This window comes from Triticum aestivum, chromosome 6B (genome assembly GCF_018294505.1).
Source record: "Triticum aestivum cultivar Chinese Spring chromosome 6B, IWGSC CS RefSeq v2.1, whole genome shotgun sequence".
In the NCBI taxonomy this organism is placed as follows: Eukaryota; Viridiplantae; Streptophyta; class Magnoliopsida; order Poales; family Poaceae; genus Triticum; species Triticum aestivum.
In genome coordinates, this window is record NC_057810.1 from 624,636,919 (window position 1) to 624,709,007 (window position 72,089).

The 72,089-nt window shown below is 45.7% G+C and overlaps 1 protein-coding gene across 2 annotated transcripts; it reads left to right on the forward strand.

Moving 5' to 3' along the window:
* Positions 1 to 30,606: 30,606 nt before the first annotated feature.
* On the forward strand, positions 30,607 to 44,201 carry LOC123138364 (galactoside 2-alpha-L-fucosyltransferase). 2 transcript variants are annotated; one of them, XM_044558330.1, is made up of 2 exons: positions 30,607 to 31,067; positions 42,526 to 44,201. In XM_044558330.1, exons 1-2 carry the CDS (start codon positions 30,764 to 30,766, stop codon positions 44,013 to 44,015), a joined length of 1,794 nt encoding a protein of 597 aa, XP_044414265.1. In that variant the 5' UTR covers positions 30,607 to 30,763; the 3' UTR covers positions 44,016 to 44,201. The 2 variants fall into 2 exon arrangements, with proteins under 2 accessions (XP_044414265.1, XP_044414266.1); XM_044558331.1 differs by lacking the exon at positions 30,607 to 31,067 and adding an exon at positions 40,764 to 41,187.
* The last annotated feature ends 27,888 nt before the right edge of the window (positions 44,202 to 72,089 follow it).

A 72,089-nucleotide genomic window follows, 5' to 3' on the forward strand; every position in this document is an offset into this window, starting at 1 on the left:
TCCTTAGACGTTTCAACCTAAACCATGTTCCTTCATTGAATCATATCTCTTACATTCCTATCATGCTCCTCATCTTCGGAATCTCCATCTTGATCAATATCACTAGTAGAAAAAGGGTCAAATGTGAAGCACAATAGTGCCGGTTTGAATTTCAGCTGGCACTAATGTGTACATTAGTGCCGGTTCATGGCGGCGATCAATAGCACCGGTTCGTGGCGAACCTTTAGTACCGGTTCATGCCACGAACCTGTACTAAAGAGGCTGTGTCAGCCTGTGGTTAGGATATGGCCCCACCATCACCATTTAGTGCCGGTTCGTACCACGAACCGGTACTAATGAGGTTATGGCAAGCTGTTTTTAGTCCCACCTCGCTCCCCTAACAAGCCTTTTACCACCTTAAATATGTTATTTCTCAAACTATCACAAGCACTTGGTCTTCATTGAACTCTATGTGTAGAATTTGTGGCCGCAATATGAGTCTTCATCGGTTTATAAATCTTTGATGACTCATATTGACAATTCAGATTGTACACACAAAGATCATTGATGATCAAAGTATTTTTGATGTTATAAGATCATATTGACAATTTAGACTGTAAAGAAATATAAGATCATGATCTAAATGCTCTTATATTTTTTGCGTTCAGTATGCACCAACTGCTAGGCGGGAGGAGTTGTTTAGTACCGGTTCGTGGCGAACCTTTAGCATCAGTTCGTGCCACGAATTGGTACTAATGAGGTTGTGTCGGGTAAGGCTAGCTGGGGCCGCACGAGCACCTTTAGTACCGGTTCATGGATGAACCAGTACTACAGTTTCTTAGTAAGCTGTTTTTTAGTCCCACCTCGCGAAGAGAGAGGGACTAGGAGCGGTTTATAAGCCCTGAATGCAGAGACGATGAAGAAGAGGCTCAATGCTCACGTTGCTTAGCTTCAAGCCTTCAGGAATATGGTAGACTGCACGGAGCTATGCGCAGTGCAGTTTACACTATTCCGAAAGGCTTGAAGCAAATTAACGAGCATTGCACCTCTTTTTTATTTTTAATAACTTATTACAACTCTGGACTTCTTCTATTATGGCAAAAACTAATTGCACGTCGGTATTTCTTTTTTTTAAACTTTGGTTATAACTCCAGACTTTGACCATCAAGTTTTGCAGAAAAGAAAAAATAGCAGGAAAAAAAACTATAGCTGAAAAGAAAAAACTATATAAAATGACCGTGAAATTGAAAATCACTACAAAATGAACTCTGAAAATGTTGAATTTTGGCAAATTAGATGAAAAACTACTCAGAAATAAATAGAAGAAAATAAATATAACAGAAAAGAAAAAACTATAAAAAAACTACGCAGAAATAAATAGAAGAAAATAAAGCAGAAAATAAAAAAATATAAAAAAAATTGGGGCGCTGCCCTGTGGGCCTGCTAGGCCACGGGCGTGCAATTACAGGCCTTAAAGGCCCAGCAGACTCACAGGGCAGCCCGCAGAATTTAGGCCCACAAGCCTGCTATATAGAGGAGTTCAAAGAGGTAGCCGCGGCTGGGTTTATAAACCAGTGCGACTGCCCTTCGCCCGGCGAGGTGGGACTAAACTTTGGGGTGGCAGCGCGAGGCCTTTAGTACCGGTTGGTGGCTCCAACCGGTACTACAGATCACCCTTTAGTACCGGTTGGAGCCACCAACTGGTACTAAAGGCCTGCTCTTCCCACCTCTTGGCCTGGCCAAAGTTGGCCTTTAGTACCGATCGGTGGCTCCAACCGGTACTAAAGGCACATCCTATATATATAGCACTTACGAAAATTTTAGTTACATTGTCGTGGATCTAAGTCTGACAGTAGAGTAGGGGTAGGTATGGAGAGGCAAGGTCCTAGCTATGGAGAGGTTGCAGGCACAAGAGATGTACGAGTTCAGGCCCTTCTCGGAGGAAGTAAAAGCCCTACGTCTCGGAGCCCGGAGGCGGTAGAGTGGATTATGTGTATATGAATTACAGGGTGCCAAACCCTTCTGCCTGTGGAGGGGGGTGGCTTATATAGAGTGCGCCAGGACCCCAGTCAACCCACGTAATGAAGGGTTTAAGGTACATTAAGTCCGGGGCATTACTGGTAACGCCCCACATAAAGTGTCTTTACTATCATAAAGTCTACTGAATTACAGGCCGTTGCAGTGCAGAGTGCCTCTTGACCTTCTGGTGGTCGAGTGAGTCTTCGTGGTCGAGTCCTTCAAGTCAGTCGAGTAAGTCCCTCGTAGGTCGACTGGAAGGTGATCTCTTCTAAGGGTGTCCTTGGGCAGGGTACTTAGATCAGGTCTGTGACCCTACCCTAGGTACATGACTCCATCATTAGCCCCCGAATGGATTGAGGCTCGAGTGATGAAGGAGTTGATGTTGTTTCCGATTAGCCTTCGCATACTGGTCGTGCGTTGTTTTGAAAAAAATCTCTTTGTTGATAGTGAGCAACTTTTCTTCAGTCGACTCGATCCATTCTTTTCCTTCGTCGAGTGATCTTTTGGACTTCGCCGATTTCCGAGCGACGGATCGCAGGAAATCCCGCGTTTGGCAGACCGATCTGCCGTTCGCGGATTCCGCGGGATGCGAAATTTGGGGAAGCGCGCGAAGCGGGGCGGACCGCGGTGTTCGGACGGGACAGGGCATAGACGCCTCGATCCCCGCGCCGCTTTTTTCGCCACGTATCGCGTCCGCGTAACTGTTCAGGATATGATTAGATCGACCGGGCCCACCTGTCATCCACTCGGAAGGGATCTTATAAATGCGCCCGGCGAGGGTTTTTTGAACAGTGCCTCAGCATTCTCCCTCTGTTCCCTTCGTCTCCGCCCAACGCGCTCGCTCTCGCCTCCGCACAACTTCCCCTCGCGCGTCCCGCCGGCAGCCATGGTCAAGGAGAAGACGGCGGCGTTGGAACGCGCGAAGAAGGCGTCGGCGACGGAGAAGGCGAAGGGGAGATCCACCAGTCGTGGCGGGTCTTCGTCTAGATCTCGCCTGCCGAAAGGCTGGGTCCAGGGAGATTGGATCCAGTCGACCATCACGGAGAAGGATCTCCTCGACATGGCCAACGAGGGCCTGATCCCTCATGGAGCTGCGAGGCTTCCGGGGAAAGAGTGGCAGCCCCAGCCGGAAGAGGGTGAGTGCGTGCTTCTGGCTACCCATGTCGACCGCGGATTTTCTTTGCCGCCGAGCATTTTCTTCCGTGGTTTCTTGAACTTCTTTGGAGCGCAACTCCACCACTTCACCCCGAATTCTATCGCCTATCTTGCCGCGTTTGTGTCCATGTGTGAGAGTTTCCTGGGTTGTCGACCGCATTGGGGTTTGTTCAAGCACATATTCACGTGTCGCTCTCAGACCGTGAAGAAGGCGAGCCCAGGCGACGAAAAAACCCGAGTTGTCCAAATGTGTGGGGGTCTGGGGATCCAGGTGAGGAACAAGAGCACCTTCCCAGCCATGACATTTCCCGAGTCAGTCAGAGGCTGGCAGTCGACCTGGTTCTACTGCCAGGATCAGTCGACGCCGGGGCAGTCGAGTGGACTCCCTCAGTTCACCATGGGCCGAGTGAACAAGCCCTCCTCTCTGAAGGTGATTCCGGAGGAGAAAGCTGACGTGAAGATGCTGATGGAGCGTGTAGTTCAGTTGGTTCGGGAGGGAGTGACGGGTATGGATCTCCTGGAGGTTTTTCTTAGGCGTCGTATCCAGCCTCTTCAGTTCCGGAGCCATTGCATGTGGTTGTACTGCGGGACTGAGGATGTGACTCGGGTCAATCCAGAAGCAGTCGACGATGCCACTCTGGAAAGGTGGATGGCCGCTGTTACTGGGAACAAGGATAACCCTCGCGGAGCCAGAAGGATTCCTCCACTCGACTGCCACAGTGATCCAAACAAGGTATGTCTGCTCCACTTCCCATTGTATTCTCGTCACATTTATTTCTGTTTTCTCTGCCGATCGGTCGACTGATCTTTGTCTTGATGTCTATCAGGCCCTCACTGAGCTGTACTCGATGCCCAATGGAGCACAGGCTCCGACCGAGGAGGGAGAAGCGAGCGGGGGCGAGAGCCAGGAGGAGGAGTGGGACTCGGACGCCGCTGAGGATGATGATGATGATGATGACGATGATGATGATGACGATGAGGACGAGGAAGAGGAGGAGGAGGAGGAGGTCGCACCACCGCGCTCGGAAAGGCGGTCGAAACTTGTCCATGACCCTGCGACTGAACGTGGCAAGGGGGTTGCGACTGTTACACAGTCGACCAAGCGCCCTCGGACCACCTCTCCGGCGCCGACTGAAAAGGCGTCGAAGCAGCCCAGGGCGGCCCCGTCAAAGCCGACCAAGCTCCTGCCGAAGATGAAGGTGTCCATCCCCACCATATCAGGGTAATCATGCTGCTTGAGTCTTCTTGTTTTGTGCGAACATTATCTCTGGTTGGCGCTGGAGTTAGTCGACTGACTCTTTGGAGTTGCAGTGCTGCTACTTCTGAGACCTCAGCCCGGGCTGACGACCATGAGATGGAGGACGCAGCAACCTCAAAACCTGGTACTATACTCTTAACACCGTTTCTAGTCGACTGACTCATGATCTCTAATTCTGATTCTTTTCTGTAGCTCCATCCAATGTTGTTATCACTCTCCCTGATGATGATGAAGATGAGGAGCCGCTGAAGCACAGAAGGAGTAGGAAAGCGTCTGCCGGCAGGGTGCCCCAGGATGTGACGGTGCCTGAGACTCTGGTCGCGGAGGAGGAAAACACCACTCGACACACTGTGTCCTTCGCAGATCCACTGACGAGTGCTCTGCAGCCCTCCCTCTTCACGACGCACCACGTCCCAGAGGACCAAGCTGATGCCGCGAAGGAGGCGATACGCCAGGCAGGGATCATGATGGAGCAGTTGAAGACCATCCGGGATGCGAGCCAGGCAGCTTACGACGCCAGTTCCGCCCTTCAAAGCAATGTTCAGGTCAGTCGACCACCGCTTGTTTTCTTTCCAGAATTTATAGTAATCACCCAGTGGGTGTGTCGATTTAAACTCCGTGTTAGCGGGGGCACGCTGAGTGCACCCGCTGGGTGTAGTCCCCAAGGCTAAGGTCGACTGCTGGCAGTCGGCCTTAGGCTTTATAAGTTCAGTCTTTCCGTCATTCGACTATGGCGAATGGATTTCGCAAACCGGTGGGGGCACGCTGAGTGCACCCACTGGGTGTAGTCCCCAAGGCTAAGGTCGACTGCTGGCAGTCGGCCTTAGGCTTTATAAGTTCAGTCTTTCCGTCATTCGACTATGGCGACTGGATTTCGCAAACCGGTGGGGGCACGCTGAGTGCACCCACTGGGTGTAGTCCCCGAGACTGTGGTCGACTGCTTGCAGTCGATTATAGTCTTAAAGAATACATCTTGTTTTTTTTGAGGTCGACTGGTCGACTCTGTCTTCAACAGGATTAGTGGGGGCACGCTGAGTGCACCCACTGGGTGTAGTCCCCGAGACTACGGTCGAATGCTTGTATTCGGCTGTAGTCTTAGAAACGCATGATTTTTCCTTTTCACTCGGAAGTGAATTATCTTTGACATTTAGTCGATTGATTCTTCGCAGAGATCCTGTGACCTTGCGGCTCGCTACACTGAGCTGGAAAACAAACACATTCAGCTCGAGCTGGATTTGAAGCTGGCTCAGGAGAATCTGACGAAGGCAAAGGAGGAGACCAAAGGTATGTTTGGTGAGATCTCGACGACTGCTTTTTCCCTTTACTTGTTTCGAAATCTGATCTTGCTGTAACTTGCAGGTAAGGTGAAGGAGGCCCAACAGAAAAAAGACCTTGAACTAGCTGAGAGGATCAAGCTTGCCGACGAGAAGTTAGCTTCAGTCACCAAGCTTGAACAAGAAAATACCAATCTGAAAGCTGCTCTTGAGAAGAAAAATGATCTGGAGGCCTTCCTGAGTGGTCTTGCCAAGAAGCTGTTCCTTATGCTTGAAGGTAAACCTTTATGCTCAACAATCATTTTCAACTGTGATTTTTCCATTCGACCATTGCCTTGACTCGGTGATCGCCCTTGCAGAATTTTGTCAAGACTTTGAAGAAGAGACTAGCCGGCTGGAACCAAACCTTGACCCTGTCAATTCTCCGGTGAACGACGAAGTTGCCATGAATGTTTTCCGACTGGAGTCCCGTGTTGCAGCTGTCGTGGACTATCTTGCAAGGCTGAAGGTCGCCACATCTCGCATCGACTCAACGCTCTGGCCCAGGGAGACACTCCAGAACGACCTCGAGTCGCTGGTGGCTCGCTTGAACACGGTCCCGGGTCGAGTGCAGGAGTGGAAAAAGTCCTCGGCTCGGTGCGGTGCAGATGTTGCTCTGTGTCTGGCCCGAGTCCACTGCAAAGATGCGCGAGAAGACAAGCTGGCGGCCCTCCGGGTGGCCAACACCAAGAAACACGACTTCAGGTACTTTATGGAAACTTTCATTGCTGCTGCCACTCGGATCGCAGACGGAATTGATCTTGATGAGTTTGTTGCACCTTCCAGCCCTCCACAGGAGGAGTAAAAAACTTCTTTTAAGTTCGACGCTTTAAATTTGCCTCGGTATGCCGAGTGGAGTTGTAACCGATAAACCTTAACAGGCTTAGCGCCTGAGCACTTTCGGTTCCTTTAGGTATCGTTCCGAACTTGAATTTGATGTTTGAATATGATTGCTTTTGGCTTGAAATGTCTTTTGCAGGTTCAAAGCAAGACGCTCACTGCAGTCGACTTATTCCTTAATCCACTTAGGCGAGCGCTGGGCTGCAGCTAAGCCCCCGAGTGAGAGGTTTGCTCTTCACTCGGTAGGATTTTTATATCTTAGGCGAGCACTGGGCTGCAGCTAAGCCCCGAGTGAGAGGTTTGCTCTTCACTCGGTAGGATTTTTATATCTTAGGCGAGCACTGGGCTGCAGCTAAGCCCCCGAGTGAGAGGTTTGCTCTTCACTCGGTAGGATTTTTATATCTTAGGCGAGCACTGGGCTGCAGCTAAGCCCCCGAGTGAGAGGTTTGCTCTTCACTCGGTAGGATTTTTATATCTTAGGCGAGCACTGGGCTGCAGCTAAGCCCCCGAGTGAGAGGTTTGCTCTTCACTCGGTAGGATTTTTATATCTTAGGCGAGCACTGGGCTGCAGCTAAGCCCCCGAGTGAGAGGTTTGCTCTTCACTCGGTAGGATTTTTATATCTTAGGCGAGTACTTGGACTGCAGCTAAGCCTCCGAGTGAGAGGGTTGCTCTTCACTCGGTAGGATTTTTATATCTTAGGCGAGTACTTGGACTGCAGCTAAGCCTCCGAGTGAGAGGTTTGCTCTTCACTCGGTAGGATTTTTATAACTTAGGCGAGTACTTGGACTGCAGCTAAGCCTCCGAGTGGAAGTCTGGCTTACCACTCGGTAGGATTTTTATAACTTACGTGAGTACTTGGACTGGAGCTAAGCCTCCGAGTGGAAGTCTGGCTTACCACTCGGTAGGATTTTTATAACTTAGGCGAGTACTTGGACTGCAGCTAAGCCTCCGAGTGGAAGTCTGGCTTACCACTCGGTAGGATTTTATAACTTAGGCGAGTACTTGGACTGCAGCTAAGCCTCCGAGTGGAAGTCTGGCTTACCACTCGGTAGGATTTTTATAACTTAGGCGAGTACTTGGACTGCAGCTAAGCCTCCGAGTGGAAGTCTGGCTTACCACTCGGTAGGATTTTTATAACTTAGGCGAGTACTTGGACTGCAGCTAAGCCCTCGAGTGGAAGTCTGGCTTACCACTCGGTAGGATTTTATTTAATCTTAGGCGAAACGGATTCGCAGCTAAGCCTCCGAGTGGGAGTCTGGCTCACCACTCGGTAAGGATTTTTACAAACTTAGGCGAAACGGATTCGCGGCTAAGTCACCCACTGAGGGGAAAATTTTATTGGACAAAATAAAAAGTGACAAAAATTATGGAGGAACTATGACACTATTATTTTGAAATCCATGAACTACAGGAGTACTTTATTGCAACTCATCCGAGTGATAAACTTAAGTGTAAAATGGGCGGAGTAGTTCCGCGTTCCAAGCTCGGGGCTCGTCGATATTATGTTCGACGTTGTAAAGACGGTACGCCCCGTTGTGGAGAACTTTGGTGACGATGAAGGGTCCTTCCCAAGAAGGAGCAAGCTTGTGTGGTTTCTTCTGATCCACTCGGAGAACTAAATCTCCTTCCTGGAAGGCTCGACCCCTCACATTTCTGGCGTGGAAACGACGCAAATCTTGTTGGTAGATGGTCGATCGGATCAGAGCCATCTCCCTTTCTTCCTCTAAAAGGTCGACTGCGTCCTGCCGCGCTTGTTCAGCTTCTGCTTCGTTGTAGATCTCAACTCGAGGAGCATTGTGGAGAAGATCACTCGGCAAGACTGCTTCAGCTCCGTAGACCAAGAAGAATGGAGTTCTTCCGGTCGACCGATTAGGTGTGGTCCGCAGTCCCCAAAGCACCGAGGGAAGTTCGTCGACCCAAGCTCCAGCTGCATGCTTGAGATCACGCATCAGTCGGGGTTTCAATCCCTTGAGAATCAGGCCATTGGCTCGCTCTGCTTGTCCATTCGTCTGCGGATGGGCGACCGAAGCGTAGTCGACTCGTGTGCCTTGAGAGTTGCAGAAATCCCTGAATTCTTCCGAGTCAAAGTTCGACCCATTATCCGTAATGATGCTGTGCGGGACTCCATATCTGAATATCAGTTCCCTGATGAAGCTAACAGCAGCACCGGCGTCAAGGTTCTTGATTGGTTTAGCCTCAATCCACTTGGTGAACTTGTCGACTGCCACCAGTACATGCGTGAAGCCACTTCGCCTGTTCTCAAAGGACCGACCATGTCCAACCCCCATACTGCGAAAGGCCAGACGAGTGGAATGGTCTTCAGAGCTGATGCAGGCTTGTGCGACATATTCGAGTAGAACTGACATCCCTCGCACTTATCCACTATTTCCTTTGCCATCTCATTCGCCTTTGGCCAGTAAAATCCGGCTCGGTATGCTTTGGCCACGATGGTCCGAGAGGACGCATGATGACCACAGGTTCCCGAGTGGATATCATTAAGGATGATTCGACCTTCTTCTGGTGTTATGCACTTCTGACCAACTCCAGTCGCGCTTTCTCTATATAACTGTCCTTTGATTACGGTAAAGGCTTTAGATCGACGGACGATCTGTCGAGCCTCTTCCTCATCCTCCGGGAGCTCTTTTCTCAGGATATACGCGATATACGGAACTGTCCAGTCGGGAATGACCACCAAGACCTCCATGACCAAGTCGACCACTGCTGGGACTTCAACCTCAGTCGGATCTGTGGCACTCTTGGGCTGTGGAGCTTCTTCGGTGAAAGGATCTTCTTTGACTGACGGAGTGTGTATATGCTCCAAGAACACACCACTCGGAATGGCTCCTCTCTTGGAACCTATCTTTGCTAGATCATCAGCTGCTTGATTTTTCAGTCGGGGTATATGATGGAGCTCCAACCCCTCGAACTTCTTTTCCAGCTTCCTCACTGCACTGCAGTATCCAGTCATGGCTGGGCTTCTCACGTCCCACTCCTTCATCACTTGGTTGACCACTAAATCTGAATCGCCATAGACCATCAGGCGACGGACGCCGAGTGAAATGGCCATGCGCAATCCGTATAAGAGGGCCTCATACTCTGCCTCATTGTTGGAGGAATCAAAGTGAATCTGGAGCACATATCTGAGCTTATCTCCTCTGGGGGAAACCAGGACAACCCCAGCACCGGAACCATTCAACATCTTAGAGCCATCAAAAAACATGGTCCAATGCTCCGAGTGAACTTCAGTCGGCTGCTGCTGTTCAATCCACTCGGCGAGGAAATCTGCTATTGCCTGGGACTTAATGGCTTTCTTTGCCTCAAACTTGATATCAAGGGGAAGAAGTTCAATCGCCCATTTCGCCACTCGACCAGTTGCATCTCTGTTGTGCAAAATCTCTGATAGTGGAGCGTCGCTGACGACTGTGATGGAATGATCAGAGAAATAATGAGCAACCTTCTTTGTGGTCATGTATATTCCATACACAAGCTTCTGATAATGAGGATATCTCTGCTTGGATGGAGTCAAGACTTCAGACAAATAATACACTGGGCGCTGAACTTTGAAAGCTTTTCCTTCTTCTTCCCGCTCGACCGTAAGCACTGTACTGACGACTTGTCCTGTGGCTGCGATATAAAGCAACAGAGGCTCTTTGCTGATTGGAGCAGCAAGCACCGGCTGGGTGGAGAGCAGAGCTTTTAGCTCGGCAAACGCTGCATCAGCTTCTGGAGTCCACTCGAACTTGTCTGCCTTCTTCATCAGTCGGTAAAGAGGCAATGCCTTTTCACCGAGTCGTGAGATGAATCGACTTAATGCGGCCAAGCATCCAGTAAGCTTCTGGACATCGTGCACTCGCACAGGGCGTTTCATTCGGAGAATAGTGCCGATCTTTTCTGGATTAGCGTCGATCCCTCGCTCGGAAACGAGAAAACCGAGTAACTTGCCACCAGGAACTCCGAATGTGCACTTTGATGGATTGAGCTTGATATCATACCTTCTGAGGTTGGCAAATGTTTCGGCGAGGTCAGCGAGCAGGTCGGAACCTTTTCGTGACTTGACGACGATATCATCCATATACGCTTCCACATTCCGACTGATTTGAGTGAGTAGACACTTCTGAATCATTCGCATAAATGTGGCTCCGGCATTCTTGAGGCCGAATGGCATGGTGATATAGCAGAAGCACCCGAATGGAGTGATGAAAGCTGTTTTTACCTCGTCGGGTCCGTACAGACGGATCTGGTGGTACCCGGAGTAGGCGTCTAGAAAAGACAATCTCTCACATCCCGCGGTCGAGTCAACAATTTGATCTATGCGAGGGAGAGGAAAATGATCTTTCGGGCAGGCCCGGTTGATGTGCTTGAAATCAATGCACATTCGGAGCGATTTGTCCTTCTTAGGAACCATGACGACATTAGCGAGCCACTCGGAGTGGTATATCTCTCGGATAAATCCTGCCGCCAACAGTCGAGCCACTTCCTCACCAATGGCTTTTCTCTTCTGGACGGCGGACCGCCGAAGATGCTCTTTGACTGGTTTTGCTGATGAGTCGACTCTTAGGCGATGCTCAGCCAGTCCCCTGGGAACACCTGGCATGTCAGCGGGCTTCCATGCAAAAATGTCCCAGTTCTCACGGAGGAACTGGATGAGCGCTTCTTCCTATTTCGGGTCGAGTGTTGTGGAGATGTGGGTCGGTGCTGCATCGGGGTCGGTCGGGTGAATGTGAACAGGCTTCGTCTCACCGGACGACTGAAATGCAGATTCTGTGGCGGGTTTCTTGGATCGCAGCAAATCACTCGGATCTGCGTTTTGCTTGTATTCTTCAAACTCGACCGCTGTCACCTGGGAATCAGCAATCTTTGAGCCCTTCTGAAAGCACTCTTCTGCCTTTTTCCGATCACCGGTGACAGTGATCACTCCTTTGGGGCCGGGCATCTTCAATTTGAGGTACACGTAACATGGTCGAGCCATGAACCGTGCATAAGCTGGTCTCCCCAAAATGGCATGATATGCACTCTGAAAATCCACGACCTCAAACGTCAACTTCTCTTTGCGAAAATGTTTCGAATCACCAAACACCACGTCCAGAGCTATTTGGCCGAGTGACTCGGCTTTCTTCCCTGGTATAACTCCATGAAAGCTCATGTTACTGGTGCTCAGTCGGGACATCGGAATGCCCATTCCTTTCAGTGTGTCTGCATACAACAAATTCAGCCCGCTACCACCGTCCATCAGCACTTTTGTCAGTCGAGTGCCTTCGACAACTGGATCGACCACCAAAGCTTGCCTCCCAGGGGTGGCAATATGAGTCGGGTGATCAGATTGGTCGAATGTGATGGGTGTTTGGGACCATCTCAGATAATTTGCTTTTGCTGGGGTAACCATGTTCACCTCGCGGTTAATGACTTTCAATCGACTCTTGCTTTCCACATCTGCAAAGATCATCAGAGTGGAGTTGACATGCGGATATCCTTCCTCACTGTCCTCCTTGTCTTCGGCCTTGTCCGACTCCTTTTCCTTGTCTTTAGACTGTTTCCTTGAAACTGCTGGATCAGGAGTCGACATTGGCGAGTGGTATGCTTTGGGTAAATGATATTCCCCTCTTCGTCTTTCTTCGTGTGGATATGACACGGCATATCCATCACGTCGTTCCCTTCTTTATCCTTTACCTTCTTAGGGTTCCAGGATCCTTTTGGTTTCCCTTTAAACTTTCCATGAGCCACGGCCAGAGCCTCTCCAGGAGCTGCCGGTTCAGCCTTCCGCTTCTGTTTCCGACTGGTGTTTCCCTTCTCCGACTGGCTCGGCTTGTGCTTGCCGCTTCGGAGTCGGTCTTCTTCTTCACCGTTGGCGTACTTGGTAGCAATTTCCATCATCCGACTCAAGGTCATGTCTCCGGTTCGACCAAATTTCAAACTCAATTCTCTGTTCTTGACACCATCCTTGAAGGCGCAGACTGCCTGATGATCAGACACATTCTCCACAGTATGGTGCAAAGTGATCCATCTCTGAATATACTCCCTGAGGGTCTCATTGGTCTTCTGCACGCAGACTTGCAGCTCCGTCAATCCAGCCGGTCGCTTGCAAGTTCCTTCAAACGTTCTGACAAACACTCGGGACAGATCTTCCCAAGTGTAAATACTGCTAGGAGGTAACTGATTCAACCACGCTCTGGCAGAACCTTCCAACATGAGGGGCAAATGCTTCATGGCCACCTCGTCATTCCCACCACCAATCTGAACTGCCACTCGGTAGTCCTCAAGCCAAGTTTCAGGCTTAGACTCACCGGTGAACTTGCTGACTCCTGTTGCCAACCTGAAATTGGGAGGAATCACTGCGGCTCTGATAGCTCTGCTGAAACATTCCGGACCAGAAACGTGCACTCGACTGCTCGTGGGCGCATCTCTGTCGAGTCCACCTCGATGGGCTCTGTTCCGGTCGACCAAGCCTTGCACGATAATGGATCGCGCGTCGAAGCCTGGTTCTCTGGGGTCGACTGGAACTCTTCGCCCCGCACTGAGATGACGTCTGTCATCTTGCTGCTGAGGAGCGTAAGACCCACCCCTCGGAGGGGAAGTGGGCACTCGACGCCTATCATCTCGGTCGTGTCGGTCTCCATATTGGTCTCGCCGATTCTCGCGCCCTTCACGCCGCGGAGGCGATCTGGGACTGTGAGCCGACTGAACTGTATTCGCAGCGACGGATCGACTGTGAATTCTGTTGCGCGACTGCGACACGGCTGAATTCTGATCTCCTGCTTCCCGGAGCAGATCCCTAATCTGCATCAAGCCTCTGCCAGCTTCCGACTGAGAGGGCTGGATGGACTCTGCTATACGGGCCGCAGCTACTAAATTCTGGATTGGGGTTCGATATACCTGAGTCGGCGGGAAGAGTTGACGTCGACTGGCGTCGGGAACTCGTTGCCGCGCGCGCTCGTCGAGTGCTCGCTGAAGATTCTCCAGGCGAGCGCGTTCGGCCAAATTGGCCAAACGTGCCTCCTCCAAGGCGCGAGCCTCGGGGGTTTCTCCTGCGATGGGAGTATGCAGGGCATCCATGTTCCTGCGACGAAGTTCCTCTCTTTGCAGAGAGTCGAGTGGCTCGGGCCGGTACTCTTCGTGGTCTCGTGCGGGGTCGCCTCCGTCGCCTGCCCCACCATCACGGGCGAAGCCAGGGGGGCTGCGAGGCCCGTCGACCATCAAGATTTCGGCCGCTGGATCACTGCTATCGCATTCGGATGCAGTCTCTACGGAGCCAGTCGACAGATCGAACAGGCCGTAGAGAGATTCGTCGGGCTCGATTGCCGCAACTTGGGTGGTGGCCGTCTGGCGAGCCACCGCGTGTCTCACCCACCGCTGAAGCCTCGACCGACCCGAGCGCTTGCGCTGGCGGGAGACCGGGAGGGTGGTCGATAGGGGAGTCGACCGATATGGGGTCGACGGTTGCCGCAGCAGAACGCCGTGGACACATGCGCGAAAATGCGTCGCACCACGGACGGGGAGTGCATCGACATCGAGTGGAGCCTCCTGGAGCCAGGCGGAGTCGTCGGCGACGAAGGTGAGAGCACCGAGACGAATCTCTCGACCCTCGACCAAAACTCCAGCAGCTACCATGATGAAAGCACTTGGAAGAATCGCAACTTCTCCACAAAATCGCTAAAACACCGGCCCCACGGTGGGCGCCAACTGTGTGGATCTAAGTCTGACAGTAGAGTGGGGGTAGGTATGGAGAGGCAAGGTCCTAGCTATGGAGAGGTTGTAGGCACAAGAGATGTACGAGTTCAGGCCCTTCTCGGAGGAAGTAAAAGCCCTACGTCTCGGAGCCCGGAGGCGGTCGAGTGGATTATGTGTATATGAATTACAGGGTGCCGAACCCTTCTGCCTGTGGAGGGGGGTGGCTTATATAGAGTGCGCCAGGACCCCAGCCAACCCACGTAATGAAGGGTTTAAGGTACATTAAGTCCGGGGCGTTACTGGTAACGCCCCACATAAAGTGTCTTTACTATCATAAAGTCTACTTAATTACAGGCCGTTGCAGTGCAGAGTGCCTCTTGACCTTCTGGTGGTCGAGTGAGTCTTCGTGGTCGAGTCCTTCAAGTCAGTCGAGTAAGTCCCTCGTAGGTCGACTGGAAGGTGATCTCTTCTAAGGGTGTCCTCGGGCAGGGTACTTAGATCAGGTCTGTGACCCTACCCTAGGTACATGACTCCATCATACATCTCCCCACTTTCGTCTCCAACCTCTCGACATCGCCGCGCGCCGCTCGATCCCGTCGTCGCCGCCCGTCGCCCGTCGTCCGTCGTCGTCGTCGCTGTCCCCGCCGCCGCCCGTCGTCGTCGTCGTCTCGCGCCGCTGCCCCGAACACCGTCGCCATCCGTCGTCGTCGTCGCGGTCCCGTACGTCGTCTCTCGCACCCGCGCGCTGGCGCCCCCACCCCGTACGCCGCCGCCCTCGCCCCGTATGCCGGCGCCCCCGCTCGTACGTACGGGGCGGCGGCGTACGGGGCGGCGTACACACACATACACACATACACACACACACTACACACATACACACACACACATCTTTTACTTATTTTCTGTTTTCTGTTTTCTGTTTTTTAGAAAATTTAATTAGATATTAATTAGCTAGGTATATGAGATTTGAACTATTTAAATAATTAATATAACTAGTTTATTTTTAGTAAGAAAATTGTCGAACTAGTTTAGGTATATGAGATTTGAACTAGTTGAATAATTAATATAACTAGTTTATTTTTAGTAAGAAAATTGTCGTATCTGAGATTTGATTATCTAATTAAAATATTATAGTTAGATATATATTCGAACTAGTTTATTTTTAGTAAATGCTTAGTTGAACTAGTTGAATTAATATATAGAACTAGTTTATTTTTAGTAAATGCTTAGTTGAACTAGTTGAATTAATATATAGAACTAGTTTATTTTTAGTAAATGCTTAGTTGAACTAATTGAATTAATATAACTAGTTTATTTTTAGTAAATGCTTAGTTGAACTAACTGAATTAATATAACTAGTTTATTTTTAGTAAATGCTTAGTTGAATTAATAGAAGTAGTTGAATTAATTAAATTAGTAAGTGTTTAATGTTTCGCCTAATATGAACATAGGAAATGTCGTCTGACGACGGAAAAAATTTCGGTATGTGCACATACTGTGAAGACGAGCGCGGCCAGTGCGACAGAAATTTCTTTGTTGATGGTAGGCGATTCAGCATCAAGCTGGATGAGACTTTCGAATTCGATACAGTAAGTCACAACGACAAGTCTGTTTTCGTAATTAAGCATGGCTTATATATGCTTCATTTGCCTGACTTATAATTTTTAATTTTCACTATTCTACTAGCGCATCCCATGTCATGCAAGAATTTTTGTCTTGGATAAGATAGATTTCAAAGATATGAAAACTATGGAGGTAAAGAGAGCTTATCTGAAAACTGAGCATGATGGTTATACTTTCAACGTCAAAGTATACAATGCACACACGTACACCTATTTTGAATGCAAAACTTGGCAAGCACTATGCAAGGCTTATGCATTTGAGCCTGGTATGGTTATCACCTTTGATATTCGTCCGGAAGATGATATTGAAGGTAATAGAGACATATGGGTCGATGTGCAGACGCCTCCAGTTCTACCATTATGTGAGTTCTTCTCAAATATATTTTTGTCTTTGACATTGCTTATTTCAAAAATAACTGACAACTAATTTCTATTGACAACTTATCTCCATTCAACCAAACATGTCCGGCGCTTGGTAGACAGGACCTTCTACTGTCCCGGAGCTGAACTAAACTGCGAGGAGATAAGTCATTATGTTTCATGGCTTGAGGATCTTCATACTGTCAAGACAAATTTTTTTCTTGCACTTGGAAATGTTAGTACTCAAAACGTGCGACCAATAGTGATGGTATTGAACTACGGTCACATCTATTTAGGAATGATGGTAAGATATTTACTATTTGTCCTTAGTGCATATTTTGCATACATATTTTTTTAAACTTTCATTGCTGAGTATATTAATTAAGTACTATACGATGTTCTTCAACAGGAACTCCCGATGACAGTTGTGCCTCAGGGGATCGAGACTAAAGGTCAGATGTCAATTGTTAGCTTAAGGCCAAGATATCTTGCATTGCACATGAATGCATTCAGGATTTCTAGAAGCGATGAATGCTTAATAGTGAAAGATTGGAGGAAAATTGTTAATGATCGCAAAGAAGTACTAGGGGGCAGCAATGAGAAGCGCAGCCCATGATTAGGAGACAGGTTCATCGGCATGCTCCAGTATGAACAATCAGGAGAGCTATACATGTTCTATGCTATTTTACCAGAGAGAGAGTAGCTAGCAGGAGTGATTTAGCTAGTTCTTCATGCTGCTCTTAGTTAGTACTTGGCCTTTCATGTCCGTGTTCTTCGTTCTGAACTTAAGTGATTTGCTTTTGTGGTGTTATATATGAACGCTTATAATATCATGACAATCATATTGAACTCGATGATTGGTTCTACTAGAAATTCTATTTATATATATATATATATATATATATATATATATATGCATAACGTTTACAATGTGTAGTATCGTAAAATACTAGCAAACGAAAAAGAATTAAAACGGAAACACAAAATTAAATGAAAAAGAAATCATAAAACTAAAAAACCCCAAACCTTATAGTACCGGTTGGTGTTACCAACCGGTACTAAAGGGCTCCAGGCCCCCGGAGCTGGCTCGTGCCACGTGGTTTCCCTTTAGCACCGGTTCGTGCAGAACCGCTACTAAAGGGGGGGGGGCCTTTAGTGACCACACTTTAGTGCCGGTTATGGAACCGGCACTAAAGGGCCTTACGAACCGGTGCTATTGCCCAGTTCTGCACTAGTGTATCTTTTCATCCATCAACCCTTAATTTGTTTTGGATGTTATTTGGATTTACTTTTGCTCCGGTATTTATTGTGTTTGCCCTTGCTATCGTTACGACGAGTAGGGAGTGACGATGATGTTGGACAAGGACAAATCAGGTTACCGAAGAAGGACTCAACAACGAAGGCATGCCTCCTTCTTTGATCATACTTATCCTATGGTTTACAAAATCGCATTGAGTTTTATTGTTACTATGTGCATGCTATTTTAATTCTCGTAGCCAGCGTGTCGATTGACACATTACCTTAATCCGCTTGTCGCCTATTTACTTGACACCTGAGTAGAAGTATATAATTCCGGTAGAGTAGAAATGCTTAGCCATGCTTATCACCTATAGGTGCTTTGTTGAATGACCTCTGTTGACAGTTGAAACGCATCGCTGAGCTAGGCCAGTTGGCTCTTGTTGACCTTCTCTATCCTCTTCTACTCTGGGTGAAACTTACCATCTGAATACTGGTGCGGGCGACAGCTGAATCAAGGATTGAAGGAGCGATTGGCCGCCCTTCACGAGTTGAAGGGGGCAATCAGTCGTCCGTGCCGCATGAGGCTAATAAGTCTTGGATTTGAAGATTGTGATAACAGTACAACCACATGTTATATGGGCACTGGCTTGGTTAATTAGTTAGTGCACTCTTATTGTCGTCATCGCCGTACCGCAGATGGGATAGCTGCCTTGCGAGGAGTATCCTCGGCACAAAAGGGGGGCCCGGACTGTGAACTGCGGTTACTTCCATGTTAAAACCTAGTGGGCTTGGCATAGTAAGTTTGGTCTAATGAAAGACCTCGTCACAATTTCCCTGCCGGTATACCAAATGGTGTACTATGCTAGTGACGGCTAGTGGTAACAAGTCGGGATTGTGTCGTGTGGGTAAAGTGTACAACCTCTAAAGAGTGTAAAACTATTCGAATAGCCGTGTCCATGGTCATGGGCAACACATGAATCTTTCTTGACGTACGGGACCTGTCTTACTTATTCCCTCTTTGCCCCTATTCTTGAAACCTATGAAGGACATGAGTTGATCGAGGATCCTCACTTGATGAAAGTTATTCTTGAGATAAAACATGTTTTTCTTCTAAAACTTCTTTTATCCAACTACTTTATTTGTTAAACAAAATTAGCTTTATGCAAATGAGCCATATAGCCTTCCTTTGAAGCCACATGTAGCTATTAGGTCCTTCCCCGTGGGAGGCATGTTGAGTACGTAATGTACTCATGGCAATACTTTTGTTGAACAACAGAGTTCCATGAAGACGAAGGTGATGACTATGACAACTATGGCGATCCGTAGGAGTGATGTCACATGGACTACATCGACTGCCTGTGGCTAAGATGGAGTCGCTACGCATTGTACTTTCCGCTGTTTTTCTGAATGTAATAAATGTCATGAGACATTTATCTAGGTATGCCTTGGGGCAAGATATATTTAAATTTGTAATACTTTTTACATATTGTGCAATGATATCATTTTGTTGTGTTGTCAACAATGATCCTGGGGTTGACAAATATACACAGGAGGGTCTGGAAGTTAATTCCAGGTTCTCACAGAAGTGGTATCAGAGCCGATGTCGACCTAGTCGCGTAGCCTTAGTTAGAAATGGAAATCCTTAGGGACTATTGTTATAAGAAACATATTTTGAAAAGGATCATTCTCGTACTCTTCTGCTTCACTATTGCCATTTTAATCTCATCTTATTCAATTGAATTTAAACTCTACTTCCCTACCATCTTCTTTGTAGTATGTGAAACCCTTTTCCCTGCACTTGGTGTTGAAAAGTCAGAAGCTTCACACGATGTGCCAAGAATTTCAAGATAACTTCAACCCGTGAAGTTTTGAGTAGCAACATTTTTCCAAGAGAAGACACTTCGAGACCTCAAGAAGGCAACGTCCGTCGATCATGCTCCAATCGTCCATGTCGAAGATTTGCCCCATGATTTATTGTGACCGACCATATAGGATTAGGTTGGTTAACACCCCTATAGTGATAGAACTCGTAGCATGTAGACGCAAAACCTTTCTTGTGTGAGTATTTTCTGCATATTTTTGGTGTTTTCCTATGCAGTCATACAAAAACCCTATTTGCCAAAATGAGTTGCTTTTGACTTTTATTTGGATAGCTTCATGGTTATCTCGGTGTTATATTTTGTTTATCTTCTAGGGTATCTCTGCCTTTGGTAGGATTCTTTAACTCATCTTTATGCTTTCCCTCTTCTCTATAAACCCTGGAGATACTTTGAGAGCAAGGAAGCTACTACAACCATTTGGAGGTCTATTATCAAAGTGAGCCTTATGGAAAACCTCTTTTAAGGGGGGTAGTAGACGGTGATTCGTGTCGAGATCGAAGATTTGAAGACCTTCATTTGCATATAAGACGAAGATTTGAAGACCTTCACTACACATACTATAAGTTCAACCTGAAGACGGATCGATGAGTCTACCGGCATGAAAGCTTGATCTACAGAAGAAGGCAATACCGGAGAACATTCAACCACTTTCAGAACTTGTGTGGTTACCAATGCCAAGATTGAAGGATTGTTTTCAAGCCTAGATCAAGCTAGAATGAGTTTCGACAACAGAAGAATCTCCAACCAAGACCCCGAAGTTAATTGCCACCAAGATCAAAATCAATTGTGAATCCATAAGTTTCTGAGAAGAACAATGTTGAAGATGAAGCTGACCCAACCCATTCTCTTTAGTCAACCCAAATCTCGGGGACGAGATTTCTTTTAAGGGGGGTAGATCTGTAACACCCCGATTCTTGGAATGTTTAAGAAAAAGTTTTCCAAAAACCAGTGCGAGAAAATTTCACTTGTTTTATTTGTTAACAAAGCTTAAATTGGACTTTTGAAAATTTGAAGGATTTAATTTGAACTAATGTGAACCTAAATTAAAATTTGATTTACTTCTTTTATTTTAGTCGGGCTTTATTTTATCTTTGGCATATTCAAATATGCGCATTTGGATTTTTCTTGGTTTATATGAAATTCGTTTCATAGTTATTTGAGCTTCTCTTTCTTTTTCTAGATTTTTCTAAAAGGAAAATCTAATTATTTTCTCTCATAGGCAGTGGCCAAATCCCCTAGCAGAACATCTCCTTCCTTCTCTTTTCCCCTATGTGCAGCCAAACTAATTTTCCTCTCACTCAAATGGGCCAAAGGCCAATTTTTATTTTTTTTCTTTCTCTCCCACTTGGGCCTAGCCGAACTGGGCCAACACCCAGCTCTCCTAGCGAGCACCTCCTCTCCTTCCTGTAGGTTCACGTTCACAAGTGACAGAAGAGGAAACCTCAAAAGCCACCACGCATGTTAACTGATGCATCCTCCTTAATTCCTCCTCCCTGTGTATTTCTCTCCACTTGCCATCTCTCCCATCCAGGGAAACCTCTTCTTCTTCCCACGCCTCCTCTCCTTCCTCTTCCTTCCTATGTACGCTCCCTCCACCCACACACACAGAAGAAACGTACAGCAACACATACATAAGAGAAACATCCCTCCCTCTTTCCCATAAATCCCATGCGCCTCCACCTCTTCTTCCACCCCGCAGAAACTCCTCCCTCTCCGTTCCTCATTCTCTCCAGAACTCTCCAGAACACTTTGCAAGGAAACGGTGCTCCATGGACACCGGTGTTCGACCCCGATGAAGGAGGCCATCCCCATCTGTTTCCTCGCGCCAGGAACTTCTCCTCCATGCCATGAATCCATTCAGAGAGGAAAGAACGCAATCCGTGAACCACACGCGAAGAATTTCACATGTGCGTGTACACTGTTCATCAAGTTCGTCGCACCTTTACGTCAAACTCGGTGAGCCTCTACCCAATTCCACTTGCACGCCTTCTCAACATCACTTGTATTATCTCCTAGACATCATAGTTCCTCCTATTTTTGTCGTTGGGCGCGTTGATGCTATCCATCGCAAGAACCAGATATTACACACATATTTCCATCGTTTTGGTTCATCGTTTGATCTTGATCCCAATAGATGAAACATTGTAAGTGGTTAGAGAAACCCATTTGTGGTTTTAGATTTTGCGCACATATCATATTAGGAGTTCGTTTAGTGCAAACGGGAATTGCGCTACGTGCGTGTTCTTACCCTATTTATTTATTTTTTTACTTGTGATGAATACCTAGGAGTCACTCATAATTATTTGATAATTGTAGGATTATATATGATTTAATAGGCTACTTGTTTGGTCAATCGGGTTTTATATAGTCGTTTATGCCTAGAGTCTGTTGTGTTATGAGTTAAATAACTTTTCTTGTTTGTCTAATATTTTTATTATGTTCATGACATGTCTAGGAGTCGCTCATAATTATTTCTTAATTTTAGAAGTTAGATGTGACTGACTAGATTTATTGTAAGGATTTCCTTTATTTACTTATTATAATCTTGTACGTTGTCTCGTATTGTTATTCTTGCGTATCATGTAGTCCTTGTGCATGCGTACAAATTTTTATGAATGTTTGCCATGCATATAATCCCATAGAATTATTCTAGACTTTCCTTTGTTTATCGTATCATGAAAGGCATCATATATGTATTTTTGTTTAGCATGGAGAAATCTTAGATATAGTTTACATATTCTTGTTCTTCCATGTCGCATCCTTATTTTATTGGTTTGAAATCATGGCATTCCTATAATAAATGTTTATATATATTTTTGTACGTTTTGTTGGATAGTTTTGCTTATGTTAGAGATCAAATGAAATACCTTGTCGTTTGGAACTGAGTGCATTATAGTTCATTGCGTAGAATATAATTTCCTAGTTATTCCTCTTCTTTTCTATATGTTTGGTATCCAGATTTCATGGTTGGATGCTTTATGTCATGATTCTTATTTGCATTGCTATATATAATTTATTCTTGTGGCATAGAACTTAGTTTATTACATCTTGGTAATTATCATGTGTGATCATTTACCTTAGTTTATTACCTTGCCATGCTAGAACTTGTTCAAACATCGAATGCATGTTTATTGTATGATTTCATGTGTTATAACATTACTAGGAGTTACGATACAATGGTGTATACTGTTAGACTTTGCTTGGAGAGATACATGCTAGTTGTGTATGATTCCATCTTGCTTGATCAATATCATTCCATGATGTTGTGACAAATGTGACTAGATGATAGTGTGTGTAGCAATTCATGTTATAGAACATTCCTGCTTATGTAGCTTATGTCTTTACAAGTGTAAGTTGTACTTGATTGAAATGCATGTTGTCTCTGTTATTCATGCTATGATATTTCATTGCTTTATTTGGTTGATGCCATGATCTAGTTGTTTACTTGCCTACAGGCTTAGTATGCTTCCTCGATGTGCTTATATGTCACAACTAGAATGTATGGTGGTGTCCTATTGCCATACTTGATAGTCGTGTTAGTTGATATCAACTAAGTTATCTCATAGTTATGAGTTGTACTCTATTAGTAGCATATTTTGGCATCTCGTGTGATGATCACCCATGCTTACAATCATATCGGGTTTATCATACTATTGCATTTGTTGTGTGCATGTCCTTTGTCATATCTATTATATCTAGTTGTTGTATTGTTGTATGTCTAGCCATCGTCATGCAAGTGATCTTTCATGTCTTGTGAAGTTCTATGTGTTATAGTTGCCTAGTTTAGTTCTTCCTTGTAGATGTTTAACTTACTTGTTGCTATGACTCTTATACGTAGGACGAGTCATATGTCATGTCAGTAGAGTTGTGCTTTGATAACACACTCAGTGTGTATCGTACTTTATTATTGCAAGCATGTGGTTATAGTATTGTTGCTGGTGGTCATTAGTATTAGTTGTTCTTTATTATTAAGACCATGTCCTGGCTTAGTATCTTCTCATGATCACTTGTATGTATGACGCTTGTGTTATTTGTTAAGACCTCTAGTTATTCTCCATTCACATGCCTCGTATGATGTGCATCTTACTATTAGTGGTTTGTTTACCTTTCACCTTAGTGTTAGTTTGGCCTTTGTTGTGGAATGCTTGCTACTAGATGCTTGGTGGATTCATATCCTTTAGTTAATGTTTGACCATTATAAATATTTAGAGTTATCTAAATATTTATTTGTGGTTGATTATCGCTCTTAATCATATCATGTCTAGGATAGTTGTTCAGCCTATTGTTCTATGTGTTTTATAGTTTCTTGTTAATTATTTGACAAATGAATTGATCTGATGTTATGCACTTGGTCATATTTTCTTTTAATAATAATCTAGGTCTAGACCTATATCAAGTCAATTCATGTTATTGAAGGATGTTTGATTCCTTGACTAGTACGGTGTAGAATGTTGGTTTGGTCATATTAGGGAATGCTTCCTTTTTGAATTACCATATAGTTGGCATGTTTGGTTGCTTTTAACCATTATAAATATTTAGTCTATCTAAATGTTTATTTGTGGTTAACTTTCACCTTGATCATGCCATGTTGTGGTTGTGTAATTAAATGCATACCTTGGTTCTATTCCATGTGTGTTGATGTCATTGTGTTTGTGATATGGTAGTTTCCAATTTAGCGAGGATGCGTAGTGGGAACTACTAGTGGTTCATAACGAAGTTCATATATAAATGTTAGTCTTGTTAACAAGCCTTCCTTAGACGTTTCAACCTAAACCATGTTCCTTCATTGAATCATATCTCTTACATTCCTATCATGCTCCTCATCTTCGGAATCTCCATCTTGATCAATATCTTTTCATCCATCAACCCTTAATTTGTTTTGGATGTTATTTGGATTTACTTTTGCTCCGGTATTTATTGTGTTTGCCTTTGCTATCGTTACGACGAGTAGGGAGTGACGATGATGTTGGACAAGGACAAATCAGGTTACCGAAGAAGGACTCAACAACGAAGGCATGCCTCCTTCTTTGATCATACTTATCCTATGGTTTACAAAATTGCATTGAGTTTTATTGTTACTATGTGCATGCTATTTTAATTCTCGTAGCCAGCGTGTCGATTGACACATTACCTTAATCCGCTTGTCGCCTATTTACTTGACACCTGAGTAGAAGTATATAATTCCGGTAGAGTAGAAATGCTTAGCCATGCTTATCACCTATAGGTGCTTTGTTGAATGACCTCTGTTGACAGTTGAAACGCATCGCTGAGCTAGGCCAGTTGGCCCTTGTTGACCTTCTCTATCCTCTTCTACTCTGGGTGAAACTTACCATCTGAATACTGGTGCGGGCGACAGCTGAATCAAGGATTGAAGGAGCGATTGGCCGCCCTTCACGAGTTGAAGGGGGCAATCAGTCGTCCGTGCCGCATGAGGCCTAATAAGTCTTGGATTTGAAGATTGTGATAACAGTACAACCACATGCTATATGGGCACTGGCTTGGTTAATTAGTTAGTGCACTCTTATTGTCGTCATCGCCGTACCGCAGATGGGATAGCTGCCTTGCGAGGAGTATCCTCGGCACAAAAGGGGTGCCCGGACTATGAACTGCGGTTACTTCCGTGTTGAAACCTAGTGGGCTTGGCACAGTAAGTTTGGTCTAATGAAAGACCTTGTCACAATCTCCCTGCCGGTATACCAAATGGTGTACTATGCTAGTGACGGCTAGTGGCAACAAGTCGGGATTGTGTCGTGTGGGTAAAGTGTACAACCTCTGCAGAGCGTAAAATTATTCGAATAGCCGTGTCCACGGTCATGGGCAACACATGAATCTTTCTTGACGTACGGGACCTGTCTTACTTATTCCCTCTTTGCCCCTATTCTTGAAACCTATGAAGGACATGAGTTGATCGAGGATCCTCACTTGATGAAAGTTATTCTGGAGATAAAACATGTTTTTCTTCTAAAACTTCTTTTATCCAACTACTTTATTTGTCAAACAAAATTAGCTTTATGCAAATGAGCCATATAGCCTTCCTTTGAAGCCACATGTAGCTATTAGGTCCTTCCCCGTGGGAGGCATGTTGAGTACGTAATGTACTCATGGCAATACTTTTGTTGAACAACAGAGTTCCATGAAGACGAAGGTGATGACTATGACAACTATGGCGATCCGTAGGAGTGATGTCACGTGGACTACATCAACTGCCTGTGGCTAAGATGGAGTCGCTACGCATTGTACTTTCCGCTGTTTTTCTGAATGTAATAAATGTCATGAGACATTTATCTAGGTATGCCTTGGGGCAAGATATATTTAAATTTGTAATACTTTTTACATATTGTGCAATGATATCATTTCGTTGTGTTGTCAACAATGATCCTGGGGTTGACAAATATACACAGGAGGGTCTGGAAGTTAATTCCAGGTTCTCACATTTATCGGTCAAACTGAATAACAACATACGTTGTTCCCTTTGTCATCGGTATGTTACTTGCCCGAGATTCGATCGTCGGTATCATCATACCTAGTTCAATCTCGTTACCAGCAAGTCTCTTTACTCGTTCCGTAATACTTCATCCCGCAACTAACTCATTAGTTACAATGCTTGCAAGGCTTATAGTGATGAGTATTATCGAGAGGGCCCAGAGATACCTCTCCGAAACACGGAGTGACAAATCCTAATGTCGATCTATGCCAACCCAACAAACACCTTCTAAGACATGTGTAGAGCACCTTTATAATCACCCATTTAGGTTGTGACATTTAGTAGCACACAAAATGTTCCTCCAGTATTCGGGAATTGCATAATATCATAGTCTGAGGAACATGTATAAGTCATGAAGAAAGCAGTAGTAATGAAACTGTAACGATCATAATGCTAAGCTAACGGATGGGTCTTGTCCATCACATCATTCTCCTAATGATGTGATCTTGTTTATCAAATGACAACACATGTCTATGGCCAGGAAACATAATCATCTTTGATTAATGAGCTAGTCAAGTAGAGGCATACTAGGGACACTCTGTTTTGTCTATGTATTCACACATGTACTAAGTTTCCGGTTAATACAATTCTAGCATGAATAATAAACATTTATCATGATATAAGGAAATAAATAATAACTTTATTATTGCCTCTAGGGCATATTTTCTTCACCGGCATGGTGGTTCAGTCGTCGTATTTGTGCTCGATGTAGCTTCTAGATGGACTAAGTGGGTCATGAGTTTCTTCTTCATTGCTCCTTGTGTCATTTTCGTGTTTTCAAAATTTGAGCCTTTGGTCCAGAGGAATGGAAAAAATAGTGCTCTAACATATTTACTATCGCACTTCTTCAGATGTTACGCTATAGCAGACGTGGAGTATTTGAGTTCGAACTCAAATGAGCCCGCATGAACAGTACAATAAAAAAACTAAAAAAACTGATTTATTTTTTATGTGAACTTTGACAAATATTCTAAGTGCTTGCAAATTTTCATCATGAGATCACATTCGAGGAAGGCGTGACAAAAGAAATATAAAAAATGATGCTTTGAAAATGCTACTTTCGAAAGCATTTTGGAGCACTGAATTTGTTTTTTTGCCACACCTTCCACGAATGTGATCTCATTATGAAAATTTGCAAACACTTAGAACATTTGTCAAAGTATATCACGAAAAAAAATCAGTTTTTTTTATTTTTTTAATTTACTATTCTCTCAAACTCAAAATGGTACTTTCCCACTATAGCGTGCTATATTGAGATATCGTTTTCGTAAAAAAAAAGAATTGTCAAATATATCCCAACTAGTAAGAGACATGAACTTTGTTCCATCATATTCACTTTGACAAAATTATTTAATTTTGACATTCTCCTAACTGAAATACACCCTTTGTTTCTAAATATAAGATGTCTTGGCAGTTCAATTTAAACTACAAAAATATCTTAATTTAGAAACAGAGGTAGTATATACACGATCCAAGCTGCACTTAATACTACTGCTTGTAAGAGACACCCGCTTTTCACTCATAAACTTCTTCTCTCCTATTCACTTTGAAAATAATAATTTAATTACAATAGCCTCGCAAGTGAAAGAGTATACACCATGCAGGCAAATACTTGGAAAATATGTACCTTCTGTCCTCGTAGTGATATGAGTTGTTGTGGTCTGGCTAATATTGGGTTGTGTAATATCACTATTTCTACCATGATTTTGTCTCCCCCATCTGTACTCATGAGTTATCTGAATATATGCATTTCCCTATTCTGGAGCCACCTCCAATATCTTAACCGATAACAATAATGTTTTATCTAGGATGCATTTGTTGGTACAATGCCTCTATGTTGTGTGGGCTGTTGAGTTCTGATAATAGATGTCTTCCTTGATGAAAGTACTCCAGTCTAGTCGGCTCGGATCAGTGGTTTTTGAGTGGAAGTGCTTGTTTCTAAGCAATTCATGCCAAAATCATCCGCACTAAGTACTTTGTACAATGATTTATCAAACAAACACCTATTTTTGATATCAATGTGTTTTACCACAAAGACCAAGGTCACCATGGTCTTTTTGCTTGCAAATCAGACCCCGCCTTGTCAAAGAGAAAATCTAGTAAACGCAACGTGCATGCAGCCCAAACTTCGGCTGGTGGACTCCATCCGGTCCTTTTTAGTTCGCATATACTAAGATTTGTTTGAAGTCAAACCTCATAAACTTTGATCAAGTTTATAGACAAAAATACCAACGTTCAGAATGTGAAATCAAGACTTTAGTTTTCATATTTTATAAATTTAGCATTGTAAATGTTAATATTTTTTCATATAAATATGGTCAAACTTTATGAAGTTTGACTTCAGACAGTTCTTATATACAGAGTAAAAAGGACCTGACGAAGTACAATCAAGTCAGCTAGTGTATAATCAAGGTCGATGGAGGGCACCAAGAGAAAGTATAATAAAATAAGATAATAAAAATATGTTTGCAAAGGTCAGCACTAAGACTTCGAGCACTGCGCAAGGGAAAGTTACTTCATTTAGTTTTTTTTTCCTCCTTCCGTAATACTGCAACAAATTTCTTCTACCATGACAGAGATAGGCCTTTCACTCGATCACAAAGAAAAAGAAAAGACAGATATAGACTGTCGTCCCCATTCACCAGATCATCCTCGGTCCGCTGGAGTGCACCTTGGCTTGAGATTTGTTACGTACGTCGAAATCGACGGACTGACTTGATCAACGATGACGGACCTCACAAACCTGCTCGATCGTACGAAAACTCACGACCCGCATCGTTTCTGTACTTGGCTCGTGGGAGAACCCTAGCCGCCGCTCCTGCCTTCCCCTCCTCCTTGCAGACGGATTTCAGGCCGGCGAACGCGAGCTCTCCTCACCGGTGCCGTGGCCTGCTTGGCGCGCCCGGCCGGCTGCTGTCCGTGGAGGCGCACCACCGCGCAACAGCGCGCCAAGCGATCCCTATTAGCCGGACTGTTGAAGCCGCCCAGTCCGCTCGGGCGCTCCGGTGCCGTGGCCTGCCTCTGCCCGCCCGGCCTGCTGCTGTCCGCACATGCGCGCACCACCGGCCAGCAGCGCGCCGAGCCTCCCCTCTTAGTCGGACTGCTGGAGTCGCCCAGTCCGCTCAGGCACGCTGCTGCTGAGCCCATTGTCTTCTTCCGACAGACGTACCTCATACCCTGATACCCCAATCCCCCATGGTTGCTCACTTGCCGTGAATATCTGATTTAGATAAATTTACATCGAATTTGACAAGATTTTCGGCACAAATCTGAATTTGTCTACACCCGGAAGCTCCTCCTGTCCTTCACGCTACTTTGATTCAGTAGAGTCTGGAGACTGCAGGCATGCGGCAACCCCGGTTTCAGTTTGTCCAGAGACAGGAGTTAGGCAGTACACCAGCACGTAATATGTTCAATTATTACCCATACCATATAGAAATACATATAGGCAGTAGTCACTAGAGTATTTTTTATTGCAGAATTATTGAAGAATTTTTATTGTACAGCAACACAACTACAACTTCTCAAGGTTTTTAGTATGCTTGTACTTCCACATTGATCTATTTCTATATGGTATTGACAACCATGACACCATGTGGTGAGAAACTGGTTGTTTGGGCATCTTCATGTATTTCATGATTCCATCTTTCAGGTGCACGTCAACAGCGGTGCGTACAGCCGGTGGACACTTGGGTCCTTCGTCAACAGTGAATCCCATAACAATCTTGAAACATGATGGAACCATATCCAGGTAAAAAAAAAGTAGGTGTTTTGTGAATTTTTCATGTGTTTATTGTACCTCAATTTTTCTTAATTGCTCGTTGGTGTATAGTGATGCACTATCAAGTAAGTTATCTGGCCCGCACAAAGGCCCGTCAAGCTTGCAAAGGAAGTTTCACCGCTGAAACTGCATATTTTTTTCTACCATATATACACTCAAATGTTTTGCATTTTCCTTGGGATTTCGGTGGATTTGAACATAACATTTGTTTGAATTGAATCGTGCTGCATAAGAGGTAGGAGAAAATTAGTGGGCGGCTTCAGACCCTTGGCTAGTGGTTGATGTCTTGATGATTCGTCGCTGCAGGATGTTTTGAAACGACCATTGGTCGTTACTCATTAGGTGTTGTCTCCATTGTTATTTTACTGTATGATAAAATACTTGGTCATTAGGTGTCACAGTTCTTAATTGACTGTTTGGAAGTAACCGAGATACTAAAATTATCATCAAGCGTAGTTTCCATTCTTTATTAGTCTGAAATGTGAATGTAGTAGCTTTTTTGGAAGGAAAATGAACCTTTTCTATAAAACAATTCATTTTAAATATTTTTCACTACTACTATCAGATTATCCTTTTATATACAGTGAATTTTCGCATATCATTAGAACATTAGGCAGTACGTGCGTTGCACATGCACGTTTACTATACCTCTTCAGTTATATTCTGCAACTCCTTCGGACCTCACATGAACGGACTCATGGATTACAGTGCAAATCCACTCATGACAGCAAAAGAAAGTTTTAGTAATGCCAAGTTGCCAACGACGAAACTGATGTACACACGACACGGTATGGCCGATCTGCAGCCGACACAGACTCTACGTCGTGAGACTGATGTGCATCTAATATAATTTACAAACGGTCTGATGGGCATGGTCGTCCGAGTATATCGTGTGAAAAGCGTCGGCTGAATAGCAGTGCTCGGTTGCCAAACCCACTGCCACCACGTTGCAAGCTCCGTCTTCAGCCCATCACGTCCAAACCCACGACGATAACGAGCGCGCCCCTATTCTCTCGCAAGTTGCAGCGCCCACCCGGCCGCGGCCCTTCCACAGCTTTGACCGCTCCACCCCGAACCCGAAGCAAAGCGCAAACAAGACGCTTCTTCTAGCCGGCCCGCTCTACACGGCGAGCACGGGGCGGAGAGGTAGCGTGGGGCAGCTCGATCATGGAGAAACAACCGAGCAGCTGGCGGGGGAGCAACGGCGGCCACGAGGAGAGGCTGCCCCTGCGCGGCGGCGGCGGAGGCCTGGAGACGGAGGCAAGGGCGCCGCACCCCCACGCCCACGCCGCGGATCAGCAGGAGGCGGGGCGGGGCAGGCACCGGCGCAAGTGCCTGCGCGCCGCGCTGCTGCTCTGCCTGCTCACGCTCCCGGCCTGCGTCCTCGTCGTCGGGAACCTGCGGGCCGAATCCTCGCCGCGGATGCTCTTCGACGTCGACGACCTCCCAAAGTACGACGACGACGACCAAGGTACTACTCGAACTCCTCCACTTAGAATTCATACTCGACCGTAGAAGCTGATCGATGCTGTCCGGATGGATCATCGTAGAACTTGCACCACTTACTACGAGTAGCTGCTATGGCCATCGTCACGGATAGAAAGGTTCTCAGCTAGTAGTAGACGCAGGGAATGGTTTTTTCTTTAGAAAAAGAGGTCCAGGAAATGATGGGGAAGTTCATGGAGGGAATCGTAGGGGCACAAGATACCAGACGATAACATGGTTGCAAAGCAGATTCCCGTTGTCTTAGCGTTGCTTATTTTACTCGGGGCGGCCACGTCTAAGTCCCAATCTCAAGTTGGTCGCATGGCCTCCGTCATAGGCCACTTATAAAATTCTCTCGTCTTGCTGGCCTGCTAACGATAAACTTAATTAGACGCGAGGGCATAGCAGAGGTGATCTAGCCAAAGGCCAGTTAAAATCGGTTGAGATCCGAGCCATGCGCCATTTTCTTTTCTGAGCCTGGTAGATTGAGAATTTTGGGTGGACGGCGGACGACGACGGGCTTTCGTTGCAAAAAGAGAGTAAAAGACAGCACCGCGTGACCGCTCAAAGAGTCTCTACGCATCTTTGAACGTGGACCATAAAACCAGTATCCGGTGCACACGGCAGGAGGCCATTCAACGGTGTACCACAAACGTCCTGACACGTTTTAAACGGAATTTAAGCAAACCGTTTTCCTGTAAACAGGATGGCGTCCGTGTTCCAACTTCTTGTGGTTCCCCGTCTCCGGCATCTTCGCTGTCCGTGAATTCCGGGAAATGAAGCTCCGAGTCATCGACAAGAAGAATAAAACATACTAGGACGCACAGGTCTTCGTCTTCCATGTCATACTCTTACTCATCGGAGTCCGCGGCCTAGACGTCTCTGGTTGAGGTGAGGTACACGATAAATGTGGATGTGTCGGCCTTGTAGTTGTTGCGGCCTAGCGCGAACCGCACGGGCGACATTAACGACCAAGAGCTATCGAAGTTCTTGTCGGTGATCGCCTGCGCTGCCAGCTACGTGGGCCAGCCCGGGCAGGAGTGTCGGCTCGTTGTCGGACGCCTCCTCCATCGCCGGGTCGTCGTCACTCACCTATGGCAAGCTCGCTGGCAAGCCGACTTCTATCCGTCGTGCACGACGGGCCAGCCAGCCAGTCAGCTCATGTTTATACTCCGTCGAGACGCTCTCCCACATCACTCTTGAGCTCGCAGTCATGGCGGTGGTGATGCATGGAGGAATGGAAGCGGGCGCAGTGTGGTGCGGATTGTGTCCGGCGTGGCCACATACAAATAACAGGCACCAGTTAGGCCACACGGTGGGTTGTTTCAATGTGGGCGCCAGAGTGATTTGACAAAAAAAGGGTCTCCCCTGCTTTAGATTATAAAGCAATCCAACCGATACAAACGACTTGCACAAACAAGTCCAAAGGAAAAAGAGAGAAAGAAAAAAGAAACAAATGCCGACGCCGGCAACTCAACGAAGCAAAGAGGGCCGAAACCCGCTGCACCCTCTAGAGAAGTACCACCGCCCACCAAGCACTCCGAAGTCTCGCGTACTAAGCAACATCTTCATCAAGAAATGTGACGACGACGCTGCTGCCGCCCAGGCAAGTCTAGGGTTTCCCCGGTACGCGGCTGGCAGTGGGGAAGGGGTATCACCGACCCCTCTCAGGAGGGTTCGGCAACGCCCACGGGCGCAGCCGCGCCGGAGGCGAACGAGCCGCCAAAGATATCTCCCGCCCCGAAACCACCACCGCCACCCTAGACAATCAGAAGCGCACCGCCCCACATGCCGCCCACCAGCCTATGCTACCACGAATACCGCACCATCTTCACCGTCTTACTGAGGCCACCAACACGAGACCTGGAGGTAGGACGAGAAGACACCTGGCTCGGTGGCAACCGTAACGCAATCGACATGAGGAAACAACCTCAACCGCTGCGCGGAGCCGACCGAACGTAGCTACAGGGACCTGCCAGGCCACCATTGGCCCGACAGGACCCCAATGGGTCCGGACAGTCCCTGCAGCCACATTGCAGCACGCCGGCCGCCGGAGCCGTCACCACCGCAGCCACAACCGCCTCGCCTCACCATCAGGGAGCCACATCGTTGCGCCCCAGACCGCAGGCCCACCCCAGCCCAGATGGGGCCCGAAAGGGCCCAGATCTGGGCCGAGCGGGCGCCGCCGGCTAACCGCCCACCGCGTCGCCCCACAGCCAACGACCACGTCGCTGCGTCGAGGGCACCCGAGGCCCATGGAACTCCGCCACCGGGCCCCACTGCCACCAGCCAAATAGCACCACCGCCGGGTAGGAGGGAGCCCCGAACCCACTCCAAGCGCGCGGGAAAGGGACGTCCGCCAGCGCCGGCGCCACCCGGGCTCGTCGGAGGCCGCTGCCGACGGCAACGAAGGGAGATGGAGGAGGAGGGGGATCGAGACGGGGAGGAGAGCAGGGGGCGCTCCGCCGCCTCGGGGGGCGACGGGAGCGTCGGTGGAGGGGGAGGAGGAGGGGGGAGAGGGAGGTGGGCCGGGGGGCGCGTGACGGCGGCCGGCGCCGGCGGGAGGGAGCGAGGGTGGCCGACGGTGGCGGGGGGAGCAGGGGAGGAACCCTAGCTCGGGGTTGCCCGCTCTCCTCACGGAGAGATCCGTCTATCGTCAGGCTGACATTATGCGCCAGAGTGGTTTATCCTTCGCTGTGCATGTTTAATTCTGATAGGCGGACGAGCAAGAATCTGGTTGGAATGTGGTAGATAATCGTCACGCCCCGTCCATCCTGCCCGATCACATCCATCCGGCATTGTACATGCATGGAGACCGGGACGCAGTGCTGGTGGCGTTCTCATTTGGCGCGCCACTTCAATGCAGGTTCCCGTGACCGGTCGCATACACTCTCGGCTGGCATGAATGCGGTGCGAGCAGTGAAAAGTGTAGTAACGTGGTAGAGGGTGCGGCTGCGGGAGATATTTTGGGTGGGACCGGGATGTCGGACGTGTGGTTTGCATCCAATTTACGGGATTTTAATCAAGTGGACGCGTCCACAGACTGATGAGGTACTGCGTTGGATGGCAAAGTGCGTTCCGCTAGCTTGGTCCACACATTTGCTGATATTTTAAGGGTTCGTGTTGGAGATGCCCTAAAATCTCAAAACTCCGGTTGTCTGAACATCAAAGTTCATCTAGGGAATCTAGGAGCAAAAGAGACTAGACGAACATAGTTAGGGCAACTCCAACTCTGATTAATAAATGGACATCATTAAATGTCTGCTGAAATGTTCCGCGCACAGGGTGTCGACCATCCAACCATAGTCATCAAGACCATAAGGATCAAGAGGAAAAAAAGGTGAGTGGACACATGAGTTATGGGGAGATGTGCAACTAACAGTGGGCTAGATGGACGCGTGGATCCCGGAAAATGCCAATGGAGGCCGAGCATCAGGCAGGCCACTATCTCGGCCATCCCACTACCACGGGGATCCGTGCTGCCAGAGTATTTGCCCTGTATTCGGTTTATTTTTGTGCTGTATTGAGCCAGGGAGGTCCCACCCACGTGCAAAGGCATCTAGGCTTCGAGTGTGTCCCTGACATGTACGCACGACATGGCGAGCACAGACCTGTACGTTCTGCTGCATGCGCAGTCCGCGGGGAACCTATACGTTGCATGCATACCGTGGAGCATTGGTGGCCAGCGGACACCACCAGTTCTTCAAGCGCGGACGTGGAGTATTATTGGCCATCCTTCATTAAGCTAGGTTAGACTGCTTCATGTTAATGTGATCTCGCCAGCTGCACTAACAAAACGCACTAAGGTTAAGATTGTTTTGTGTTTAAAAACTAGTATTGCGACTAATCTGGGAATCGATTTTAACTGTCTGGCACGCTAGTAAATCGACACAGCTTACATGAGCTCGTTAATGAAGCATTTGATAGAGCAGACAGTTTTTAAACACGCGTTTAGTTTTGACTTATCCCGCCACAACGGCAGGGTCATGTCCATCGTACGTTTGGCATTAGCGAGCTCACTTTACACGGGCGCACGCGCAGTCCGGTTCACTTCATCCCGTCTTGTCACATCTGCCAATTTACTATGCCCTCACATCGTCACAGACATGCGCGCAGCTATGGGATGAATTCGTATCAGAAGTTAGAAGCACACGTGGTCGAACTCGGACCGGTAGGCTCCAGGTTGATAATTACTAGCAACGCAATTAACATGTCTAGACAGTGATCTAAGCAATCTTGTATTTTACGAAGGGAGTACTCATGTTTTGACGGTTTCATGAACACATTATCATTTCAGAAATTACAATCATTTTAATGAACATATTTTTTTGACGTCAATGCTTCATCATTACCACTGACTTATTTTTGTTGTCACTGATGTATGTCAGTACAGCTAAAGTGTACTACAAATATGACATGCCCATTCAAACTTAAACAAAACTGACAGGAGCAAAATCAACCAAAGATAATACTCATGCTTATTTTTCTTTTTGTGTGTCTAATATAACAGGTACTTCTGTTTGCTTGAGGTCTGTTCCTCAAGAAATTACTACTAAGGTTAAAAACCCATTATTACTAAGCTTGAACTTTTGTTTTGTCCTTTTTACACACTAGAAAATTGGAACAGGTTAGGATACAAGAAGTTTTAATATAGATTAATCATTCCATGTAGGCATGGTTGTGCATAATGGTCGTTTTGCATTATCGACTTCACTTTTACGAAGACGCCCACTCCTGTGCAACAGCATTGCACCGTGCACTGTGCTTCCAGTGCAGGCTCGGGAACAGCTGTGTGCAATGGGCCGCATACAATACTATAGGCCACTAGGCGTATCACGGACCGTATTCCCCCCAATAGGCCTGCCACGGCGCTGGCACGAACTGATGGATTCCGAATCCCAAATCCCAACCAGACGGACCAGATAGCGGCCTGCCTGTAGCCCGGCCTCCAAAAGCCCTCACTCGCGTGGATCCTCCCTTCTTTCAGTTTGGTGCTGGTTTGAGAAAAATAGAATGTCGAAACCACTTAGCCCACTATCCGCGAATATTTGAGGAGTGTTGGATGACTAAGAATGCTCGAATAGTTGGTCCGAACATTTGTGACAGGTTTGATGATCGGGCTGGAGTTTCCCTTACAAGGTATATTCTCTTTCCTCTTGCTCACTATTTTACTCGGAGCGGCCATGTCTAAATATCATTATGAAGTTTATCACACGGTTGCATCTCCTCCAGCCTCTATGGCTTGCCGGTGTCCTGAGGGCATCGGCCCCAGCGGTCCGAATCAACGTCTCCTCCAGATCATGGCTCGTCAGCGTCGTCGTGTCCCCTTATCAACCCCCTTCGCCCCGCCGCCTCCCCAACCCCAGTCACCTCGCTGCCCTGTCCCTCGTCATGTCCAAGGTTCATGTTCGACGTAGCTCCCCTTATGGCGGTGGTGGTTTTTCAACCAACATTTGACTTCCAACTTCCAGTTTCTAGTCCGGTGGCTTTAGATTGCTCAGACACATGCCATAGAGAAATCTCTACTCGGCTTGCCAGTTCTGGAAGCATCGTCGCTGGCGAGTGTAGTCCCCTCCTTGGAGCATTGTCATGGCATCTCTCTGCGCCCTTCTTCGAGAACCACGGGAAGCCCTACCCTGGGGTCTGATTCTTCGAATCAGATGGCGATGGTGTCACGACCTCGTTTTTCTTCCTGAAGGCATCGTCTTGCGTGCTAGTGATGTCCCCGGTGCTGGACTTGTGGTTGTCAAACTTCATGTTGGTTTGGACTGCCTCTCTAGTTAGTGGGTTTAGCTATGGTGTTTACTTGTTCGGGCCAAGCACCCCTTGTCTCTCTGCTTTGGGCACCGGTTTCTTGACAACTTGCGTTTGTGCATGTGTTTTACCCTCGCTTGTACTCATTCTCTTTTCCTTCTATTAATATCAATAAATAGATATGCAAAGCTTTATGTGTTAGAAAAAAACTTGTGTATATTTCTTTGGAGGTAAGTAACGATAAACCTCGTTTGCACAACCGACCAACTAGCTAAAGGCCAGTCAATCCCGGTTGAGTTGCACACAGAAGATCCGAGCATTAATTGCCGACCATGCGGCAATTTTTTTTCCTTTTCCAAGCATTCGCCAGCAGCACCGGCCCATGCCACTGCCACATACCCGTATGGGGTGGGCCAGAATGAAGCTTTTGGCTGGCCGATGGACCAAATAAAAAGATACGGTACTCGTGTTGATACCCAAGGTACAAAATCCCACTCTACTTACCCAGTTTAGGCCTATCAGCCTTTGCAATGTGATTTATAAAATAGCTTCTAAAGTGGTGTCGAATAGATTGAAGTTGATATTGCCAGATATTATCTCAAAGGAGCAATCAGCCTTTGTTCCCGGGAGGTTGATCACGGATAATATTATTTGTGCGTATGAATGTTTGCACTTCATGAAGAGAAACAGATCCAAGACAAACAGCTTTTGTGCACTTAAGCTTGATATGATGAAGGCATATGACAGACTAGAGTGGCCTTATCTAAAGGCAATTATGGTTAAGCCTGGCTTTGCACCAGATTGGATCCATACAGTTATGAGTATGATCACTTCTGCTTCATTCTCGGTCTTGTTTAATGGAGAAAGATTAGAGAGCTTCTCACCTTCCAGGGGTATCAGGCAGGGAGATCCTATTTCCCCTTACTTATTCTTGATTGCAGCGGAGGGCCTTTCGTGCCTTTTAAAACACAGTTCTCAGTCATTAGTGCTCGGTGGCATAAAGGTGGCGCCCACGGCTCCGGTAGTGAACCACCTTTTGTTTGCAGATGACAGCCTGCTGCTTTTCAAGTCTAGTGTCCAGGGGGCAAATGAGGTTTCAAACCTACTTGATGCATATTGCTTGGCTTCGGGCCAAAGGGTAAACTATGATAAATCGTCCATATTTTTCAGTAAGGGATGCCCGGAGACCCTTAGGGTGGAGATAAAGAATATACTTAATGTGCAGAATGAGTCTTTGAGTGAAAAGTATTTGGGTCTGCCGACCGATGTTGGACAGTCCAAAAATGGCACCTTCAAATATTTACGAGACAAAGTTTGGGAAAGGATAAAGGGATGGATGGAGAAACTTTTATCAGTGGCAGGAAAGGAGGTTCTCATAAAATCTGTGGCTCAAGCTTTACCAGTTTTTTCGATGTCTTGCTTCAGATTACCTCGAGGCCTTTGTGGAAGCGTTACGTCACTCATTCGTCAATTTTGGTGGGGGAGCAAGAGAGGCAAGAGGAAACCATGTTGGGTAGCTTGGGATTTGATGACCCGACCGAAAAGTTTGGGAGGACTTGGCTTTCGGGATATAGAAATCTTCAACTTGGCACTTTTGTCTTGGCAAATTTGGAGATTATTGAATGATCCCTCCTCTCTTAGTGCACAAATCCTTAAAGCATCATATTTTCCACAATGTACAGTCCTTGAAGCTCAACTAGGTCCACATCCTTCTCAGGTGTGGCGATCTATACTTGATGGGAGAGATATTATCACCCAAGGAGCTATCCGGCGTATTGGTGATGGAACTACCACGAACATATGGCAACATAGTTGGATCCCAAGGGACAGAATGATGAAGCCGGTGGCCTCCTTAGTTGCTGACCCACCGCAACTGGTTTCTGATCTGATCGACCACACTAGAGCTGCGTGGTGAGAGGACTTGCTTAGACAGGTGTTCATACCCATTGATGTGGAGGCGATCTTGCAAATACCGCTCTGTACACGGCGTGTGGACGATTTCTGGGCATGGAATGATGATCCAAGGGGGCATTTTTCTGTACGGTCAGCTTATAAGATGATTGTCAAGATCAAGATTGGGCGCGAGGCATGGCTGGAGGAAAGGGAGGATCCTTCCAACTCTGAACATGAGATGAGGGGGTGGAACTTGCTATGGAACATGTCAGTGCCACCGAAACTGCGCCTTTTCACTTGGCGATTGGCGCAACACTCACTCCCTACGGGAGATGTCCTAAACCATCGTCATATGGCCACTACGAGTGCTTGCTCCCTATGCGGAGGGCAGGATAGCTGGCGGCATTCTTTGCTGGAGTGTAATGTGTCTAGGTGTGTGTGGGCACTTTCAGAAGCCGAGATGGTCGAGCACATGTGGGCAACCTCAGAACCTGACGCACGGCTGTGGCTCTTTGCCATGAATGACTCTCTTCCACCGGAGCAATTTCAGTTGATGATTGTTACTTTATGGGCGATTTGGAGTGCAAGACGGAAAGCTATACATGAGGATATATACCAGACTCCGTTTGCCACTGACAACTTCATCAAAGCTTACTTATCAGACATAGAGTTTTTGAAGAAGAAGAAGGAGGAAGCACATGGGATAGCAGTACCACGACCCCGTACGTGGATTCCACCACCAACAGATTACTACAAACTCAATGTGGACGCGGCCGTGTCACGCCCAGGTACGTTTGGCGCAGTTGGTGTGGTTTGCAGGGATGAGAGAGGTTTGTTCATGGGAGCGTCAGCTCTCGTTTTCAGAGGACTGCATAACCCCCAAGTGCTAGAAGCACTAGCTGTTCGGGAGGCATTAGCACTTTCAGAAGATCTCTATATCAACCATTTACTTGTTGCCTCCGATTGCAAGGTGGTGGTAGATGCAATCAGACAGGGAAGCTCAGCAGAATTTGGAGCCATTGTCGAGGAAATCAAGACTAGAGCAACTACCTTTATTTCATGTTCGTTTACTCATGAGTATAGGACCTCCAATACGGAGGCCCATAATCTCGCAAAGCATGCATTATCTTTAGGGTTTGGCCGACACACTTGGCTAGGACAACCCGGCGATCTTCTTTTTGTACCTATGAACATTATGATTCAGTAATAAAGCTTTGTGAGATTCTTAAAAAAAAAATAAAAAGACCCCAATAAATCCTTAACATTCGGATTTTAAGCATGTCCCCGGGACCTTTTTTGATGATAACTTTAGTTGATGCGAGGTTGTAATTTTAGTGGTTAAAACATGACAACTTTGTTTCAATTTGTTTTTTTGCCAGAAAAGTACCATGTTTGGCAACCTCGTGTAAACTATAGTTGCCATTTAGAATCCAAATGTTCGGGAACAAAAAACAACGGGCGTCCGGACAACGCTGCTGTGACGACCGCTCAGGTTCAAAACTTGACAAAGCCAGGCGTCCGGACACCGGAGTTACGCTTCACAGAGCAGTTGGCTGCTTTGCTTTACTGCCCTCTGCCCCGGGTGGTGGTTTGTGCTTGTTCTTTCTTGATTTAGATAAGAAGATTTGAGATCCCATTTTCGGCCTGTGGTGGGGGGCAATATCGTACTTTTTCCCACCAATAATCCTAGACATACAGGGCTTTACGGGGTTGTTACGGCGACGTAGTTTGTGATTCGTCAATAATCTCTCCGCCCCCCGATTTCAGGTGGGGGGCAATCCCTCGACTAATGGCATCTCTCCAAATCATCTCCTCCGTAATCTTTTGTAAAGAAAGCTCGTACGTGTAGCATTGCTGTTTTCCCACTCCTCGCCCTGCCCGACGGATCTCGCGGACAATCGGGCAAATAATGCCAGCTACGGAAAAATAACGTGGGCAGTGCGGTGCAGGCAAAACCGGGCAAGGGACAGAAATAGAAAAGGAACGAGATATTCAGACACTCTCCAAAGCGCTGGCCCTCACTGGTCCGGACGTGCAGCCTCACCCTCACTGGTCACTGCCCAGTAGCCAGCTGCTCCTGCAACCTGCTCCCACGCGGACGAAGCGACGGCCGGACACAGACCGGCTCGGCCTCCCTGTCCCCGAAATTAAAGCGGAGCACGGCCATGGGAGCACCGGCTCGCCGCTAGCCCATGCGGGCGGTTGGGGCTGGCCGCGGACAGCCGCTGGCTCTGCTAGCTAGCTCGTGGCCATGGGGAGGAGCGGCGAGGGGGCGCGGTGGCTGCGGGCGGGGGCGGGGGCGAAGGGGAAGCCGCCGCGCGGTGGCGCCGCGCAGCGCTTCGGGCTGTCGGTGTTCTTCCTGCTGATCCCGGCCGTGCTGCTCCTGCAGCGGCGGCAGGCCGGGCCGGCGCCGGGGTGGCTCTTCCGGGCCGATCTCTTCCTGCCGGAGGTGAACCCAGGTAACGTGTATGGTTCCCGCATCCCCCCCCTTGGCCCCTAGCGCGCGCGCGTGTTCGTGTCGTGGCCTTTCGTTTCGGGGCGAGATTAGTTTACCGTCTCTGTCTCTAGGCTGTAGAAATGTAACCACCCTCCTACATGTCGGCACCTCTCTATAGTTAGCTTCTGTGTTAATGGTGCTAAGCTGCTAGCTACTTTTGTTTGCATCAATGATGAATGCCACTAGAGAGTATCTTTTCATGCCACGCCGCTTTCTCAAGGAGATGACGAAGAATAAAGTAAGAGGAGGAATATGGTGCGGTTCAAGTTCTCGATACATATCTAATCAAACATTCACAAAAATATCCGTGGTCCTCACCTTGAGAGACAATTAGAGTTAGTTTTCGTCATAACAATCGGTGGTTACGATAGAATTAGTCATGTGCATGAATGTTGGAAGGGACATATCGAACCAATAAAGTATACTAGCTTGCCTTAGTATAATGTTATTTCCGTTGAAAAATTAATTGAAATGTTTAGTTTGGTATAAATAATGATACTCTTTTAAGACTACTAAAATGCTTTGATCTGTGAATTGTTTTGATCCAAATGTTAGAAGGTATATTCTTTTAAGAATAATATCTTTGGTGATTAAATATTTGTCATAAAAGGAATCAATACGTTGGGCATACAGTGTACCACTTTATATTTGTAGCATATGTTATGACAACACGTATAGGAAAGTTGAAGAAATTTGTACACATGACAACGCACTTTGATTCAAATGTTCAACTACGCATGTGAAACAATATGTTGTACGTGAACGTGACAACATAATATGTATATACGCTACCACTGAAGAAAACCGGGGGCAACTAGAGGTCCATGTCCAGTTAATTATTCTAGATTGTACCCAGTTAATACCTTCCCCACTGCATGAGGAAAAGAACAAGCAACCAGCCAACTTCCGTAATACTGATTCTTTAAAAAAATCTTGCGTCAAGTTGCTATGAATTGCATTCTTTTGTATTGTTCATTGAAAAGACACTTTTTCGGTCAGTCTTCTCTTGTATTTTGTTTGGGTACAACCCACTTTCTTATAATATTTATTCTGTTACTGGCTTACTCAAGAGATACAACGATGGGTGCTCCCTAATGTCAGTTTCCATGTCCCAATCCTTTCTAGGGATTTAAGTAATTCAAGTGATTGTTTCCGCTTTGAGAATAATGACAACAATGTAATTCAACTTATATTTACCATTTTTTTTGAACTATAATATGCAGCAGCAAACCAATACTATTATTTTGGTCCTCCTTGTATCATTCTCTTGCGCTGACTTAAAACATCTTATCTTTTTCAGATATAAGAGATGATATGCCTGATGATTTATCTCCATCGGCACAAATTGATTATGACAGACTTCTGGGTGGCCTTCTGATCGAGGGATTTGATGAAAGATCGTGTCGCAGCAGGTACCAGTTTGCACGTTATCACAGGAATGCAGCAAGAGTACCTTCTCCATACCTCATAGAAAGATTAAGGAGACAAGAAGCACTGCAGAAGAAGTGTGGTCCAGGCACCAAATCATACAACAATGCTGTAAAACAGCTCATGTCCACTCAGAGCATCAACGGCACATCGGATTGCAACTATCTCTTCCTGATAATCCATGCCGGGATGGGGAACCGGATGCTTGAGATCACTTCAGCGTTCCTTTACGCACTTTTGACAGGCAGGGTTTTGCTCGTGGACCGTTATAAGCAGATTGCCAACACTTTCTGTGAGCCTTTTCCTGGAACTTCATGGTTGATTCCTTCAGATTTCCCTCTGAGCTATAGTGAGTTCACCGAGCGTAGTCCAGAGAGCTATGGCAACATGTTGCAGGAAAATGTTATCCGTGGCAACACATATCGGTCTCTAGCCAGTGCTAGGCCTCCCTATGTGTACCTCCATCTTGACGGTGACTACGCTTTCCACGACAAGCTTTTCTACTGCGAAGACGATCAACAGTTCCTGCAAGGTGTGCCGTGGCTGATCATGCGGACCGACATGTACTTCGTGCCGTCACTGTTTCTTATCCCAAGTTTCCAGGATGAACTGAGCAAGCTGTTTCCTGAAAAGGACACCGTTTTCCATCACTTGGGCCGGTATCTTCTTCATCCAACAAATGATATCTGGTATTCGGCGACAACGTACTACAGGGCCTACCTTGCTAAAGCTGATAAAGTAGTGGGAATACAGATCAGGATATTTGAGAAGAAGGGCATCCTGCAAAGAAATGGGCCGTTTCCACATGTTTTAGAGCAGATCCTTTCCTGTGTCCAGGGTGAAAAGCTGCTGCCACAAATCGGCGTGACCGATGGAGCGGCCGCTGGGAATAACCGGACAATCGCCGTTCTCGCGACCTCTTTGAGCTCTTGGTACAGTGATCAGATCAGGGAAAGGTACAGCGAGCACCGGACCGTCGACGGCACCACAGTGAAAGTTTACCAGCCGAGCCACGAGGAGTACCAGAAGAAGAAGAACAGGAAGCACAACATGAAGGCGCTGGCGGAGATCTACCTGCTGAGCATGAGCGATGTGCTGATCACCAGCGGGTTCTCCACCTTCGGCTACGTCGCGCAGGGCCTCGCCGGGCTGACGCCGTGGATCATGTACAGGCCCGAGAACCACGTCGTGCCGGAGCCGCCGTGCGGCCGTGCCATGTCCATCGAGCCGTGCTTCCACCAGGCCCCCTACTTTGACTGCAAGGCGAAGAGGGACGCCGACCTGGGCAAGGTGGTGCCGTACGTGAGGCACTGCGAAGACGTCAGTTGGGGGCTCAAGATTGTAAATGAAACTCGGTTGTAGCTGTAAGTTTTCTTTTCTTTTCTTCACACGGTAACACAATTGTTTGCTAAAAAGATAGGGTAGGCTTCTCTTTAATTTACAGGAAAATATGTTCCACGAATGTATTTTTTTCCCTCTCATGCATTTGATCAGAACTGTAGATAGTTGATAAACAGATTCATCAATAGGAAAATACTATGATTACCATGTTTTCTGTCATTCTTACTTGGGGGGGGGGGGGGGGGGGCATTGTTTTGCACATGTTGGTGTTAGTTGAGATTCTGAGCAACGTTCAAATTTCAGTTTCTGCTTAGATTTCGCCGCCGCTCAGAAAACCACCACTTTGAAAGTTAGGCTAGCAGAAACACTTTAGCTATATGTCAGTCAGCTGAAAATTCTTTTTGGGTTAGACGATTTTGTGGCCGTCCGATTCTGCTTTGAGATGTGTGCTTTTTTTCCCTGTGTCATTTTGGTGGTGAGTTGGGCTGTGTGGAATCGATTGACCCCTATTTTGGGTCAGTTGAATTGCTTCTTGGGCTCGTTTTTGCTCTTCTGGGTTGTGTTTTTATTTTTCCTTTTTTCTTTTCTTTATTGGCTTTTTTTTTTGTTTTTTGTGTGTTTTGGATGAGTGCAATTATATACATACGAATACAATATACTATGTGCCAAAATTTCATAATTATTTGATTATTTTTGCATATTATGATAAAGTGCAATTTCGATGCAAAGTTGTGCGTAAGTTTTTTTGAATTTTATTTCTTCTCAAAGGAAATACCAAAGCTACCAATTCATTCTTTTTTAAAAAATCATTATTTTGATATTGTTTTAGTCTTTACTTCATTTTCATTCTACTTTAATGGTAATACCAATGCCACTATTCATTTGTTCTTAGATTTTGCTTTTTTGCAAAAGTTCCACTTTTATATGCTTATTCTTGCATATTTTTAAAAAGCGCAATTTTTATGTATATTTCGTGCAAATTATATGAGTGTTTGTTTTTATTTTTCCCATTTTCTTTGTTGTTAAATGGTAATACCAATGCCACTAATTCATTTTTCCTTAGAAATTTAATTCTTTCTTTTGTGGGTATTTTTTTATTTTTTATTTTTATTTTATGTTTCTATGCGTTTTTCCTTTTCTTTTTTTTCTGTATTGGTTATTTTTTGTGGGTTTTTGGCTTAGTGTAATTATATACATACAAATACCATATAATATGTGCCAAAATTTCATGATTATATCATTATTCTAGCTTATTTTTTAAAAAACGCATTTTTATGTATATTTCATGCAAATTTTATCAGTGTTTGTTTTCGATTCTTTTTCCCTTTTTCTTTGTTCTTAGATGATAATACCAATGCCACTAATTTGTTCTTCCTTAGGAAAATTTATTCTTTCTTTTGTGGGTACTTTTGTTTCATTTTTCTATTTCTGTATTCTATTTCTATGCGTTTTTCTTTTTTCTTTCCTTTATTGGTTATTTTTTTGTTTTTTGTGGGTTTTTGGCCGAGTGTAACTATATACATACAAATACTATATAATATGAGCCAATATTTCAAGATTATATGATTATTTTTGCATACTATGATAAGTGCAACTTCGTTGCAAAGTTGTGCGCAACTTTTTTAAAAAAAAATCTTTCTTCTTAAAGGAAATATAATATTTCAGTTACATTATGTGTGAATTATAGTGGAATGCGAAAAACACACTATTATATGCTTATTCTTTGCATATTTCAAAAAGTGCATTTTCTGTGCAATTTATGTGCAAGTTTGAAAGTTTTTTCTTTTTCATTTTCTTTCTTCTTAAAGTGTTCCATTCTTTTCTATGAAATTTCATCATTTGATTTTGTTTTAGTTTTTTCTGAAAGGGTAATACCAATGCCATGAATTCATTCTTCCATTGAAAACTTTATTTTTCTAGTTTTTATTTCTTTTTTAGTTTTTTTGGTAAGGTAATACCGATGTCACCAATCCATTACTTTTTAGAAAACACTTTTTGCGAAAATCTCACTATATTATGCTTAGTTTTGCATAGTAATAATACATCTTCCATATATATGTATGTATCAAAATAAATATGTGTGAGAGTGCTATTCATCCGTGAGATTGCACATGTATGAAAATAAATATACATGTGTGAGATTGCACATATAGCCGTACATATAGCCACTAACACTATTAAGAGAAACCTTATACACAGAATTTTACCAACATCATGCTTCAAAATAAGGCGCTACTGCTACTTAGCAGTAGCACGTGTAGGCAAAACGCGATGCTGGAATCAAAATAGCAGTAGCGCGTCTGTAATAAGCCGCACTACTGCTGTAATTTCCACGACCTCACTCCCCAACTAGCTATAGCAGTAGCGCCTTATTCAAATCGTGTTACTGCTATTGATCTTAGCAGTAGCGCCTTTTGACAAAGCTCGCTACTACTAAGTTTAGCAGTAGCGCCTTTTGACAAAGCTCGCTACTACTAAGTTTAGCAGTAGGAGTAGCGCTTTTTGACCGAGAGGCGCTACTGCTAGGGTGTTTAGCAGTAGCGCGTTTCCCTAAAGCACGCTACTGCTAAAGCCATCATATCTTCCCCATCCCGTCGCCGTTGCCCCCTCACTCGATTTCACTCACTCACACTCACACTCACTCAGTCTCCTCCCTCAATCCCCTCGCTCCGATCACCGTCCCCCGTGCGCCGCCCTCCCTCGCGTCGGTCCTCCCCGCCGGCCACCCTCGCCCGCGCCAGCCCTTCCCCCCGCCGGCCGCCCTCCCCTGCCGGCCGCCCTCTCGTGTCGGCCCTCCTCCCCCGCCGGCCGCCCCCTCCTCCCCGCACCAGTCGTCCTCCACCGAGAGGTACTCCTCCTCCCTCCTTCCTCCTCCTCCCTAGTTTATTTTGAACCCTAGCTAGTTGAAAAATTTGGGTTAAATCTTAGAATAATGTAGTATGAACCCTAGTTATGATCGAACCATGTTCAAAATGTAGGTTTTTAATTAGGTGTAGTTAATAGAATTTGGGTGTTTTAGGTGTACTTAACAGAATTCTAGGTTGATTCGTTTTGAAGTGTGTAAGGGCATATTTGTCCCTAAGGTGTTTTGGTGATTGATGACAATGCTTTTGCGGACTAATCGTGTGCGTTGAGCTTTTCAGAGATTCATCCTTTGGCACGAGACGATTCCCTCCCCTCGGTGTGTTATTCAAGACGGTGCAGCTCTTTCGTTTCTATGTTGGTGGACTAGTTTTATAGGAGTCACCGTACTATCAAGAGGGGATCCGCTTTGGTAAGGCTAGGGTGGAATCAACACGTACACATCCTTATCGCACCCGCTGAACCTTCCCGCTTCAATGGAGTACTCTTTCCCCTCTTTGTTTGCTTTCTCTGGTCCCAGCGGTAGTACCGCCCAAGCGCAACAAGCGGTAGTACCGCTCCTCAGCGGTAGTACTGCTTGGAGCCTTCCGCCGTAGTACCGCTGCAGCTCCGTGCTCCTACCGCCTCGACTCGAGGGCCCCTTTTCTCGTGTCGGGTTTTGCGGCACTAGCTGCGGCAGTAGAGGCGATAGTACCGCTCCCAAGCAGTAGTACCGCCCTTACCATCGCGGTAGTACCGCTCAGGGTCCAGGACCTCGCTCCTTTCCTTTGTGCGGCAGTACCGCTGGCTCAGCAGTAGTACCGCCCACCCCAGCGTTAGTACCGCTCTCTGCGGGGCTGCTTGGGGGGGGGGGGTAACGGTTGGATTGTTCCCCCCACTATATAAGGGGGTCTTCTTCCCCAAAGTTGACCTACCTCTTCCCCCAAAAGCTCCATTGTTGCTCCAAGCTCCATTTTCGCCCGATCTCTCTCCCTAGCCAATCAAACTTGTTGATTTGCTCGGGATAGGTTGAGAAGGCCCGGATCTACATTCCACCAAGAGAAATTTGATTCCCCCACTAATCCCTAGCGGATCTTGTTACTCTTGGATGTTTGAGCACCCTAGATGGTTGAGGTCACCGCGGAGCCATAGTCCATTGTGGTGAAGCTTCGTGGTGTCGTGGAGCCTCCAATTAAGTTGTGGAGATAGCCCCAACCTTGTTTGTAAAGGTTCGGTCGCCGCCTTCAAGGGCACCAATAGTGGAATCACGGCATCTCACATTGTGTGAGGGCGTGAGGAGAATACGGTGGCCCTAGTGGCTTCTTGGGGAGCATTGTGCCTCCACACCACTCTAATGGAGACGTACTTCCCCTCAAAAGGAAGGAACTTCGGTAACACATCCTCGTCTCCATCGGCACCACTCTTGGTTATCTCTTGCCTTTACTTGTGCAAGCTTATTTGTGTTGTATCCCTTGCTTGCTTGTGTACTTATTGTTGTTGCATCATATAGGTTGCTCACCTAGTTGCATATTTAGACAACCTACTTTGATGCAAAGTTTAATTTGGTAAAGAAAAGATAAAAATTGTTAGTTGCCTATTCACCCCCCTCTAGTCAACTATATCAATCCTTTCAATTGGTATCAGAGCCTTGTCTCTTTATTAAGGACTTTGCCGTCCGAAGAGTATGTTTGACACCGTAGATGGTGGGGAGGAGCACTCCGGTGTGAATCCGATCTCGTCTACGGGTGATGGGGAACCACAGTGTCCCGTGAGGAATTCAATGTGGCTTTGGACACATTGAAAACCTCCATGACAACCGAGGTTGAAAGCATGTTTAATAAATTCTTAGAAGGACTTAAACTGTCTACCTCGCCGTTGAAAGTGGGTGATCCCACTGACAAGGTGACGGATGCTAACTCCGACAAGGGGGAAGCTGCTAGTGAAAAGGAACCTTCTACTAGTGGTAGAAATGGCACCAACATCTTTGCCCGTGTGGCACCTCCAGTTTATGAAGGACTGATTCCTTCTACTCATTTAAATCATGTCGGGCCTCCTCCTAAGATTGTGAAAAATGAGGACTTTGATTCTTGGGTGTATCGCTTCAAGCGTCATTTAAATCATGTGAATACTAACCTTTGGAGAATCATTGAAGAAGGTTTTCATCCACATGACCGAAGCAACTTCACCCCTAGAGAAGCCGCACTTCACCCCTAGAGAAGACGTGGACCATCAATTCAATGAGAATGCTCTCTTCATCATTCAAGATGCAGTTCTTCCCGAAGATCTCCCTCATCTTCGACCCTTCGCCATGGCCAAAGACGCATGGCATTGTGTTGTTTCCCTCTATAAGGGAAGTGCAAGCATTCAACGCTCCAGCTATGAAGTGGTGCAAGATGAAGCCGATGAGTTTGCAATGAAAGAAGATGAAGAACCTCATGAGCTCTTCCGGAGAGTCATCAAACTTGCGGTCTCACTCCAAGATCATGGGAGCAAGGACACGGATGACAATTGGATCAAGCGCAAGTTTCTTAAAGCAATGATGCCTTACCACAAGGCCTTGTCCTCCGTCATCCGTCAAAGACCGAACTTCCACTCCTTGACCTCAAACGAAGTGTTGGATGAGTTTGTGGCAATGAATATCTTGCACAAGACTGCCGACAACGCGGTGTTGCGCTCACAAAGGGTAAAGAAGCCCAACCTTGCCTTGAAGGCCAAAGTTATTGTGGAAGAAGAGGAAGAAGAGGAAGATAAGGAGAGAAACCCTAAAGATACAAAATATGACTATCATGAACACATGGCTCTTGCGTCAAGGCAATTTTGGAGTAAGAAGAACACAAGGCCCAACTTCAACAAGAACAACTCAAGTGGGCTCAAGGGCAAGCAACATGTGAGAACATGTTACCATTGTGGCAATGTGAGCCATTTTGTTGTGGATTGCCCTTACGAGAAGCGGGAAGAATGGTGGCAAGCTCATCCGAAAGGACAAAGCCAAGTCTTTCCCTAACAAGAACAACTTCACCAAAAAGACTCCTACTCGAGGGTTGGTGGTTCAAGAAGAATACCATGAGGATGAGAATGATGATGAAGATAATGAAGCCATGGCCATGGCCTCCGTTGCCATTGCCACGACTCCACGGGTGTCCCTCTTCGACTCACCCAATGAGAACATCACCGCCAAGTGTCTCATGGCTAAAGCCACCAACAAGGTAACCCCCAACATCAAAACCACCATCATTACTAATCCCTCCTTGACAGATGGCATTGATGAAAGTGAGGGGTCTAATGAGGAAGTGAATGAATTTGAGTCTTTTATGAGTAAGCTCAAGGGCAAATCCAAGAAGCACTTTGTTGCTCTGTTGGAACAACTTGGTGAAGCCAATGACATGATCGAGGCTCACGAAGAAACCATCTCTAAGATGGAAGGTCATAGTCATGACTATGCCGATGAGATATCGGATCTCTCTAATGCTCTCGAGGAAGAGTATGGGCATCGTTTGGCTCTTGAGGAGTCACACAATGATGACCATGCTAAGTTAAAGAAAGATCTTGATCATGCTCTTGTTGTGTCTCGTGTACTAACTTCCGAGAAGGCTAAACTTGGTGTTGACCATGCTAGACTCAAGGAGGAGTTTGATTTACTTGACAAGGCCCACAAGGTCTTGAAGGGTGCTCATGCTAGCCTCAAGGAGTCTCATGCTCAACCCCAAGTTAAGCTAACCAAAGAAAATGCCACCTTTCCTCATATGGTATTAATTGATAATGCAAATTCCACTAACCCGTGTTGTGAGCATGTGCATCTTGTGGAGGAGAATGCCAAGTTGAAGGATCAACTTGAGAAAGGCCTTGTGACATGCATTCAAGGTGAGAAGAACCTCAATGACCTTTTGAGCAATCAAAAGGAAGTTGTGGCCAAGGAGGGAGTTGGGTTCACACCCAAGTCCAAGAAGAAGAAGAAGAACAGCAAGACTAAACGACCTCCTCCTCTCAAGCAAACTTTTGTGAAAGAGGGAGAGGGTGCTCCTAAGGAGAAGAAGAACAATGTGAAGGGTGGTGATGTCAAAAAGGGCAAAACCACCTCCTCCAACAAAGCCGGTGACTTTAACCCTTCTTATGTGTTGTGCCATGCTAGTGATGGGCATATTTATGCTAAATTTGTTGGTTCTCCTTATAAGTACATTGAATGGTCTATTTGGGTTCCTAAGACCCTTGTTACTAACATCAAAGGACCCATTACTAAATGGGTACCTAAAACCAAGCATTGATCTCTTATAGGTGTTTGCTTCCGGTGGGGGATCATGGTTTCTCGATAGTGGAGCAATAAATCATATGACCGGGAGTAAGGACTTGGTGGTGGACGTGCAAAAGATCCCATCTATGCCCACCAATGTCGAGTGGGGTGATGCCTCATCTTCTAAGGTATTGGGTCTTGGCAAGGTTGTCATTTCTCATGATCTAACGATCGAGAAAGTCATGCTTGTTGAGTCCCTTGCGTACAATTTACTTTTCGTTCGTCAACCTGCACTCATGGGCTTTGCCGCTTTCTTTGATATTGATACCGTTGCCCTCTTGTGGAGCAAGACTCTTAAAGTAGCCTTTGTTGGGCATGTCGAGAACGGTCTCTATGTGATTAACTTTTCGGAGCGACCCACTAAGACCGCGACATGCCTAATGGCTAGAGTTGATGTGGGATGGCTTTGGCATCGCCGTTTAGCCCACGTCAATATGAGATCTTTGCAAAGTATTCTCAAGGGGGACCATGCCCGTGGACTAACTAATGTTAGTTTTGCCAAAGATCGTGCTTGAAGTGCTTGTATCGAAGGAAAGCTTCATGAGAAGGCTCACCCTCCCACGACTATCATCTACTCGAAGAGACCCTTGGAGCTCCTTCACATGGACCTCTTTGGGCCTCCATCCTTTGATAGTCTTGGGGGTAGAAAGTATTGCTTGGTGATTGTGGATGATTATTCAAGATACACTTGGGTATATTTTTTCAAGAGGAAGAGTGAAACTCAACAAACCGTCATCGACTTTGCAAATGAAGCTCAACGTCAACACAATGCGAAGATCTTGACAATAAGAAGTGACAACGGCACCGAGTTCAAGAACTACACCTTGGATGAGTTTCTAAGTGATGAGGGTATCAAGCATCAATATTCCGCACCTTACACCCCTCAACAAAATGGTGTAGCGAAGGGGTACCATGTCCGTGGACTAACAAATGTTAGTTTTGCCAAAGATTGTGCTTGCAGTGCTTGTATCGAAGGAAAGCTACATGAGAAGGCTCACCCTCTCACGACTATCATCAACTCGAAGAGACCCTTGGAGCTCCTTCATTTGGATCTCTTTGGGCCTCCATCCTTTGATAGTCTTGGGGGTATGGAGTATTGCTTGGTGATTGTGGATGATTATTCAAGATACACTTGGGTATATTTCTTCAAGAGGAAGAGTGAGACTCAACAAACCGTCATCGACTTTGCAAATGAAGCTCAACGTCAACATGATGCAAAGATCTTGACAATAAGAAGTGACAACGGCACCGAGTTCAAGAACTACACCTTGGATGAGTTTCTTAGTGATGAGGGGATCAAGCATCAATATGCTGCGCCATATACCCCTCAACAAAATGGTGTCGCGGAGAGGAAGAACCGGACGTTGATGGATGCGGCAAGGACCATGATGGTGGAGTTCAAGTCTCCATACAACTTTTGGGATGAAGCCATCAACATAGCATGTCATGCATCCAATCGACTCTATCTCTGCAAAGGCTTGAATAAGACTCCTTATGAAATACTTATCAATAACAAGCCCAACCTCAAGTACTTCCGGGTGTTCGGCTGTAAGTGTTTCATTCTCAAGAAAGGTGTTTGTTTGTCTAAATTTGAGGCTAGAGCTTATGAGGGCATATTTGTTGGTTATGCTACAAACTCTCATGCTTACCGTGTTCTCAACAAGTCCACCGGACTCATTGAGGAGACGTGTAACGTGGAGTTTGACGAAAATAACGGCTCCCAAGTGGAGCAAAGTGGTACTTGTGATGTAGGTGATGAAATTCCTCCCCAAGCCATAAGAAGAATGGGTGTGGGTCATATCCTACCCATTAAGGAACCCCTTGTGGCCGAAGGAGAAGGACAATGCTCCACTCAAGTGGAGCCATCACCAACCCAAGACCCACACGCTTCCGAAGAACAAAGTGAAGGCCCTCAACCTCGTGAACAAGACCAAGGGCAAGATCAACCTCAAGATGGTGGTGAACCACCAAATGATACCCAAGGTCAAGTTCTCCCCCTCGAGCAAGTTCAAGAGCAAGAGCTCAAGATCTAGAACAAGCTCAAGACGGCGCTCACGATAATCAAGTTAATCCTCCTCCTTCCACATCCGAGGAGGAATTAAAGCGTCGTGTCGTGAAGATTGCTTCCAAGCTCACCACCCAAGGTCATCTCATGGAGAACGTGGTTGGAAGCCTAAGAAAGGGGGTAAGCACTCGTAGACAATTAGCAAACTATTGTGAACATCACGCGTTTGTCCCTTGTGTTGAACCCCAAAAGGTCTATGAGGCGCTCGAAGATTCGGATTGGCTCAATGCCATGCATGAAGAACTCAACAAATTCGAGTACAACAAGGTGTGGAGATTGGTACCAAGGCCGTCGGGGAACCACAACGTCATTGGAACCAATTGGATTTTCAAGAACAAGCAAGATGCTCACAGGAACATCATTCGCAACAATGCAAGATTGGTAGCACAAGGCTACTCCCAAGTCGAGGGTATCGACTACAGTGAAACCTTTGCTCCCGTTGCTCGCCTTGAATCCATTCGTTTTTTGATTTCTTATGCTTCCCATCACAACTTTAAGTTACAACAAATGGATGTGAAGAGTGCTTTTCTTAATGGTCCTATTAATGAGTTGGTTTATGTCAAGCAACCCCCCGGGTTCGAGGATCCCAACTTCTCGGGTCATGTGTATCAACTCGATAAGGCACTCTATGGCCTTAAGCAAGCCCCACGTGCGTGGTATGACCACCTTACCGAGTTGTTAGAAGATCGTGGATTTGATATTGGGCAAATTGATCCCACTCTTTTTACTAAGAAGGTCAAAGGGGAGTTGTTTGTATGCCAACTATATGTTGATGACATTATCTTTGGTTCCCCTAACAAAGTTTTCAATGAGGAATTTGCCGCTCTCATGACCTTTAAGTTCAAGATGTCTTCGATGGGAGATTTGAAGTTCTTCCTTGGTTTCGATATCAAGCAAAGAAGAGAAGGTACCTTCATCAACCAAGCCAAATACACTCAAGACATGCTAAAAAGATTCAAGCTAAGTGATGTTAAGCCGGCTTCTACTGCAATGCCTACCAAGTGCCAACTTGACATTGATCCCAATGGTAAAGCGGTGGATCAAAAGGTACATCGCTCCATGATTGGCTCCTTGCTTTACCTTTGTGTGTCTAGACCGGATATCATGCTGAGTGTGGGAATATGTGCATGGTTTCAAGCCGCACCGAAGGAAAGCCACTATGTGGCGGTCAAGCGAATCTTTCGATATTTGGCTCATACCCCAAACTTTGGCTTATGGTACCCAAGAGGAGCAAACTTCAAGCTTGAGGGATTTACGGATTCCGATTGGGCAGGAGACAAAGTGGATATGAAGTCCACTTTCGGAGGGTGCCAATTTCTTGGTTGCTCTTTGGTGAGTTGGTCTTCCAAGAAGCAAAGTTGTGTGTCTCTCTCGTCCACCGAAGTGGAATATGTGGCGGCCGGTAGTTGTTGTGCACAACTCTTATGGATGAGGCAAACTTTAAAGGAGTACGGTGTCATTTGTGACAAAGTGCCTCTTTGGTGTGATAATGAAAGTGCCATCAAGATTTCTCTCAACCCGGTGCAACATTTCAAGACGAAGCATATTGAGATTCAGTATCACTTCATCCGGGATCACATTAGGCGAGGGGAGATCGAGCTCAAGTATGTCAACACTCATGATAACCTTGCAGATATTTTCACGAAGCCCTTGGATGAAGCAAGATTTCGCGAGTTAAGGCATGAGCTAAATATCATTGATTCGAGCAATGTATCTTGAACCCATGCACATCCCACCACATTCCACATGTTGTCTAGTTTAGGTGTAGGCATGGACATAGGGGGAGTGTTGTTCTCTCAATGAACTCTCCCTCCCCCCATTATGCATAAATTGATCAAGTCTTTCACATTAACCATTTTTGATGGTACTTGTGCTTCAAGGACGAGTTTTGGTCATGGGCCCAAGGTTAAAATCTTCGCGGCACCATACCTCTTGACTCAAACATAGGTGGCCTCGGCCACCGCCCTCTCTTGAAGAGGTGTGTCTTGGACCCTTGCTAGTGTGTTTGCTGTCGAGTTTGTTTTTCCTCCTCTTCTTGCCGTTGGTTTTCCCTTTTTCTGAGCTAAGCCGTTGTTGTCTAGTTGTCGTGGCTTGCTGGGCAGTACTACCACTGGTGGTGCGTGGTACTACCGCTTATAAGCGGTACTACCGCCCACCAGCGCGGTACTACCGCTGCGGGGCGGGACCAGGGGGTTATATCGGGGCAGGGGGAGGTTTCTTCTCCCCCATACCCATTCTCTTCGCCCCGTCATTCCTCTTCGTCTCTCCAGCAACGCCTCGCTGCGGGAGGGCTCCGACGGACCTTCTTCTCCGGGGTGTCCCTCTCCATTTCCTTCGGTGGAGTCGATCCCCACCTCGTCCTCTTGCCATGGATGCCGGTATTGCCCCCGTTCCTCCTCTCTTTTTGTCTAGATTTCAGATCTAGCGTCTTAGGGGCAATAGTGGTTGCATCTCTAGATTTTTGGCTAAATCTAAGCTTGAGTAGGTTGGAGAAGGCAACTAGACTATTTGGATTAGTGTTTGGTAGGAGTATTTTTGAATTTGGCAGGCCGGTAGTGCCAGATCTGACCATGGTAGTAGGGAACCACTGTTTCCTTGCTTCGAGCAGTACTACTGCTCTCATTGGAGAGGTACTACCGCTTGGGCGGTACTGCCGCTTCCAGGTCACGGTACTACCACTGCCTGCCAAGTTCCATCATGTTCCTACCATTCCTTGATATCTTTTGTTGTGTTTGTTGGCTTATGCTCGTTCTTTCTGGTTGTTTCACGTGTTCTTGTGTTTGGTTCCAGGTGATGAACATCCTGAGCATCAAGCTCCCCGTGTTAACCCCGGTCGTGCCACGTCGAAGCGCTACCGCACATCTGAGTCAGCAAGAGGTTCCTCTAGTGCTCCACCTCCACCTCAACTCAAGAAGAAGTCTGCCGTCAAGCCGAAGCCAAAGGGCAAAACTGTGCCTCAAATGAATGCCAAGGAGTTCTGGCAAGGCGTCGCTGCAACCCCTATGTGGAAGACCAAGAACCCACTTTGGTCAACCGTCCGTTCTGGAACCGCTTTCAGTTTGCCATCTTCTTTGATGTGCTCAAGGCCAAGAAGAATCTCTATGTTGATGTGCGCTCCATCGACACGGACTATATGGAGAAGGATCCTGAGTACTTTGGTGAAGCTCTTCAGATGTGCTCTCAGCTGAACATTCTCACAATCATGTAGTTCAACAAGGACTATGATGCAGATATAGTGGCTCAATTCTATGCCACTGTCCATCTAGGGACTGATGAGGACAGGACTCTGACTTGGATGACCAATGGCAAGTTGCTTTCTGTCAAGTGGAAGGCATTCATGGAGTTACTTGGGGTGGAAGATCACGGGCTTGAGACTCCTGTCGGCTTTCGGCCTCACCGCAACACAACCTCCACTCACAAGCAAGCCCTCTGGCCCTACTGCACTTTGAAGATCAACCCTGACACTAAGAGGGAAACATATGTGCTGTCTGCCTTTTTGGACATTCTTCACCTTGTCTTCCGTGAGACTCTCTTCCCTCGTATCGGGAATCTGGATATGGTTCACTCCTATCTCATGGACATGCTTCTCTTCTTCCAGCATGAGAAGGAAGCAAACACTGGCGAGTCCCTGGACATTTCTCATGTTATGTGGTCTGAGCTCTTATCTGCTATCTCTGAGCGCAAGTGCCCGATCTATGGACCGTTCATCATGTTGCTCATTGAGAAGGCCTGGGATCAGGTCTATCCCAAGGTTATGCTAGAGACTGGAGAGTTGGTGTCTCATGAGATCAAGCGTCTGAGGAAGAAGGACAACTGGGGCACCCATGTCCCTAAAACTGGGGGTACATCTTCTGCTGCTGCCGTGGAGACCGAGGAGGAGGCTTAGGATGATGATGACAATGACTATGAGCCTTCTGGGGCAGAGCCCTCTTGGGCAAAGAAGCTGAAGCTCAAGATGAAGAAGCTTTTCTGCATGGAGTCTCATGGTCAGTACATGACTCATGTGGCTAAGAAGAAGGCCAGGGGGCGTCACAAGGATCTCATGCGTCAGTTGGGTGCCACCGTTAACAGTGGATCTGAGGACCAGCTAACTAAGGAGGAGGAGTGGATTCAGCAGCACTGCCCATGGACAGATTCAGACGCCGAGCAGTTTCCGACCGACGATGGCGGTGCAGACGATCCCGCTGGGATATGATGTTCGAGACCCTCGCTTACTATCACCTGGAGCCATAGCAACACTCCTTCCCTTTTTGGTGTCTCGATGCCAAAGGGGGAGATAGTTTAGGGATTTGTGTCGTTGTCTGATTTGCGAGTGTGTCTTTGTGGTGTCGTTGTGTTTTCTCGCCGTTTGCTTTATTTGGATTTGTGCCAGTGAGACCTAAGTTCCAGACATATGGTGTGAGACATATGCTACCTTATCTTTATATTATCATTATCTGTGTCTATCTAGTCCTTTGGTATCTTATGAGTTGCATGCTTATCCTGTTATTTACTCTGCTCTCATATATCCTGCTTAGGTTGTTGGTCTCTAAAATGTAGGGGGAGCGTTGATCCTAGTATGTGTGCCGTGCAGTCCAAAGCACTTATCTAGATAGCACACATCTAGGGGGAGCCCGTCTATATTTTTAGAGTTGTGGGGTTTGCGCATGTCCTATGTCTTTTCCTGTTTGTGCAAATCTCGTATTATCATCAATCCACCAAAAAGGGGGAGATTGTAAGGGCATATTTATCCCTAAGGTGTTTTCGTGATTGATGACAATGCTTTTGCAGACTAATCCTGTGCGTTGAGATTTTCAGAGATTCATCCTTTGGCACGAGACGATTCCCTCCCCTCGGTGTGTTATTCAAGATGGTGCAGCTTTTTCATTTCTATGTTGGTGGACTAGTTTCGTAGTGAGTCACCATACTATCAAGAGGGGATCCGCTTTGGTAAGGCTAGGGTGGAATCAACACGTACACATCCTTATCGCACCCGCTGAACCTTCCCTCTTCAATGGAGTACTCTTTCCCCTCTCTGTTTGCTTTGTCTGGTCCGAGCGGTAGTACCACGGGCCACAGCGGTAGTACCGCCCAAGCACAACAAGCGGTAGTACCGCTCCTCAGCAGTAGTACCGCTTGGAGCCTTCCGCCGTAGTACTGTTGCGGCTCCGTGCTCCTACCGCCTCGACTTGAGGGCCCCTTTTCTCATGCCGGGTTTTGCGGCACTAGCTGCGGCAGTAGAGGCGATAGTACCGCTCCCAAGCAGTAGTACCGCCCTTACCACCGCGGTAGTACCGCTCAGGATCCAGGACCTCGCTCCTTTCCTTTGCACGACCGTACCGCTAGGTGGGATGGTAGTACCGCTGGCTCAGCAGTAGTACCGCCCACCCCAGCGGTAGTACCGCTCTCCACGGGGCTGCTTGGGGGGGGGGTAATGGTTGGATTGTTCCCCCCACTATATAAGGGGGTCTTCTTCCCCAAAGTTGACCTACCTCTTTCCCCAAAAGCTCCATTGTTGCTCCAAGGTCCATTTTCACCCGATCTCTCTCCCTAGCCAATCAAACTTGTTGATTTGCTCGGGATAGGTTGAGAAGGCCCCGATCTACACTTCCACCAAGAGAAATTTGATTCCCCCACTAATCCCTAGCGGATCTTGTTACTCTTGGGTGTTTGAGCACCATAGATGGTTGAGGTCACCGTAGATCCATAGTCCATTGTCGTGAAGCTTCGTGGTGTCATTGGGAGCCTCCAATTAAGTTGTGGAGATAGCCCCAACCTTGTTTGTAAAGGTTCGGTCGCTGCCTTCAAGGGCACCAATAGTGGAATCACGGCATCTCGCATTGTGTGAGGGCGTGAGGAGAATGCGGTGGCCCTAGTGGCTTCTTAGGGAGCATTGTGCCTCCACACCGCTCTAACGGAGACGTACTTCCCCTCACAAGGAAGGAACTTCGGTAACACATCCTCGTCTCCATCGGCTCCACTCTTGGTTATCTCTTGCCTTTACTTGTGCAAGCTTATTTGTGTTGTATCCCTTGCTTGCTTGTGTACTTATTGTTGTTGCATCATATAGGTTGCTCACCTAGTTGCATATTTAGACAACCTACTTTGATGCAAAGTTTAATTTGGTAAAGAAAAGCTAAAAATTGTTAGTTGCCTATTCACCCCCCCTCTAGTCAACTATATCGATCCTTTCAAAGTGGACATGTCATATTTTGAACATGTCACATTTGTTGTTATTTTTTAGTTAAAGCATTTATTCCCGCATCAACATCGACGATGCCTATCCCGCATCCTCGTCGTCGACTCAGTGGAGGAGGCCTGCTTGATCAGAGGGGCCATGTCCGGGACTGGGCTCCACCGGGCTAGTACTGGGAGGTGCCACCTTCTGGGGGGGTGCAGCTTGGTGAGGAGCCGACCCTTTGTTGACCCGAACCTTCTTTGATGGCGGTCGCGTGGGCCAGTGATGGTATGGAGGCTTTCGTCCCCCGCGGAGGTGGTACGTCACCATGTCAGCAAGGAGGATGAGAACGTCCATCGCTGCATGGTTGTGTTGGAGGGCAGGTTCGACAATACCTGGCAGGTTCTTCAGGGATCTCATTGGAGCTATGATCCTGTGATGGTTCCTTCTCTTTGGGTGTCCACCGCCCGCGCCAATACCCGTCGTTCGCTAGGGTTCTAGTTGTATTACTGATGTTATATGTATGATACTATTTGACATGTATTAGTGATAATATTGGACGATGTACGGATGCAAGAGATGATTTAGTTTTTCTTATTGAATGCATGCTAATTTGAATACTAATTTTGAAATGTTTTAGTTTTGCTTACTAGTGATAATATTCGACGATGTACGGAGCCCCTGCATCATCCCCGCCGTCGTCCCCGTCACCGACCACCTCCGACCTCGAGGTTACCATCAAGTTTGAATGCTCATATGATGTAGATAAAAACATGTATATCTTGTGTTGCTCAAATAGGATATGTGCTTGCCCAAGTGGCCGGCCATGTTTGCAGGTAACACCTCCGAGCGGCCTATGTTTTGCCGGAGTGTTGATTAATTTCTGTTCGGGCAAATTTCAGGTGCTCGATATGTCCTTTTTTAGCAAAGGTCATGCCGGATTTTTCCGTGAATTTTGGCATGACTTATGCTAGAATATGTTGGAAATATCTAATGACCTGTATTTTCTAGAAAGATAATTAAACTGCATTTCGGGTTGACTTTAAGTTTGTCGGGCTCCATACATGACAATCAAAAAATAAGTGAGGGAGAAAGTCTGCATCATATATGAGAGAGGAAGAATCCCGATTTTTGTCATGGGGGTCATTTCTCCTTCTTCTCCTTGTGCTAGACCTTTGTTATGCACTAGGGGAAGGAGGAGTAACGACCATCATAGACGGTCGAAAAATTAGTGAGGGAGTGTGTCCACCATATATGAGAGAGGACAAAGAATCCCAACTGTTATCATGGGGGTAGCTTCTCCTTCGTTCCCGTGTGCTATACAATTTGGTGTAATGCACTCGGGAACGAAGGGAGGAGCTACCATCACCAACGGTCGAATATATACACCACATGAGCTGAGAGTTTTCAAGAAAATACTCGACAGAGCGATAGTCAACCCGTGATGAATAATAATGATCTAATTTAGTTTTTGTAGTACATATATTTAAACGATATTTCGGGTTGACTTTAAGTCTATCGAGGCTCCAACATATATGAGAGAATAAGAATGTCGACTGTTGTCATGGGGGTCGCTTCTCCTTCATTCCCGTGTGTTAGGCATTTTGGTTTAATGCACTCAGGGACGAAGGGAAGAGCAACCATTACCAACGGTCGAATATATACACAACTTGAGCTGAGAGTTTTCGAAAAAAGACTCGACGGACCGATAGTCAACCCATGATGAATAATAGTGATCTAATTTAGTTTTTGTAGTACATATATTGAATTTTAGAAGTTTAATCTTTGAATTATGAACATAGGAAATGTCATCAGATGATGAAAGTCTTGCGGAGTGCGACTGGTGCAGCGACAACCGGGGTTTCTGCGACAGGCCTCACCTGGTAGAAGGTCGGTGCTTCAGCATTAAGCTCCAGGAGACCTTCGATGTTGAAACGGTACGCAACAATGCAAAGTTTTTTTTCGTAATTAAGCTTGACTTCTGCTTCTTCAACGTGTAATTTTCGTCTTTTACAATTCGACTAGCTTATCCAATGCCATGAAAGACTCTATGTCTTGGAGATGATGGATTTTGAAGATCATGAAAATATGGAAACAAAGATAGTTCACCTAAGGACCCATCATGGTTTTGATTTTGTTGTAAATCAATACAATTCTGAGATCATATCCCATTTTGGTTGCCTGAATTGGGAAGCACTTTGCAAGGCATACGATTTCCATGAGGGTATGGTTGTCACCATGGATCTTGGTGATCCTGACATCGACAAAGACAATATGGACATTTAGGTCCTTGTTGATATGCTTCAAATTCTACCGCTATGTGAGTTTCTCAAACATAGTTATTAAGGAATTTATATTGTTTATTTCAAAATAGTTGACATTTTATTTCCATTGATAGCTTATTTTCATTCTTCAAAGAATGTGCGAAAGATGGTAGACTGAACCTACTGTTGGGGAACGTAGTAATTCAAAAAAATTCCTACGATCATGAAAGATCTATCTAGGAGATGCATAGAAACAAGACGGGAGAACCCTTGTAGACCGAGAGCGGAAGCGTTTAGTAACGCGGTTGATGTAGTCAACCGTCTTCACGATCCAACCGATCCAAGTACCGAACGTATGGCACCTCCGTGTTCAGCACACGTTCAGCATGGTGACATCCCTCGAGCTCTTGATCCAGTTGAAGACGAGGGAGAGTTCCGTCAGCATGACGGCGTGGCGACGGTGATGATGAAGTTACCAGCACAGGGCTTCACCTAAGCACTACGATGATATGACCGAGGAGTTAAACTATGGAGGGGGCACCGCACATGGGTAAGAGATTGTCTGTTGTGCTTTGGGGTGCCCCCTGCCCCCGTATATAAATGAGGGAGGGAGGAGGCCGGTGGCCACAAGGGGCGCGCCTATAGGGGGAGTCCAACTAGGATTCCCAATCCTAGTTGGAGTCCCCTTCCTTTTTCCAAGAGGGGAGAGAGGGAAGGAGTAGGAGAGGGAGAAGGAAAGAGAGGGGCGCCGCCCCCTCCCTAGTCCAATTCAAACCTGCCATGGGGGGGGGGGCGGCCACCCTGCGGCCCTCCTCTCCTTTCCACTAAAGCCAATTAAGGCCCACTACTTCCCCTAGGGGGTTCTGATAACCTCCCGATATTCCAAAAAATGTCCGAACTCTTCTGAAACCTTTCTGGTGTCCGAACATAACTTTCCAATATATCAATCTTTATGTCTCGACCATTTCGAGACTCCTCATCATGTTCGTGATCTCATCCGGGACTTCGAACAAACTTCCCATCATCAAAAACACATAACTCTTAATATAAATCGTCATCGAACGTTAAGCGTGCGGACCCTACGGGGACATGATCGAGACACATCTTTGATCAATAACCAATAGCGGAACCTGGATGCTCATATTGGCTCCTACATATTCTACGGAGATCTTTATCGGTCAAACTGCACAACAACATACGTTGCTCCCTTTGTCATCAGTATGTTACTTGCCCGAGATTCGATCGCCGGTATCATGATACCTAGTTCAATCTCGTTACCGACAAGTTTCTTTACTCGTTCCGTAATGCTTCATCCCGCAACTAACTCATTAGTCACATTGCTTGCAAGGCTTATAGTGATGAGCATTACCGAGAGGGCCCAAAGATACCTCTCCGAAACACGGAGTGGCAAATCCTAATCTTGATCTATGCCAACCCAAAAAACACCTTCGGAGACACATGTAGAGCATCTTTATAATCACCCAGTTATGTTGTGACGTTTGATATCACACAAGGTATTCCTCCGGTATTCGGGAGTTGAATAATCTCATAGTCTGAGGAACATGTATAAGTCATGAAGAAAGGAGTAGCAATAAAACTGTCACAATCATAATGCTAAGCTAACAGATGGGTCTTGTCCATTACATCATTCTCCTAATTATGTGATCCCGTTCATCAAATGAAAACACATGTCTATGGTTAGGAAACATAACCATCTTTGATTAATGAGCTAGTCAAGTAGAGGCATACTAGGGACATTGTGTATTGTCTATGTATTCACACATGTACTAAGTTTCATGTTAATACAATTCTAGCATGAATAATAAACATTTATCATGATATAAGGAAATATAAATAACAACTTTATTATTGCCTCTAGGGCATATTTCCTTCAGTCTCCCACTTGCACTAGAGTCAATAATCTAGATTACAAAGTAATGATTCTAACACCCATGGAGTCTTGGTGCTGATCATGTTTTGCTCGTGGAAGAGGCTTAGTCAATGGGTTTGCAACATTCAGATCCGTATGTATTTTGCGAATCTCTATGTCTCCCTCCGCGACTTGGTGCCAGATGGAATTGAAGCGTCTCTTGATGTGTTTGGTTCCCTTGTGAAATCTGGATTCCTTTGCCAAGCAATTGCATCAGTATTATCACAAAACATTTTTATTCGACCCGATGCACTAGGTATTACACCTAGATCGGATATGAAGTCCTTCATCCAGACTCCTTCATTTGCTGCTTCCGAAGCAGCTATGTATTCCGCTTTACACGTAGATTCCGCCACGACGCTCTGCTTGGAACTGCACCAACTAACAGCTCCACCATTCAATATACATACGTATCCGGATTGTGACTTAGAGTCATCCAGATCAGTGTTAAAGCTTGCATCAACGTAACCATTTACGACGAGCTCTTTATCACCCTCATAAACGAGAAACATATCCGTAGTCCTTTTCAGGTATTTCAGGATGTTCTTGACCGCTGTCCAGTGATTCACTCCTGGATTACTTTGGTACCTCCCTGCTATACTTATAGCAAGACACACATCAGATATGGTACATAACATTGCATACATGATAGAGCCTATGGCTGAGGCATAGGGAATGACTTTCATTTTCTCTCTATCTGCTGCAGTGGTCGGGCATTGAGTCTGACTCAACTTCACACCTTGTAACGCAGGCAAGAACCCTTTCTTTGACTGGTCCATTTTGAACTTCTTGAAAACTTTATCAAGGTATGTGCTTTGTGAAAGTCCAATTAAGTGTCTTGATCTATCTCTATAGATCTTGATGCCCAGTAGGTAAGCAGATTCACCGAGGTCTTTCATTGAAAAACTCTTATTCAAGTATCCTTTTATGCTATCTAGAAATTCTGTATCATTTCCAATCAACAATATGTCATCCACATATAATATTAGAAATCCTACAGAGATCCCACTCACTTTCTTGTAAATACAGGCTTCTCCAAAAGTGTGTATAAAACCATATGCTTTGATCACACTATCAAAGTGCATATTCCAACTCCGAGAGGCTTGCACCAGTCCATAAATGGATCGCTGGAGCTTGCACACTTTTTAGCACCTTTTGGATCGACAAAACCTTCTGGTTGCATCATATACAACTCTTCTTTAAGAAATCCATTAAGGAATGAGTTTTGACATCCATTTGCCGAATTTCATAATCATAAAATGCGACAATTGCTAACATTATTCGGACAGACTTAAGCATCGCTACGGGTGAGAAGGTCTCATCATAGTCAACTCCTTGAACTTGTCGAAAACCTTTTGCAACAAGTCGAGCTTTGTAGACAGTAACATTACCGTCATCGTCAGTCTTCTTCTTGAAGATCCATTTATTTTCTATGGCTTGCCAATCACCGGGAAAGTCCACCAAAGTCCATACTTTGTTCTCATACATGGATCACATCACATATTTCATGGCCTCAAGCCATTTCGCAGAATCTGGGCTCATCATCGCTTCCTCATAGTTCGTAGGTTCATCATGGTCTAGTAACATGACTTCCAGAATAGGATTACCATACCACTCTGGTGCGGACCGTACTCTGGAAGACCTACAAGGTTCGGTAGTAACTTGATCTAAAGTTTTATGATCATCATCATTAGCTTCCTCACTAATTGGTGTAGGAATCACTGGAACTGATTTCTGTGATGAACTACTTTCCAATTCAGGAGAAGGTACAATTACCTCATCAAGTTCTACTTTCCTCCCACTCACTTCTTTCGAGAGAAACTCCTTCTCTAGAAAGGATCCATTTTTGGCAACAAATATCTTGCCTTCGGATCTGTGATAGAAGGTGTACCCAACAGTTTCCTTTGGGTATCCTATGAAGACGCACTTCTCCGATTTGGGTTCGAGCTTATCAGGTTGAAGCTTTTTCACATAAGCATCGCAGCCCCAAACTTTAAGAAACGAAAACTTTGGTTTCTTGCCAAATCACAGTTCATATGGCGTTGTCTCAACGGATTTTGATGGTGCCCTATTTAACGTGAATGAAGCCATCTCTAAAGCATAACCCCAAAACGATAGCGATAAATCAGTAAGAGAGATCATTGATCGCACCATCACTACTAGGGAAAAGCCTAGCAGCAGCGCGGGTTTTAGGCCTATCAGTAGCGCGGGCAGGAGCGCTACTGATAAGGCGCTACAGCTAAAGCTTAGCAATAGCACGCCTAGATCCACGCTACTGCTAAATTGACTTAGTAGTAGCGCTTCTTCAGAACAGCGCTACTGGTAATTAGTAGTAGCGCTTCTCGTTTCCCGCGCTACTACTATTATTTAGTATTTTATTTCTTTTTTATTTCATGTTGTATTCATACACCTTTACAAAAATTTTCATACAACAAGAATTTAGAGATTGTTTTTACATCATAATGAGTTTTTACATCACGGGGTGAAAGAACCGTGGACTAGTTTCAAGTGGATGTCCATCCACTTGAAACTAATCCGCGGTTCTTTCACCCAATGATATAATAATATCATCATCATCATCATCATCATATCATTAACAACTTATCATCATAATACATCATTGTCATATAACACCTCCTCAAGATCATCGTTTTCATCAATGACATCACATAACAAATTGGTCACTAGTCGTAATCACAAGTACTCCTCATTATCAACTCTAACATATTACCACATAATAAATATTTTGTACCTCATAGGACCTACTACATCCGATTAAAACCTACTACATTTTCTAAGGTAAAATAGCAAAAAACAAGATAGCCCCTGACTCTCCATTATGGAGAATGGAGATTAGCCTGTCTCCAATTCTTGCCTTTCGCTGAATGTTACTTCCAAGAACCTCCTTGCGAATGTCCATACATTTCTTCCATTCTTTGATGAACATGTGTTCACCTGTTTTAGAAATCCGATATGCACAGGTGAGCTCCCTAGATTTACCTGGCAGTATGTTCAGAACTGAGAGGCGACCATTCAGAGACATCAGATGAGGCACACAATCCATCGGGAGTTTTTGTTGAAAAACATAATAATAACTTCGTAGTTAGCAATGATGTACTAGTTTTAGAAGTATGCAAAAGATGCACGGATGTCGTAATAGTAAAAAATCTTACCAGGGTATCTCCAGAGAAGTTACCGTGGTTCAACACATGCACTAGTGGCACGTATTCACCATAATTTGGAGGAGTTCGATAATAGTTATTGTAATTCTCAAGAAGAGTACAAAATGCGATCAGATGATTTTTCTCCTTATACATTAATTCGATGCCATCGGTGTAGTGGGTTTTATCTACCATCTTCTGCACAGTCTTTGAAGAATCAAAATAAGCTGTCAATGGAAATAAGTTATCAACTATTTTGAAATAAACAATATAAATTAGTTAATAACTATGTTTGAGAAACTCACATAGCGGTATAATTGGAAGCGTATCAACAAGGACCCAAATGCCCATATTGTCTTGCTCGATGCCAGGATCACCAAGATCCATGGTGACAATCAAACCCTCATAAAAACCATACATTTTTCAAAGTGCTTCCCAATTTTGGCAACCAAAATGGGTTACACTCTGAGCATTGCACAGATTTACTTCAAAAATCCATATCATGATGGGTCCTTAGGTGTATTTTCTTTGTTTCAAAATTTTCATGGTCTTCAAAACCCATCCTCTCCAAGACATAGCGTCTTGCATGGCATGGGATAAGCTAGTCGAATTGTAAAATATGGATATTAGACATTGAAATAGTTGAAATCATGCTTAATTACGAAAAAAAACACTTGTCGTTGTTGCGTACCATTTCAACATCGAAGGTCTCCTCGAGCTTAATGCTGAAGCGCCTATCTTCGTCTAGCTCAACGAACCTGTCGCACATACCTCGATCGTCGTGGCACCAACTGCACTCCCCCGGGAGACTGTCGTCGTCCAAGTATGACATTTCTTACGTTCATAATTCAAAGATTAAACGTGTATATATTCTAGCACAAGTCATGCCAGAATTCACGAAAAAATCCGGCATGACCTTTGCTAAAAAAGGACATATCGAGCGCTTGAAATTTGCCGGAACGGAAATTAATCAACACTCCGGCAAAACATAGGCCACTCGGAGGTGTAAACTGAACATGAACGGTTACTTGGGCAACCACATATCCTATTTGAGCAACAACACAAGATATACAAGGATATTTGGCTGGTCTCACCTTGATGTCGGAGGGGGTCGGTGACTGGGACGACGACGGGGATGTCGGAGGGGGTCAGTGATGGGGACGACGGTGGTCACCTGAAACCGTATAAGTTATCACTAATACATCCCGAATAATTGCTTAAACTAAAAAATAACAACAAATATGACATGTTCAACTAGTTTTATTAATTCAACTAGTTCTTACTAAATATAAACTTACTATAAATAGAAAAAAACTAGTTCTTTCTAAAAATAAAGTAGTTCAACTAGTTATATTAATTATCTTACTAAAAATACATTAGTTCTATTAATTCAACTAGTTCAACTAGTTTATTAATTTACTTACTAAACTAGTTCAACTACAACTAAAGTAGTTCAACTACAACTACTATTAAATATTAATCATACTGCCCTAGTTAACTAGTACCATCACTACTAGTAATTAACATCTACTACTAGTAAAAATCTAGTACTAACTAAGCAACATCTAGTACTAGCTATGAACCCTAAATTAACATCTACTACTACTAAATCTAGTACTAACTAGTGGCAGGGGGTGGGGGGCGATGGAGAGGTAGCTAGGGGCGGCGAGGGCGGGATCGGGATCGGGAGGCGGTGGTGCTGGGTGGGCTCGGGTGGCGGCGGTGAGGTCGAGGGCGATGGGAGGAGGGCTGCTGGCGGTGGAGGGAGGAGGGGCGGCCACAGGCGGATGGAGGAGGGCAGCGGCGGAGGAGGGAGGGGCGGCCGCAGGCGGAGGGAGGATGTGCGAGGAGGAGGGAGGAGGGACGGAAGGAGGGGAGTACCTCGGTGGCGGACGGACGAAGGTGGCGGCGGCGGCGACGCACGACGACGGTTATCGGCACGCGGGCGAGAGTGAGAGTGTGATTGATAGAGAGGGTCGGTCGTGTGCATGGGGATAAGGTAGGGATAGTTGTAGCCATTTGCCAAAACGCGCTACAGCTAATCTGAATAGCAGTAGCGCTTTGCATATAAACCGCTACTGCTAAGTGTAACTATACAAAAATAGGTCAATGCAAAAATACATTGGCCATCAATGATCTTTTTGTGTACAATCTGACTTGTCAATATGAGTCCTCTCCGGTAGGAACCGGAGAGGACTCATATTGCGGCCACAAATTTTACACATAGAGTTCAGTGAAGACCAACTGGTTGTGATAGTTTCAGAAATAACATATTTAAGGTGGTAAACACCCTGTTCACGGAGCGAGGTGGGACTAAACTTGTGGGCTGATCTTAGCAGTAGCGGTTTTCTTCGAAGCACGCTGCTGCTAACTTCCATAGCAGTAGCGTGGTTCATTATAGGGTGCTACTGCTATAACTAGCGGGGGGCGAGGTCATGGCAATTAGAGCAGTAGCGCGTTTTGCGGTGGACGCACTACTGCTATTTTCCTTTCAGCAGCGCGTTTTGCTATCACGCGCTGCTGCTAAATAGCAGTAGCGTCCTATTTTGAGGAGCGCTGCTGGTAAGATTCTGTGCATAGGCTTTTCCCTAGTAGTGCATATCCAATAAAGTACGGTTACGATGTTCGGACACACCATTACGCTGTGGTGTTCGAGGTGGCGTGAGTTGAGAAACTATTCCACATTGTTTCAAATGAAGACCAAACTCGTAACTTGAATATTCGCCTCCACGATCAAATCGTAGAAACTTTATTTTCTTGTTACGATGATTTTCCACTTCACTCTGAAATTTTAACTTTTCAAACGTTTCAGACTTATGTTTCATTAAGTAGATATACCCATATCTACTCAAATCATTGGTGAAGGTCAGAAATAACGATACCCGCCACGAGCCTCAACACTCATTGGACCGCATACATCGGTATGTATTATTTCCAATAAGCGAGTAGCTCGTTCCATTATTCTAGAGAACGGAGTTTTCGTCATCTTGCCCACGAGGCATGGTTCGCAAGCACCAAGTGATTTATAATCAAGTGATTCCAAAAGCCCATCAACTTGGAGTTTCTTCATGCGCTTTACACCAATATGACCTAAACGGCAGTGCCACAAATAAGTTGCACTATCATTATCAACTTTGCATCTTTTGGTTTCAATATTATGAACATGTGTATCACCATGATCAAGATTCAACAAAATATACCACTCAACAAGGGTGCATGACCATAAAAGATATTACTCATATAAATAGAACAACCATTATTCTCTGATTTAAATGAATAACCGTCTCACATTAAACAAGATCCAGATATAATGTTCATGCTCAACGTCGGCACCAAATAACAATTATTCAGGTCTAAAACTAATCCCAAAGGTAGATGTAGAGGTAGCGTGCTGATGGCGATCACATCGACCTTGGAACCATTTCCAACCCGCATCGTCACCTCATCCTTAGCCAATCTTCATTTAATCCATAGCCCCTGTTTCGAGTTGCAAATATGAGCAACAGAACCAGTATCAAATACCCAGGCACTACTACAAGCATTAGTAAGGTATACACATCAATAACATATATATCAAATATACCTTTCACTTTGCCATCCTTCTTATCCGCCAAATACTTGGGGTAGTTCCGCTTTCAATGGCTAGTCCCTTTGCAGTAGAAGCACTCAGTTTCAGGCTTAGGTCCAGACTTGGGCTTCTTCCCAGGAGTAGCAACTTGCTTGCTATTCTTCTTGAAGTTCCCCTTCTTCCCTTTGCCCTTTTCCTTGAAACTAGTGGTCTTGTTAACCATCAACACTTGATGCTCCTTCTTGATTTCTACCTCCGCAACCTTTAGCATTGCGAAGAGCTCGGGAATCATTTTCGTCATCCCTTGCATATTATAGTTCATCACGAAGCCTTTATAGCTTGGTGGCAGTGATTGAAGAACTCTGTCGATGACACTATCATCAGGAAGATTAACTCCTAGCCGAGTCAAGTGGTTATGGTACCCAGACATTCTGAGTATGTGTTCACTGACAGAACTATTCTCCTCCATTTTGCAGCTATAAAACTTGTTGGAGACTTCATATCTCTCAACTAGGGCATTTGCTTGAAATATTAACTTCAACTCTTGGAACATCTCATATGCTCCATGATGTTCAAAACGTCTTTGAAGTCCTGATTCTAAGTCGTAAAGCATGGCGTACTGAACTATCGAGTAGTCATCAACATGCGTCTACCAGGCATTCACAATGTCTGCAGTTGCTGGCACAGGTAGTACACCTAGCGGTGCTTCCAGGATGTAATTCTTCTATGCAACAATGAGGATAATCCTTAAGTTATGGATCCAGTCCGTGTAATTGCTACCATCATCTTTCAACTTAGCTTTCTCTAGGAACACATTAAAATTCAAGGGAACGGTAGCACGGGCCATTGATCTACAACAACATAAACATGCAAAAACTATCAGGACTAAGTTCATGATAAATTAAAGTTCAATTAATCATCTTACTTAAGAACTCCCACTTAGATAGACATCCCTCTAGTCATGTAAATGATCACGTGATCCAAATCAACTAAACCATGTCTGATCATCACGTCAGATGGAGTAGTTTTCAATGGTGAACATCACTATGTTGATCATATCTACTATATGATTTACGTTCGACCTTTTGGTCTCAGCGTTCGAGGCCATATCTGCATATGCTAGGCTCGTCAAGTTTAACCCGAGTATTTTGCACGTGCAAAACTGGCTTGCACCCGTTGTATGTGAACGTAGAGCTTATCACACCTGATCATCATGTGGTGTCTCGGCACGACGAACTATAGCAATGGTGCATACTCAGGGAGAACACTTATACCTTAAAATTTAGTGAGGGGTCATCTAGTAATGCTATCGCCGTACTAAGCAAAATAAGATGCATAAAAGATAAAAATCACATGCAATCAAAATATGTTACATGATATGGCCATCATCATCTTGTGCTCATGATCTCCATCACCGAAGCATTGTCATGATCTCCATTGTCACCGGCTTGACACCTTGATCTCCATCGTAACATCGTTGTCGTCTCGCCAACTATTGCTACTACGACTATCGCTACTACTTAGTGATAATGTAAAGCAATTACATGGTGATTGCATTTCATACAATAAAGCGACAAGCATATGGCTCCTGCCAGTTGCTGATAACGCCATTACAAAACATGATCATCTCATACAACAATTTATATCTCATCATGTCTTGACTATATCACATCACAACAAGCCCTGCAAAAACAAGTTAGACGTCATCTACTTTGTTGTTGCAAGTTTTATATGGCCGCTACGGGCTTCTAGTAAGAACCGTTCTTACCTACGCATCAAAACCACAATGATTTTTTTTCAAGTGTGCTATTTTAACCTTCA

What these genes read in the sequence shown, in the direction of transcription:
- LOC123138364 (XM_044558330.1), top strand. Translation starts at nt 30,764, where the DNA reads ATGGAGAAACAACCGAGCAGCTGGCGGGGGAGCAACGGCGGCCACGAG. An exon ending in GTACGACGACGACGACCAAG is followed by an intron (nt 31,068 to 42,525) that starts GTACTACTCGAA and finishes TATCTTTTTCAG; the next exon opens with ATATAAGAGATGATATGCCT.